The following is a 54674-nucleotide window of genomic DNA, read 5'->3' as shown; positions in this document are numbered from 1 at the left end:
TACAAAAAGAATTACCTACATAACATTGGCGGCCTTATTACTAAGAGTGATTTCTACCAGACTACACCCCGAGCGCCACGCCACTTAGTTCAGTGGGTCACTAAACCAATCGATAGAAAACCATTTTACCGCAGTTTCATTTATGGATAAGTACTTATATACATATATTAATAATAAATAAATATATATGTAGGGACATCTCACACACGGCCATCCGATCCTGTGTTATGGGTGTCGGACAGCTGATATTATATCTACACAAATACATAGATAGATAGATACTAAATATAAATTATCAACACCCAAGACCCGAGTACAAATATCTGTCTTTAGACAAATATCTGCCCAAGCCGGGAATCGAACCCGGGACCTTCGGCATAGCAGTCAGGGTCACTAAGCACTACACCATTCGGCCGTCAAATTATAATTTATTATGTTCTGAAGGAGGATGTTCAGTTTTTGCGCTAATACTGTAAGTATTCGAACGAAACAACATTTAAACCAAAATCCTATTTATTTAAATGTGTCCTTCGTTAGTTGTCATTAACAATAAATATAATGCAGCTAGATCTTCGGCGATACCTACTGGCTCACATCGCACGGCTAAGGCCAACATCAGTTATTTCGTAATAGGCAAACGCAGACATCGTCACTCGCAGCGATCTTTGTAAACGCACGCGCGCGAAAATCAAATTTAAAAACAAAACTGACAAACTTTTTTTTAAGAGTGGTTTGCGCTTTTGCGTAAACAGCCTAGTTTAAGTGTTTGTTTTATTATCAATTTAATTGAGGTTTACTTACTTAGTTATATTTTTGGCGAGGTTATTGTACATAATTAAAATTAAAATGGTGTCAGTGTAGTGTTTGACTCCGACAATTGATAAAGTGCAGGTCAGTATATTATGTACCTACCTATGTATTTATATATTGTGTAGCTTATCAAGTCTATGAAAGTTGTTCATTTATTAATTTTATTAGTATAAGTGTTAGTGCCTTGCGGAGAACACTGCCTAGATACTCAATTAAATTGGTTTTTAATTGATTAAACATTATCTCTAAGTACTTACTTACTTGCTAAAGTTGCTAATGGAAAACGGTAAGTTTAGTTGATCTTATTTTGATTGCTTTTAAATATATTGGCACGGGTTAAGGAATTTCAATAAATATCGACATTGATAAACTTGCCTACACTGCGCCGTATTTATGGCGAATCGCGATATACCGGCATTCGTCTACGTCGATAACGAACCCGTGTAGCTGCAGCTGTATGTCCTCTGTGTTTAATGTGTAAACCTGTAAGATCCTAAATCCTAACTATTTTTTATGCCCGTGTTTGTTTATCTAAAAATGATCATCAATTAATAATTTATTTTACAATATAGTACAGTATTAACTTCATTGAAACACAAACCATAAACGTTACAAGTAAGAGTTAGCTCAATGGGCGGCCTTATCGCAAAAAGCGAGTTCTTCCAGGCAACCTTTTGGTGAATAAAATACTTATGGAATAAATGAGAACGGCGAACACGAATTTTAATAAAACCATTAAACTTTAATTAGGCACCTAATTGACCATTAATGATAAAAAATCATGGCCTCTGAATAACCTATAAGTGTCTAGACTAAACACGTAACGTGTGTTTTTACTAACCAATACACGCTAAATTACCAAAACCTTAACGCACCGATAAGTGTCTAAAATTAACACTTTACTGACTAATATACACTAATTTCGATCGAAATGCACTCAAAAACCAAACCAACCTACACGAGTGTCTTAAATTAACACGTACCTAACCTATTTACTGACCAATATACACTAATAGTGCATGCCTGCTTTACATATAAGTACATCTACCTTTCTAATCAAAAGCTACTTAGGTATACTTAGGGCTGATTTTTCAATGGGCAGATAAAAGCTATCTGTCGAATAAAATTGTTGCTGTCTCATACAAACATTCAGACGTGACAGCATCAGAATTATTCCCCAGATAAAACTTATCACACCATTGAAAAATTGAAAAATCAGCCCTTAGTAAAATAATTGGGACTTTAGTTTTTTCTTTTTATATGTTTTTTTAGTTACTACAGTCGTCGACATAAATATAATAGGCCCGTTTGGACACCTACACAAATTTCCTATTTAGTTACTCTTGATTTACTTGATATCCTAACTAATATTATAAATGCGAAAGTAACTGTGTCTGTCTGTCTGTCTGTCTGTCTGTTACTCTTTCACGCCAAAACTACTGAACGGATTTGAATGAAATTTGGTATACATACTGTCTAAACCCTGGGAAAGAACATAGGCTAATTTTTATCCCGGAATTCCCACGGGAAAACTTTTTAAGGCGAAGCGAAGCGCGCGGGAACATCTAGTAATACATAAAAAGACATAATTACGAGTATCTGGCCTATTATTTAACAATCGAAAAGAAAAAGAACTTTTGATGCACCAAAAGTTACTTATTGTTTAGATTTTTAATGATTTTGATTTGACACTAGCTGTCATCCCATACATTTTGTAGCTGTCCAAACGGGCCTCTTATATTTCGACGACTGTAGTAATATGTATTTTAGCGTGTGTTCTTATTTAATTTAATTTAATATGGACCATTTTTTGTTAGCACGGTTAATTCACTTCCGTCTTCAGTAAGTACTTATCTGCAAAATTAAAAATCATATTTGTGTGGTCTTGATGATCATTATCATTATTAGGTACCCACAGTACCTAGATAGGTAGGTGTATACCGCAATTAAAACTGCTTAAAATGGTGCTAATAATTATATAAGTATTTTAAACCCCGACGTAAAACGAGGGCTGTTGTACAGTTACATATATACTTTTTTCAGCTTTCAATTTATTTATTAATCATAAATCACACAACATTATTACTAAATGACCCACAAAACCAGTTTTCTTGTCTGTCTGTGGATTCAGATTTTACTTTTTCGCTTCGCTTTAAAAAAAACCCATGGGAATTCCGGGATAAAAAGTATCCTATCTTCTTTCCCAGGGTCTAGACCATATGTATACCAAATTTCATTGAAATCCGTTCAGTAGTTTTGGCGTGAAAGAGTAACAGACAGACACAGTTACCTTCGCATTTATAATCCTAACTTCCTAACTAATCCTAACTAATATTATAAATGCGAAAGTAACTGTGTCTGTCTGTCTGTCTGTCTGTATGTCTGTCTGTCTGTCTGTTACTCTTTCACGCCAAAACTACTGAACGGATTTGAATGAAATTTGGTATACATACGGTCTAGACCCTGGGAAAGAACATAGGCTACTTTTTATCCCGGAATTCCCACGGGAAAACTTTTTAAGGCAAAGCGAAGCTTGAGGGAGCAACTAGTAATACATATACACTGTTATTAGTAATCTTACGGAATTCTGACAGTTATCAATTTTAGACAAATCAGAGATCACAAACCTTTTTGGGCTGGGCACTTTTTCAATACGAGTCTGGACATCTGAGACTATAATATATTTTTTTTAGTCCCTGTATCCATTTTATTAAGTGCGGCGCTCCAAATTAAAAGGGGATTTACCTACATACTTAATATATTATTTATTAAGATAACATTAGGAGAAACAAGATTATACATAGGTATAGACGAACATAAATTTGACCAAACGAAACTTAGGTGTTTAAAGATTGTGCCTAAAGAGTTTTAGACGAAACGAGCCTTATGTCACATAAGTCTTGGCAAAGTGATGGTTCGACCAAAAAAGTTTAGACCATACGAGTTATGCGAAATGAGTTTTGGTCAATAAAGATTATGCCAGATGAGCGGAACCCGCCTCCAGCATCTCCATACTGCCTTCCTAAGCTTGGACCATTTCCCACCACGCTGGTCCACTGCGGTGTTGGTGGGTTCACATATGATCACAGATGTTTTCCTTCTCCGTAAGAGCGATGGTATACATTGTACTTAAATTCAAAGAACTCATTGTTACCTACATGTCAGCGCCGAGATTCGAACCCGCATCTCTTGCTTGAGAAGCGGGCGCTTACCCGACTGAGCCAGTTGGACTCGCGCAGTGAGTGTTCCGTACAAGTATACTTAATTACCTGAGGTAGTTTTCCTTTTAATTTCATCATAATTATGTACATCTATACGAAATATCAGCTTGATATCTTTACCCGTTTCCGAGAAAAAAGGTGGTGACAACAAAGTGTGATCTTATAAGGGTTCCTTTTTTTCCTTTTGAGGTACGGAACCCTCAAAAAGAATAGTGACAATCGGATCAATCGTTTCGGAGATATGCGTGGACAAACATACATACCAACAAGCATATAAACGTACATAGGTACATAAACATTTATAAAATTTTGAATATTTGTTTATTAGCCCTAATACTCGTATATTGTCATATGTCAATATGGTGCAGTTCCAATAATCTTACATACATACCGAACATATTATATGTACTTACCGAATAGACAATCTTTTTTTGAAATTGATTAAAAAGGTTTATTATCCCTGAATTTAGTAGGAAGTGATGCCATGCTAAAGAATAAAATAAAGCAATTAAAATTAATTCGATACATGGGTCGTGAGTCGTGATCCTACTTCATATTATAAATGCGAAAGTTTGTAAGTGTATATGTGTATGTATGTATGTATGTATGTGTGTATGTTTGTTATTTCTTCACGTCAAAACGGCTGAACCGATTTTAATGAAATTTGGAATGAAGTTAGCTGACACCCTGGATTAACACATATGTTACTTTTTATTGCGGAATTCCCACGGGAAAACTTATTAAGGCGAAGCGAAGCTCGCGGGAACAGCTATTATATTGAAATATTTGTTATTTTTGTATTAGTTAACTTGAGCAAGTAAATATTTAGATTTATCTTTTTGTATAAAAATATTAAGAAAAAATTATTGCCCAGAAATGGATCGCAATTTTTTATTTTTTCGGTAAAGAACTTTTTTAGTAGCATCACTTATAAAATGTCAGAATTCTTTCCAATTAAAAATCAGAGATTAGGTATTAGTTAGGAAGTTAGGATTAGTTAAGATAGTTATGATTAGTTAAGATAGTTATGATTAGTTAAGATAGTTATGATTAGGATTTATATACCACTTTTAGTTTTTTTTATATCTTAGCGTGACCCGCAAACGGCAATGGAATAATACTAAAAAATCGCAACGCAAAGACCTTAACATACTAACCAAATAATAAATTTAATAATAATACATACAAGTTTTGAATGAAATTGAAAGTATATTATGCATATGTAGGTACTTAAGCAGTTACGCATATTAATAATTAACGAATAGATAATTAAAAAAAATACTAGTTTTAAAAGGTCATTATAACATTTTAAGCTCAATGAACGCATTAAAAACGTGATAGCTGAAGTAGGTATAGTATATCTAAGAAGATACATACACATGTAGACACAACAATATGGCACATTTCTTAAACCATAGGAGATCGTTCCATAATATTTTGAGAACTCCAGCTGGATAAAAAAAAACCGAACGATAGAGCTGACATGCTATCGGTACTTTTAGTACAAACAAAAGGCTCTTTCTTGCCCTGAAAACTGTAATTACCACAATATTTTTTTAAGAATCCGTAAAAAAAATATTTACGTTAACAGGCAATCGACTGTTGATGAACCGTTTCAGGTTCTGTTAACAGTTTCAGTTACAAACAAATATATCTTTTATCCGTTGCAATGTTAGCGTATCGTCGGACTCCATCTACGTACAAGTATATACAGGGTGTTGAAAAGTGGTATACTGAGCCGAAAGTGGGATTCAAGAGGTCATTCCAATCAACTTTTGTTCTACAACTTTTGAAAATTCGTGAACAAACTATGCAAGCGTTCATAGTAAAAAGTTAAAAAAAAGAATTTTCGTACGCAAAGTCATAGAACAAATGTTGTCTAGATTAAACCCCCGAGTCACCCCCTTTCGGCTTTTTATATCACCTTTGCAACACCCTGTACATATACGGCCTGACGACCGAATGGCGCAGTGGTTAGTGACCCTGACTACTGAGCCGAAGGTCCCGGGTTCGATTCCCGGCTGGGGCAGATATTTGTTTATAGACAGATATTTGTACTCGGGTCTTGGGTGTTGATATTTATATTTAGTATCTATGTATTTGTGTAGATATATCATCTGTCCGACACCCATAACACAGGTTCTGCCTAGCTTGGGGTCGGATGGCCGTGTGTGAGATGTCCCCACATATTTATTTATTTATTTTATTTACTTTTATATCACTTTGAGGGAACCGGGAAGTGTCTTCATAGACAATATTTCGACAATGACTCCGAGCAAGTTCAAGTGAAATGATTGAATTGGGGCAGCCTTGATGGTACATATTGATAAGAGCACGTGGGGTGATGGCCAGTGGTTCAGTTTGTTTGTTGATGATACTTGCTTATGTTATCTTTCGCCATTTCTTTCCTCCTTAATGACGGGGCCTTTGTGAAATGGTGGTAGAGTAATATTATATTATGACAATGGACAAATACTTAATAGTAAAATTTTACGTCCAATAAAACAAATTCTATTCTATTCTTAGGTTTTAAGTTAAACTTAAGATTAACCCGCGAAACTTAAGGTGAACCGGGTGGTTAATGTTAGTAACATTTAAAAAGTAATGCACTTTATACGCTCATCGTGATGATGATTGTGGTAAGTAAGCTCGAAATTTTAAAAGTCGTAGAAGATAACAATAGAATTCCTATTACAATAAGAAAAAAAAAAAAAAAAACAGTAGGCTTTATCGCTAAGAGCGATCTCTTACAGGCAACCATGAACATAAAGAAATAAAGTTGTTTAGAATAACCTCCTAAGTCAACTTCATACCGCTATTTATATTTGAAACTTACCCTTTTAAAACACCCTGTATCTGGGGGCACGGCAGTGCCCCCACCAAGTCGAGCAAAAAAGCGGCACGGCCGTACCATCCTTTTCTCGAAGCAATTCAGGCCATTTTCGACCCCCTGTAACTTCGTTGTGGATAAAACTAGAAGACTGAATTTTCACTAACCATGCAGGCATTGTAAAGACACGGTATATTTCAAATTTCGTTCAATTTGAACCAGTAGTTTAAGAATTATACAGATATTTGTTCTCGGGTCTTGGGTGTTGATATTTATATTTAGTATCTATCTATCTATGTATTTGTGTAGATATATCAGCTGTCTGACACCCATAACACAGGTTCTGCCTAGCTTGGGGTCGGATGGCCGTGTGTGAGATGTCCCCACATATTTATTTATTTATTTATTTATTATAACGGGTCAAAGTTTCTTAATTTTGTCACTGACTCACACACTCACTCACCGATCATAAAAATTCTAAGGCACTTCTAGCAGTCCTAGAAGCTTCAAATTTGGAATAAAAGTAGTAGTGTTTGGTGTATGAATCAAGGGAAAACTAAAATATTTGGGGGCACGGCTTATCCACGCACTCATCTCAATCTTAAAAATCTTTAATGTTTTATATAAATATATTGACTTGGTCATCGCACTAAATGATTTAATTAACACGTGCTTCCATGCGATGGCTTAGTCTTATCGCCTTGGTATTACATCCCAACTAGCACCGTAGCGTTAAAAAAACTCTCATATCATTTGTATAAAGGTTCCATTCGAAAATCAAAGTGTTAAGACATAGCTGTATAAGAGTGTAGGAGAGTGCTCTAACTCACTTATAACCACGAAAGAGGCCCACGATTTTGAGAGTAAAGGCTTTAGAAAGTCTGTAAAACGGTGTCATTGAAGTGTTTAAGTTATTGAAAGCCTGTAGTACGGTTTCATTGAAGTGCTAAAGTTACTATTTAAGAGCGTTTAATCACTCTCAGCTAGAAATTTTACCGGTATAGTTGTAGTTATAGAATGGTTATTTGACACCCTGACTCTTATTTGTTTGATAAAAAAGGGTTAAGTGAGCATGTTACCGTTTTTTGAATACACTTTTACCATACAAGTTGTATGTCTTTGAAAATAATAGTGTCAACAGCAATCATACGCGACAGTATTAAAGTGAAAGTATTGATTAATACTAAATTACAGTAAATATAATATAATAACTTGAAATTATTCATGTTTTGTGAACTGAAAATAATATGCCCTTGTAATTTTACTGTAATGTATACCATATTCCCCACCTCAATTTTAATGCGCTCCGAATTTATGAAGGATTTCAAAGGAAACATAAGTAAATATAAAATAGACGACTAAATTTTGTATTTTTTTCTATCGTTGCTGTATGTCCATTAGTTTAATAAATCGATTGGCATGACTGGAATCACAAAATTCACGTAAATCATTGACATATATATTACTGCGTAAGGACAGGCCAAACCACTCAAGAAAATGGCACCCGCGCGTTGGCCCTAAAATAGACATTTTAGGGCCAACGGTCCTCAGTCGACAGTTGTCTGTGACGGAGAGATAGTCTTTGTTTCTTGTGATAAATATGCCTATTTTTGTTGTGAAAGGCTACAAAAACTATGATACGAAGGTCAAAAAGGAATATGGAATATCGTATCATCCTTAATTAATAAATAAACACATTTTAAAGCGATAATTATTTTACTACCAAAGTCTACAATGGCCGCATGCAACTCACTCATATTATTATGTACCTACTGTCCGGTGACGGTAAAATATGAACGCACGTACAAGGTTGCGTCGTCAGGATAAGTAGCTCGGCTCTGACATAGTTCCAACAAATTATGACAGATGGCAGTAATTTTGCTTGTATGAAGAAGGTTTGAGTAAAATGTTCTGAAGGGCGTATCCTTCCTTTTGAAATCATTGACGTAAATAGTTAAGTATTTTAAAGCAAAATATTGTTTATCCCAGCAATTTATAGGTTAGGTCGCCAATGCAAATGGCGAACTTACATTTAAGATATATAGACTCACCTAAGTCATCTATTACACTTTTTGAAATAGAACACCCTTAGCCAAGGGTATTATGCAGTCTTAGTCGATCCGCACAGTCTTGCTTAACACCGTTACTTTTACAGTCTACTTGCCTAACGCAATAAGCGTAAGTTAAGTTAACCTTAAAGATTAAAACTGCATTGTTGAGTTTTCCAACACTGTTAGAATCTCGTCTCACTGCGCTCTTGACAAAATCTCTTTTACAACCAATTCCTGCAGTCTAAATTCAATATGACACCTAAAGATTTATATGAGTATTAAAGGAAACCACTTAACAACCATAAGTGTTAACAGGTGTCAGTGAGCACTCTTGTATAGCTTTAGGTTCTAGAAACAGTTTGAACCTATAACATCTTAATTATAATTGCTTTGACTAATACCATTTTAACTCTTAAACCTGCTGTTAACACTAATTTCATTTTTTAACTCATCTTTATCGCTTTATGTTAGAACTGAGATAATTATAACACAGTTATACAGGTTAAAGTTATAATAATAGCTGTAACTGAGGGTACAATGTTTGTTGGGATGGATCTCACAACTTTTTACCGTAGAACAACTGAGTTACGAGACTTGTTTTTTTTGACAAGTATTTAGTTTAGTTTAGTAGTTTTTGATGGGATAGATCTTTCAGAAATGCAAGTAGGAGGTATAATCATCATCATCATCAGCCAATAATCATCCACTGCTGGACATAGGCCTCTCCCAAGGAGCGCCACAACACTCGGTCCTCGGCCTTCCTCATCCAACCACTACCCGCCACCCGCCTAAGGTCGTTAGTCCAGCGGGCAGGAGGGCGTCCCACGCTGCGTTTACCTGTTCGTGGTCTCTACTCGAGAACTCGTCTACCCCAACGGTTATCGGTTCTTCGGCAGATATGACCAGCCCACTGCCACCGATGATATCGTATCGAATGATACCGTAGCAACAACTATAACTGACATTTTGTATTGCCAATAAAATTGGTCTACGTATTAATATGAATATGACCCCAGACGTATTTAGCACAATTGGATATTGACATAGAACGCTAATCATTATACAAAATGTATGGTCGGCAAAAGATATATGAGTACTTCTCCAGCGCGACTAATATGTGGTTATAGAAGACAGATGAATCCTAACTAATATCATATTATAAATTCGAAAGTAACTGTGTCTGTCTGTCTGTATGTTACTCTTTCACGCCAAAACTACTGAACTTGAATGAAATTTGGTATACATACGGTCTAGACCCTGAGAAAGAACATAGGCTACGTTTTATCCCGGAAATCCCACGGGAAAACTTTTTAAGGCGAAGCGAAGCTCGCGGGTACAATAAGTTCAAAATTTGGCATTTATATTGAATTGAACCTTAGTTAGGATTAGTTATGATTAGGTCGGATCGTATATATTGTGAATCTAAGGTGTGTGTGTGTGGTAGATACCTAGCTATTAGTTCCAAGTTCCAATACAGCTTAGCATTGACACTTGACTTTGTCTGTACGTAAGAATTTAGACCAAGAGCGTATAAAATTATACCTAATTCACACACATCGCCATTTAATGATAGATTTGTTGTTTGTGCCACGGTAATTAATCTCGTGTGAACAAACGAACAAACATTTAATGTTCTAACACACACACATTATCCCATAAATTCTATTATATAAAATTTATATATTAAATATATTATAAATTCTATTCTATTCTCTGTGGGGGTGTCAGTACCTGCACCTGGCTCTCTCGAATGGAACCGTTGTGCATATCCCCAAGGTCTAAACTGCCTTCCTTAGCTTGGACCTTTACCCATCACGCTGGTCAACTGCGGGTTGGTGAATTCACATAGCTAGATGTGCTAATCTTAAATAATATGCAGGTTTCATCACGATGTTTTCCTTCACTGCAAAAGCGATGATATACCTACATCGTTGAATTTTAACCTTGGTTAGGCTCTCTAACTGGTAGCCTTAAAATCATGAAGAAGAAAAAACTAAAAAATCCTGATAGGAGTCAGAAATTATAAAGTTTAGTAGTTATAGTTGTGTTGTGTAGTGGCACTTGTTTCTGTTGCACAGTTAGCTTAGTTAAAGTCGTCTGAGAGTCAAGCACCTTTAGTAGGGTTACGTAGGCAGTAGTGGTGGGAAAAACGGCTACATTTTGATAACACGCTACAGACGCTATGTTACACATTTATAGCAGGTTATTTAATCCGCTAGGTTATAACGATATTAAAGAGCAAAAAAAAAAATTGATGGAAAAAAAAATTGATGAAAAAACCAATGAAATTTCCTTCATACTTTACTGGCTTAGGACTGTCTATAATGGCACATCACTGTTTCCATAATGGCACATCACTGTTTCTCTTCATTTTTATGAATTATTGTCAAACGTTCTTTAATTGCAATAACTATTTACACAAAACACTTTAAAACCACAAAGTAATATCCTTTCAATGTTTCATCCACTTACGAAAACACACGTAAAGTAAAGATAGGTAAATTGTCCAGTCAAAGTTCAATCACACACATTCACAAAACATTTAAAATACGAAATTGTCCTCAGAACCAAATTGTCCGTTAGAAAGTACTAAGTACCTATTTACACTTACACAAACACTATTTATTTTCAATTTTACACTAAACCTAAATAAACACTATACCTATTTTAATACGTTACTATTTAAACTATTTATTATTATGTATATTTACAAATATTTATTTACAGCACGCAAATGCAACAAAACAAACAACGCGATCGTAATTCGTAACGTTGCGCGAGGCACAATTAGCATAGCGGCCACCCGTGGCCGTTGCCAAATCGCGACTGCGGAGCTAATTTCAGCAGATAGCGGAGCGCTATTGCGTAGTGAAGCTTGCAGCTTCGCAGCGTCTCGCTCTGTCACACGCGAGTCGCGCGACGTTGCACCGTTGAGAGAGCGAGACGCTACAAAGCAAATGAATATCGCCTGCGCGGTTATCGCGCGCCACGTCTCGCGGCTGCGAGAAATAGCAGAGCCGCTCCGCTATTTCTAGCACAGCAGTAGCGTCGTGGCAACGGCCGCGGGCAGACGCTGTCCAATTTTGCGAGCTAAGATCGCGAGGGCGCGTCGCGTTATAATTATAGCAGCATTTGCGCGTTCATAAAGCGAATGCTATTCGTTGCGAGCAAATCACTTGCTATGTTTTTTAGCTATATGTTATATTAACCTCCACTAGTAGGCAGTGAATGGAAGCCTTGATCTGTTCACAATCTCTTACAATGAGTTGTTTAATAGGCGGTGTGAAGTTTCATGTAGGTACACTTGTCCAAAATTTATAATGCACATGCAGATCTTTACACCCGAATCATTAAATCGTAAGAGCCTTTAAAAAAACACTTGCATTTTGCACCTTGTACGAAAGAAATAGGAGTCAATATCATGTGTCACATAATCGAAAACAACCGATCTGTCAAAGATTTCTATGCGCATTATCAATTTTGGAGCACTGTACTATTCTTCTTAAATTTATCGGAGAAAAGCATTACTTATTAGATAAATTTTGGTTATTATACTTATACACTGTACCTATTATTAATGTACTTATCCGATATACCGCGATCAACTCTGAAGTCGCGATAAAAACGTGATGTAAAAAAAGTAAGAATTTGTCTCATAATTATGTACTTACCTACCGCCGAATGATGTTAAAATACTACCCTGTATGTTTAAGTAATGTAAATAAAATTTCGCAACTTTCAAGTACTAAAATTCAAGGTAAAAATTAATGCTTAGTTTTAAATAGACAAATTTGACATTGCATTAACTATGAAAATAATATTAGGTTAGCACTACATTAAATCCGCTCGTTCTATTTTAGTATAATCATATATAGCTGTTCCCGCGAGCTTCGCTTCGCCTTAAAAAGTTTTCCCGTGGGAATTCCGGGATAAAAAGTAGCCTATGTTCTTTCCCAGGGTCTATACCATATGTATACCAAATTTCATTCAAATCCGTTCAGTAGTTTTGGCGTGAAAGAGTAACAGACAGACAGACAGACACAGTTACTTTCGCATTTATAATATTAGTTAGGATAGTTAGGATTAGGATTAAACACTCGAGTAATGAAAAAGTTCCACCCAAAAAATGCAGACTTTTCTGTTTAGGACTATTTTGGTGCTATTTGTCACTGAAACTTTTTCATTCGTCTCGATTATAAGTAGAGTATTGTAATACTTAATTAGGTATAGGTATATAGTACCTATATTATATTTATCATACTTTAGGGTATAATGAGGTGGCTATGGGGTTGATGGTAAATGACGAATGCAGGATTCTTGAGGCCAAACTATTTACTGAACCAAATTACATTTTCTTAAGTGTGTTCTAAGTGACGGGCGCGAGACGACTAGCGTCTGCGCATTGTTCGCTACTGGAAGTTACTAGAAAGCTGACATTGCAAAACGTGACTATAACATGTGTCGCTACATCACTTCCCCCGTTTTTCAAAATTTTTGTCAAAAATTTTCAAGTACAATACGTAATACCTATGTTACAAAAGCCTCTCTTACGGAGCTTTAAACTTGAAACATATTATATCAAACAAAACAGAAATTACAAAATTACATTTCAATACTGATACAAAATTAACAAATCAAACTTATAAATCTCACACAATAAACCACTTGGTAAAACTACGTAGCACTCTGTTCACTCGCGACGCGCTTATCACATTCCGCTGACCGTGCAAGATGAACGCTGCTACCTCGGTTCTGCGAATTCGACCTCGTGTGTGATTGAACCATGTTGCAAGTTCTGATCTAAAAATAGCTTCTTTCTTAGCATTTCTCATCCATCCTGGCGGGAACTTCCTTGAGGACCCTCGAGTGAGCCTCCGCGTGGGTGACCAGTCCACTATGCTCCAGCTCGGCAGCCTCGCAGCGAGGAAACCGCCCAAACTCGCTAACTTCAGAAGCGCCGATTACCGCCCGTTGACCTTCCGTCGTGAACGCGCAATCGTACCTTCTATGTGTTCCGCTCGTCCAGGTTCTGACTTGAGATGCTTCGATACGCTTATTTCTTCTTCGTTGTATAAGTAGCCCAAATTTATGAAGGGGTGATGTTCTTCCAGTAGATGATGTTCCTGATGTTGTCGTTGTTACCCCATGGCCTCGCTGGGGGAGCCGTCTCGTCCACGCCGTTCCATGCTGCGCCGTTCCATGCCGCGTCATCGCCGTGCTGACTCTATAATTTCTTCCGAAGGTTGCGTGTTCAGATTGTCGGGGTCACCAGTTTAGGGTTACATGTGGGTGGCTATGGGGTTGATGGTAAATGACGAATGCAGGATTCTTGAGGCCAAACTATTTACTGAACCAAATTACATTTTCTTAAGTGTGTTCTAAGTGACGGGCGCGAGACGACTAGCGTCTGCGCATTGTTCGCTACTGGAAGTTACTAGAAAGCTGACATTGCAAAACGTGACTATAACATGTGTCGCTACATCACTTCCCCCGTTTTTCAAAATTTTTGTCAAAAATTTTCAAGTACAATACGTAATACCTATGTTACAAAAGCCTCTCTTACGGAGCTTTAAACTTGAAACATATTATATCAAACAAAACAGAAATTACAAAATTACATTTCAATACTGATACAAAATTAACAAATCAAACTTATAAATCTCACACAATAAACCACTTGGTAAAACTACGTAGCACTCTGTTCACTCGCGACGCGCTTATCACATTCCGCTGACCGTGCAAGATGAACGCTGCTACCTCGGTTCTGCGAATTCGACCTCGTGTGTGATTGAACCATGTTGCAAGTTCTGATCTAAAAATAGCTTCTTTCTTAGCATTTCTCATCCATCCTGGCGGGAACTTCCTTGAGGACCCTCGAGTGAGCCTCCGCGTGGGTGACCAGTCCACTATGCTCCAGCTCGGCAGCCTCGCAGCGAGGAAACCGCCCAAACTCGCTAACTTCAGAAGCGCCGATTACCGCCCGTTGACCTTCCGTCGTGAACGCGCAATCGTACCTTCTATGTGTTCCGCTCGTCCAGGTTCTGACTTGAGATGCTTCGATACGCTTATTTCTTCTTCGTTGTATAAGTAGCCCAAATTTATGAAGGGGTGATGTTCTTCCAGTAGATGATGTTCCTGATGTTGTCGTTGTTACCCCATGGCCTCGCTGGGGGAGCCGTCTCGTCCACGCCGTTCCATGCTGCGCCGTTCCATGCCGCGTCATCGCCGTGCTGACTCTATAATTTCTTCCGAAGGTTGCGTGTTCAGATTGTCGGGGTCACCAGTTTAGGGTTACATGTGGGTGGCTATGGGGTTGATGGTAAATGACGAATGCAGGATTCTTGAGGCCAAACTATTTATTGAACCAAATTACATTTTCTTAAGTGTGTTCTAAGTGACGGGCGCGAGACGACTAGCGTCTGCGCATTGTTCGCTACTGGAAGTTACTAGAAAGCTGACATTGCAAAACGTGACTATAACATGTGTCGCTACAATACTAATACGTATAGCGTAGCTAACTTACGTTATAAATATGAACTAAGTATTTTTCCTAACAATAACAATACATAGTACTTAATAAATATCACATATTGTAGGTATCATAAATTGTGAAAACGTTACAAGTTATGTAAATCAGTTTAAGTAAATAAGTATCGACCATATTGTTTTTATTAAGATCATCTCATCATTATAAATGTACTAACGTAAGCTCTTAGGAATCCTGCATTATCTTAAATACTGCGCAATAGTCTCTGGAACTAGGATATTATTCAATTATTTATAAGTAGTTTAGGGACCTAATAAGTGTATTAGGTCCCTAAACTACTTAGAAATAAGTATAATGCGTGGTGGACAAAGGCTTCATTGGAGGAGTAATTATTTATAAGTAGTTTAGGGACCTAATACACTTATTAGGTCCCTAAACTACTTATAAATAATTGAATAATAATTGAATAATACGTATTAGTTTACTAATACACTCACAACAATGAAAGAGTTTTAGTGACATAGCAACAAATTACTCCCAAACGGAAAAGGCTACCTTAATTTACCTCAGCAATTTGGAACAGATTAATTAGGCAGTCTTTTCTTGTATATATATATATATATAGTATATATGTGTATATATTTAGGATTTATGTGTATTGTATAGTATTTTGTTATTAGTAGGTTTAGGGTTTATATATTTATTTACTTAGTTTTAGGGTTTAGGTATTATTTTATTTTAGGAACTCCACAATCATAATTATGTTTTGATCTTTTTTTTTCTTTTTTGTACACCCGTACTTTTTGATCCTTGTACCTCCTGCAGGTTGACTGGCAGAAAATGCTTTTAGCATTAAGTCCACCTAATTGTACATACATTATTACGATTGTAAATTGTGCAGTAAAGTATAAATAAATAAATAAATGTGTGGTGTAATTGTGTGTGAGTCAGGCAGAGGGTCATTCGAAACAACTTTTGTTCAACTAGTTCTGAAAAAAACAAATTGCTTTAATTGTCTTCTCCATAGAAACTTTGTTGGTCTCATGACTTTTTCTCCTTTTTGCTATTGGAGACCAAATTTTTCTCCAACTGCTCCAGAATGAAGAGTTGAATCACCCCATATCGGCTCAGTATACCACATCTGTAACACCCTGTAGTTGTGTATACTTTTGTAGCTCGAAGAATGGATGCATTCAAATAACATTGTAACTGCATTATAATGAACACTATTAACTTCAACCGGCAGGCGTAAAATTGCTAAATAATGTTTACAAACTAAGTACGTTTTTTTAATCAACACTTTAGTCATCTGCCAAAGTGATTAGACACGGGAAAATCCTTGACATCCCTCCTCAGATGCTCCTCAGACTGTATATACTTCTTCTTATCGTGTCGTGTTGATAAATATGACATGCTGCCGGGATAGCTTATATTATTAAGTAGGTCTGAAGTGTTAATTGTAAATTCTACGACAAGAAATAAACGATATTTCATTTGATTTCATTTCGAAGTGTTAAGGTTAGAACCACCAAAGCACCGCCTCGTTGCTATGATGATCGAACCCGGGATCTTCGGTATAGTAGTCAGGGCCACTTACCACTACACCATTTGACCGTCCAAGCAATGAAACAAGGGCGTGGCTGACAGAAATTGGAGAAACTGTATGAAGCGGAATTCTCATCAATTGAGATGGCACGAATGTCACAATAGAAGATCATTGACAGAATCTATTTGACCGCCAACATGTCACAAGTCACCACACAACACATTTCCCTAAATAAAAGATTTGTTACAATGGGGCTCATTCTAAAAAAACTACTTTCGTCCACAAACATAAAAAAAATGCGCGGTTTTAAAAAATCGCTTTTACATTGCTTATTTATCCTAACTAATATTATAAATGCGAAAGTAACTATGTCTGTCTGTCTGTCTGTTACTCTTTCACGCCAAAACTACTGAACGGATTTGAATGAAATTGGTATACATATGGTCTAGAGCAGCTATACTCAAACTGCGGCCCGCGGGCCGCATGTGGCCCGCCGGGCCTTTATCAGTGGCCCGCGTGTCATGAGAGATAATAGATAATAACATTCTATGTAAAAAGTATCGGGATTATATCCATATAAAAAACTTATTTAATCACCTTCAAAGTTTGCTCCTTAAGAAACGATACCCATACGCCAACGAATTATCCAATCATCACAACATTTTTTTAAACGCTGTTTTCAGAGTTGTGTCGCGGCGCTTTTTCCTTATTGTCTTCTATCGATTGAAAACAGTGCCTCGAAGTGGTATTTTGTGTTTAGGAAAAAAAAAGATAGCTATAGCCGTGAGCTGCAGCCATATTTGGTTAATATGTTATATGTTGTATGTTATTTGTTGAATTTTTCAACAAATACCATCGAACATCCACCTCAATATTTGTGCGAAAGGTGCGATATCGTGGTGCAAAATCATTCTTGTTTTTTTTCCACAAATCTGGCCTTCTTCGTCGAATTTGCTGTATTAAATTTTACATAACCCGCAAATAATACTATTTTCCTACCGTTTGACTTTCTGGCAAGAATGCCAAGTGCACAACACCACAATAGTCAAAGAAAACATGACTTTAAATTACAATCGATAGAAAACAAAAAGAAAAAAATGAAAATTCGCCGCGAGTACTAAACACAACTCTGCAAAAAGCGTTTAAAAACGTTGTGATGATTGAATAATTCATTCGTGTATGTGTATCGTTCCTGAAGGAGCATACATTGAAGGTGATAGATATATAAATTTGGATGAATAACATTTTTTTTTTTGTTTTCATTGGTCTAATATTATATGCATGTGTTTTTTTATATTAGTATACATCGCTTTATAATAAATTGCTTACGGCCCGCGACTGCATGACTTGAACGTGTTTGTGGCCCTTATATAAAAAAGGTTGAGTACCAATGGTCTAGAGTCTAGACACTGAGAAAGAACATAGACTACTTTTTATCCCGGAATTCCCAAGGGAAAACTTTTTAAGGTGAAGCGAATATTTTGACATGTTATAATTTTCTTTGACTTTTTTTTGACTAATTTACCCACTGATGACATAACTAATATTGAAATTGACCACAATAATCTAGCTGACGGACATGCAGGTATTTCTGGCACCTACAAAACTACACTCGTGTCATCAAACAATAGTAAATTTAGTAATAATCAAGGTATTTACAAAGAGCAAAGAACTTATTGTAAAAAAAAACAAAGACACTTTGAGAGACAAAATTTTAAACCAAAACTGGCATGCATTAGGTGTAAATGGCTTTTTATGTAAATTCACTGAAATATTCCATTGCAGCTTTCCAAAACGTAAAAGAAAAATAAACTCAAATATTGAGAACAAAAATCGTTGGATATCAAAAGGCATAAGGGTCTCCAGTAAAATGAAGCGTTTTTTAAGTTCTGGAAATAAATCCAATACCGACGCTTCTATTTTGGTTTACAAGCATAATTATATTTCCCAATACCGTAAAGTTATTAGAAGTCTAAAACGGAATACTGTCATAAAAGAACTTGTAAAAACTGAATTTTCATCGAAATCAATATGGAACGTGGTTAACAAACATCGTAACAAAAAAAAATGTAAACATGAAAAAAAGCTGACATTAAAACTTGAAAATAGAATTACTGATGACCCAAGACTTGTAGTGGACACATTTTCGAAACTTTTTGATCATAGCGAAATTGCTACCACAGAAAATTTTAACGCAGCTCATACTATATTGACAACCAACACGGTAAGAACAGAAGACTGTATGTATCTTAAAGCTGTTACACCGGCAGAGTTAGTCAAATTAGTAGCTAGCATGAAAAATAAGAAATCGTTTGGATTTGATGAAATCCCAATCAATATTGTGAAAGAAAATATCGATGTATTGGCAGAACCGTTGTCATTTTTCTTTAATAACTGCATGGAACATAAAATTTTCCCAGAACAGCTGAAAATTGCGAAAATATTACCGGTTTTTAAAAAGGGATCAAAAACTGACCCCAAGAAGTATAGGCCTATTTCGCTACTACCAACCTTATCAAAGATTTATGAAAAACTTCTGAAAAGCAGACTGACTGTTCATCTTAACTTGAACAAAGTATTAAATGACAGACAATTTGGCTACCAAAAAGGTGTAGGTACAAGTGATGCCATTGACTCCCTAGTAGATGACATCGTCAAAAAACTCAATGACAAGAAAAAGGTTGTTGGCCTATTCCTTGATCTGAGTGCCGCTTTTGACACAGTGGATCACACAATATTGCTCGACAAACTAGATCACTATGGAGTTAGAGGACAAGCTCTTGAGATATTTAAAAGTTACCTTCAAAACAGATATCAATTTGTTGAAATAAAATTTGAAGAAACTGGCGAGGAAAAGGTATTTAAATCTAACATGAGTAAGGTGACAAGAGGTGTTCCACAAGGATCAATTCTGGGACCACTCTTTTTTATAACTTTCACAAACGATCTGATAACCTACATACACAACAATATACCAAATATAGAACTGGTGGTATTTGCGGATGACACTAATGCTGTTCTATATGCTGACGATATTGAAACCCTAAACCAAAACGTTACTGCTGCTCTAAATGCGTTCAAGATGTGGTTTAGTTGCAATAAACTCCATCTTAACCCAAGTAAGACTAGTGCTATGCTCTTTAGAAACACCGCTAGGAATGAGGACACCCTTAATATTCATTTTGACGGAGATCAGATAGGTTTAGTGGAGACAGTTAGGTTCTTAGGTATAAATATAGATTCGTTTTTAAACTGGAAGCAGGAACTTACCGCAATAGAGGGTTCAATCAGCTCGGCATGCTATGCTCTCAGAACTTTAAGAGACGAGCTGACTTTGGAAAACCTTAAAATGGTATATTACGCATTAGTTGAATCCAGGTTGAGGTACAGCATCATGTTTTGGGGTCAGAGTCATGACTACAACATGAAAAAAGCATTCACAATCCAGAAACGGGCCATCCGTACAATGGTCCGGATTCCACCCTGGGACTCGTGTAGGGAACACTTTGTGAGGTTAGGAATATTAACTGCTCCTTCCTTGTATATTTTTGTACTACTCACAAAGTTATCAAAAAATCTACCCAGATACGAATCAGCAGATCTTAAGGAAGCGCGAAATAAATCAAGGAGGAGAGATATTCGCATTAATTCTCTGAGCGCCAGACTCAAAATCGCGGAACATAGTGCGCGATATCAGGCTGTGTTCTTATACAATAAACTACCAATTGACTTGAAACAAATTGACAAAATAACTTTATTTAAGAATTCTTTACGTGCCTTCTTGTTGGAAAAGTGCTTCTACTCAGTTGACGAATTTATTAACTTGCATGTGCATGACCTATTTTGACTTGTTTTTTTTTTTATTATTTGTATTATTTTGTTTTGTATTGCATTATTATAATCATTGTGTAATTTTATTGTGTAACATTCAAATACAATGTATTATTGTGAAAGAATAAATGAAATGAAATGAATGAAATGAAATGAAGCTCGCGGGAACAGCTAGTTAGTTATAAATGTGACTTTTTTAAATTGGTAGAAGTTTTTTTTCAGATTTTTCCAAAAGTCGAACAAAAGTGGTTCAGAATTAACCGTGGTCCATTGATTATTGTTGTGTTGCTTACGTAATCTAGAAATATACTTATATTTTTTTAACGCCCAGCTACATTATTTAATAATTCACTAGGAAGTAAACTTTAATATCCAGTTTAAGTACTTATCTATAAGTTATTTCTACAAATTCCTAGCACACGCTAAACCAGCCTAGAATAATTGAGTGGTTTCGTTCACAGATCAGCTAATTAGTATTCGCTAGTTATTCTACGAGCATTAACTAGTCTGTGACGCAAGGCTGTTCGATGATTGAAGACAATAAATTTGTTATCTATGGTCAATCGAACATGCGATGCTGTTCAAAAAAAATAATAGATAAATAAGTATAATAGATAAATATATAAGTAGGTGTAAGTAAGTAAGTATTCTAGAATATGGCATACTGGCATCCAGTGATATACCTATATATTATTATAAGTGGAAGATGTCCATTGATAATAATTATAGCATGGTTAAATAACCACTTTACGCTTAGGTAGGATACCTACTTTTGGTTTAGATATTACCTTTTGGTAGGTAGGTACTACATAATGGCAATAACATCAGGTAAATTAAGTCTAAATAGGCCTTGATAAGAATGGTTCCTATATGTGTAAATGAACTACTTACATATAAGTATTTTAAAAAATACCTCTGTTAAAATGGTACTTACTGAAGATATACTTACATAGTATATTCTTTATTTGTACACACACATAAAATAAACATACATAACTTAATTACAAACACATATGTACAAAATTTGCGGTCTTACATTTTAATATATATTAAGTTCCTATCAATAATATATATATAAACTTTGTAGAAACTTTGTTGGTCACGTGACTTTTTACTATGGAAAATAAAATTAAAAAATCGCGAATTTCCAAATTCTGATTTCAGTTTCGGGCTTAGATATACCATGCTGCACATGTAGGTTTCGGCTTAGTATACCAATTTTGCAACACCCTGTATACATATAATAAATAAATCATATAAATATATATAATAATTACATGTCAATAGTATCTATCTATCGAAGACTTATAAATTGTACTTTTTTTATTGCTATGATGAAGTATAAAAAGGTAAGTACTTATTACTAATAAAACTAAAGTACCTACCTACCTACCATTAACTACAAAGTAACTCAGCGTGCCTAACTTTAATTAAGATTTACTAGGCAATTAGGTTTCTAAGTGCACCCACTGATGAATCACATCTTATAATAATACCTACCTAGTGCCAACCTAGGCAAGTGCTATACCTATTACTTATGCACTACAACCGGACATTGGTCGCTGGATAAAAAATAATAGGAACCTTTACTGCATTTTTTAGACTTGTAATGAAAAGAACAACAAATTATAGTTTGTTTTTATTATTTGAATTTATTTACTTAGTTATTTAGTTAAAACAAGGTTTTAAAATAAAAAATAATGAACCAATTATACGTACTCGTAAGTAAGCAGGTAGGTAGCAAAAATTGCTACTTTCGCAATGAAAAAGTCAAAGTCAAATGTTTTTATTCATCGTATAAAAATATAAAATTCTCTGATGGACGTAAGTTTTTACAAACTACTTATTTATTTTACTTTTTTGACAAGGAACGATTATATTTTTGTTTATAGACTTACTGCCAGTTTCTATAACTCTATCCTAACTAATCCTAACTAATATTATAAATGCGAAAGTAACTGCGTCTGTCGGTCTGTCTGTTACTCTTTCACGCCAAAACTACTGAACGGATTTGAATGAAATTTGGTATAAATACAGTCTAGACCCTGGGAAAGAACATAGGATACTTTTTATCCCAGAATTCCTACGGGAAAACTTTTTAAGGCGAAGCGAAGCTCGCGGGAACAGCTAGTCTACCTATAACTGGTAGTTACTTTCATACGATTTTGACATAAACAAAAGTAACAAATCTGTCAAGATCGTATGAAAGTAACTACCAGTTATAGATAGATAGAGTTATAGAAACTGGCAGTTAGTATAAGTATACTAGTATATACTAAGTCTATGATTTTTGATAATGTAATTTCCTAGTAGAATGACCTCATTTCAATTTGATTCTATTACGTATCAGAGAAAACCCAAAATGTCTTAATTAGTGTAAAGTATAATCAGGTTCTTCTATTCTAAAGTAGATTGGTTCAACTTTTGACAAATGTCATAACGTCTACATAGTTTTGAGCATCTTTTGTTATTTTATTAGAGTAAGTGCCAATTTCTCCATAGTTAGATAGAGCATAACCAGGGAGTAGTGGTTGACTTTTGACACATCTGTCATGAATTTTATATGGAGATGACGTTTAATTTATAAATCAATCCGTGTCGGTTAGATAACCGACTATGGAGAAATTGGCACTAAGAAACATGAGAAAAATAAATGTGTAGCTATTTTTAGTAGAATAGAACACTACAAGAGTCGCTATAACATTATATATTATTTTTTAATTGGTTTAACGGCTGTGGGAACCTGTCCTTTCGCGCCAACTAAACTTTTTTTCTCCACCCACAGACAAGGCAAAGAGCGCGATGTCTGCGGCCGCGTTCCCAGACAGCCAGCACACAGAGCACAGCGATAGTGACGCGCCACAGAGCAACGCGGACTCTCTGAACAGCCTTCTACAGAACAGAGATGAGGGTAAGGAAAGGAAGAAAGAAAATTCAAATTAATAACATACACTGTGACGTACCAGCGAAGGACGCCCTTCTGCCCGCTGGACTGACGACCTTTATAAAGGCGGATAGCCGGTAGTGGTTGGATGAGGACCGAGTGTTGTGGCGCTCCTTAGGAGAGGCCTATGTCCAGCAGTGGATGATTATTGGCTGATGATGAATATACACTCACGAGCTAAGTTGTGGGTCCCGGTTGCTGCTTCGGCAGCAGTCGTTAATCCTAGTCAGAGGCCTTCGGACAGCTTGAAAACATCTGACAGTCGGGTTGTCCACTTACCCGACAACTCTCTCAAAACAAGCTTGCTTGTGTTGGGGTCCACCCACCGGCACTAGGCTAGCGTGGTGGACTAAGCCTAAACCCTTCCTTCATTGGAAGGAGACCCAGGCCCCAGCAGTGGGGACATGATGGGTTATGATGTTAATGAGGTCTAACGTCTGTTAGTTTTGACTCCACCCGAACCTCACTTCTTCTAGTGTTGCCAAAAAAAATACTTTTTTTAGTAAAATAATCTCAGAATAATCGTTCGCAGACTCCAGAGACGACAAATGCGTGGACGTGGAGTGTCTGGAGAACCAGTGTTCACTGAACTGCGAGGATGGAGGTACAGGGTCTCAGAGACGGGCTGTTTGTTGCAGTAAGTCACTTTTTTCTTATTAATAGAAAGATAGGAAGGATAGAAAAAAATATAGCATTATCCTACTAAATATTATAAAGGCGAAAGTTTGTGAGTTATATGTGTATGATTGTTAGGTACTTCTTTCTCAAGACTCCAAGACTCAAGTACTCAAACAACCCCCGAGAGGACTTGAACGCTGACCGCTCTCATATTGTACTAAACGGTGAAGGTCTCGAAGAAGTATCAACTTTCAAATACCTACACGAATAGCAAGAGCAGCTGCAACGTTCGGGAAACTGAACAACAGAGTGTGGAAATCACACGATCTAAAACTGCAGACAAAACTCTCCGTTTATAAGGCTCTGGTACTACCAGTCTTACTCTATGCTGCATAAACCTGGTGCGTTTACAAACCAGATATCAGAAAACTGGACTCATTCCACATGAGATGTTTGCGTTCCATTCTACACATCAAGTGGCAAGATCGTGTACCAAATACCGAAGTTCTGAGGCGCTCAAATATGACTGGCATAGAAGCCCAACTAATGAAGAGTCAGCTAAGATGGTGTGGACATGTAACGCGAATGAATGACTTGAGGCTGCCGAAAACTGTGTTCTACTCCGAACTTACCCGCGGGAAACGGAACCATGGCGGACAATACCTTCGATACAAAGACGTCCTAAAACGCCACCTAAACGCCTGCAGCATACCACCGAATCGTTGGGAGGAGCTCGCACAAGTAAGGCCAGAATGGCGTTCCGCAGTCCGGAAAGGTCTAGAGAATTACGAAGAGACCCGACTTAATGACCTGGAAGCGAAACGACAAATTCGAAAATCCCGCCCAAAGCCCTCCTATACGTATACATACAACGACTCCGGTCAACTATTCTGCGCCCAATGTGACCGGGTGTTTAAAAACAAGTTCGGATTCTCCAGCCACATCAGAGCACATGCGAGAAGATAGACAGGGTCGCTGTCGTCGGATACGACGAGGAGGCCATCATCACATGTCAAAACGGCTGAACCGATTGTAATGAAATCTGGTATCGAGTTAGCTGACACCCTGGATTAACACAGGCTTCTTTTTGTCGCGAAATTCCCATGGAAAAACTTTTAAGCTGAAGCGAAGCTCGCGGGAACAGTTGGTTAAGAATAACTTGTTAACCAAACTTTGTCAATTTTCCTTTATATACATTTAATCGTACCTTTATATACATATAATAAAATACTTACGTTATTTAACTAAGTATTCTCACAATGACATGTCGCCATGCTCACCCAACTGTGCCCTAGGCCCTAGCCTACAGAGGCAAGCGTCCGTGACGGGTGTCGAAGCCGCGACCTCTGGTGTCAAGAGCCAGCGCGCCACCACTGCACGTACTAGCGAGTTACATAGAGGGTATTATGAATAATGATTGGATAGAATGCGATTAAAATATTAATAAGGGCGATGATGAGTTTTATCTATTGTTCTTCTTAGCGTTGTTGATGACAAACACTAGAACTGAACTAGGGTTTTACCTCGAGAATACATACATATACATATGCACTCACGACTTTAATCCCCGAAGGGGTAGTCAGAGGTGGCTCACAAGCGAGCCACCCACTTTTCGCAGCACATTTGTACTCACGTGATAGGTTGCGAACCCATATCGCCGTTTTTGGAATAAGTACAATGCACTTAGGATACACATCTAGAAAGCAGGTTTCCTCACGATCTTTTCCATCACCGTAAGAGCACGTGGTATTATTGTACTTAAACTCCTTAATTGAAAACACAATTGAAAGAATTTATTGGTACAGGCCAGGATTTGAACCCACGGCCTCTCGATTGAGAGGACGAGGCCTTATCTATGAGAGTATCTATGAGAGTAATTTTAATATAGAAATGGCACAACGATAGTATCGTCGCGATTTGCAAAACGGCTCCTTAGAATGTCTTCTATAAAGATTCATTAAGTACTTATCATGTCTATTTTTATATCTTACAGGCAGATAATTCACACAACTACATAATTAGGACCTAGGTTCTATTCCCGGCATGGAAACAACACTTGTAATCAAATCAGTTGCCATGATACAATCAGCTGTGTGTATGACCTACGATCTAGGATCCTAATACAGGCATAGCGCATGGAAAGAATACTAATGATGTGATCTACGTGTTGTAGCATTGTTCATTATCATCTTAGATTGAGAATATACGGACAAGATGGTGCGTCACATATAACGGCAAAGCAAAAAAACTGTTCGCATTTTGTTTACTGCCAAACCGTTATGAGTTCAACTTAATGTGAATCATTGTACCTACCAATAAATCCTAACTTCCTAACTAATATTATAAATGCGAAAGTAACTGTTTCTGTCTGTCTGTCTGTCTGTCTGTCTGTTACTCTTTCACGCCAAAACTACTGAACGGATTTGAATGAAATTTGGTATACATATGGTCTAGACCCTGGGAAAGAACATAGGCTACTTTTTATCCCGGAATGCCCACGGGAAAACTTTTTAAGGCGAAGCGAAGCGCGCGGGAACAGCTAGTAAAGTCATAAATCTTCTAACCGAACCAATTCGAATAAGAGCTCAGTGTTAGAAATGGGGTGTTATTTGTCAAGACGTTTCTTTTTCACAGACACTCCATCTAGTTTTTATTAAAATATCATTGTGTTGTGAGCATTGTTCATTATCATCAACATGTATAGGTATGTATAATTGGTTAGATGCTAATCAAACTTATTGTTACTAGGGAGATCGTATTTTAATACGTAGTTTAGAAGACGGATGCTGGTCAGAAAAAAAAAACACGCACTCACGCCTTGTACTAATGTACTCCCTTGCGGGGTAGGCAGAGGTGCATTGCTGCACCCACTTTTCGCCAGAGTGTTATGTTAGTCTCAATGTAATAGGGGGCGGGCCTATTGCCATTTAACGGGCATGCTGGTCAGAGTAGATATAATTAGCGTAAATTCTATCTACCTAAATTAAACTAGCATAGCATCCGTCTTCTAGATATTGAGCAAACTTTCAAAATACTTATAATAAAATTACAAGATACTACCTAAAGTGGAAAAAAATATTTACCATTTTAAAAATCTCTTTCACATAAAAAAAATAATTACCAATTTGTAATTGTTAATTTGTAATTGCGCCTACTTAGAAGTAGGTATACCCAGGTAGGTATGACGCAGCCAAGTCTAGTCTAGAAAATGGGGTCATGAAACTGTATACAAAAAGGACAGAGCGTCAGCTATCTGTCTATTGTTAAGAACAAAGATGGATGACCAACGTAAATAGGTATGCTTCTGATTTAATTAGTGTCTGCCCTAATGCAGGAGGCCTGAGTGACGTATCACCTGCAAATGACTTATCAAACTGGCTGTGAAATTCATAGAACGAAAATTTGTTTACGTGTGACTCAAGGGGTCATTCTGAACAACTCTTATTCTACCTTCGACTTTCGGGATGTTGCAAAAAAAACTATAGTCTGTCCATCTTATTATGGCTTTATTGTACACACACATAAAATAAATTTAACTACTTAACTTATACTAAACTATCTAGGTTACAATTAAAAAAGATAATAATATAGAATACTTAAAATAACATCCTGGCCTGGAAATATTCTACCCTTAATAAACAGGAGTTTATCAAAGGTAGAACATTTCTTTTAGTTCGCTGCCGTCGCCCGGGATGGTTCCGAGGAGGCTGGCAGCGTTCCCTCTCTGTATAGCCAGGCTGATGCGCTGGCTGAGATAGCTGCCAGCCCTCTGGTCCCTTGATACCTCGACCAGGCGCGACGAAAGTTCTTTGGTTTATCTTATTATTGGTTTTTTGACATTCCACATCCCATACATATTTGATAAATGCAAAAGAAAACCAACTTTAATTACCAGGCATAAAGAAACGTCAAAATAACATTGTGGAAGCTCTATAAAATGCCATGTATACTCTTACCACTTTTCTAATACCTAAGTAAGTAAGTATAATTGATCTCTTAATTGTTGTTTTTTTTCATTGTTTAAAATGTCGAGGCAGCAGAAATAGCTTTTCCACTCATGCTCTGAAATTACCTATTTTCAAGCACGGGGAAAATTGCTTTCTTGCATCTACAATTCCAAGTCATACCTTTATTATTATTATTATTATTATTATTATTTAATACTTTATTGCACAAATATGAGATATAAGTGTACAAAAGGTGGACTTAATGCTAAAAGCATTTTCTACCAGCCAACCTACAGGAGGTACAAGTAAAAAGGTGAAAAGGTGCAAAAAAAAACATAAGTATATGAAAGCAGGAAAAACTAAAAAGTCACTTGATAATTAACTTAAAAGAAATACATAAAATATACATATTACAAGAAATGATAAATATAAATTATATTATTTACACACGAATATTATATTTATGAAGTATTATATATTCTATATTATTTAGAATATATACAATAATACATAATTATAATATTCAAAGAGGTGAAAGAAAATGCTATTGATCTAACTTGCTGAGGTAATGAGCACGGGTTAATCGCTTGAAGACATTGCGAGAAGGAGCTTTCCTAATGTTCTCGGGAAGATTATTCCTTTAATATTAGTATATCATCTGGAACCGATGTTTTGCTTTCTATTTTCGTTATTGGTCCCATAGTGGAGGCTGCTCTGTACGTCGAGTTCATTGACCTACCTTCGCGAAGTTCACTGACAAATTTCCACCTGTAATACATAAAGTCCCGACTTCCTCAACATTTACTGCGTCGTTATGTCGTTAACGCTTATGTAATTTTACATATTTACTTTTATAGTTGAATGTTAAAGTGATTTTAACGAAAACATAAAAGTATACTTAGTTATGTGAAGCAATAATTTTAAATAGATGGTCTTTTATACAGGGTGTTGCAAAATTGGTACACTAAGCTGAAACCAGCATGTGCAGCATGGTATATCTAAGCCCGAAACTGAAATCATAATTTCAAAATTCGCGAAAAAAAATATTCATTTTTCATAGAAACTTTGTAGGTCACGTGACTTTTACTATGGAAAATTAAATTTTTCCAAATTCTGATTTCAGTTTCGGGCTTAGATATACCATGCTGCACATGTAGGTTTCGGCTTAGTACCTATACCCTTTTTGTAACACCCTGTAGAAAGAAAGAAAGATCTTCTTGGGGCGGTTACATAGCTGATTAAAGGTAAATGTCCAGCTTTCGGCATCATACTCAACAGACGCGTCGCATTTAGTATTATTTGTATATAGAATCCTAACTAATATTATAAATGCGAAATTAACTGTGTCTGTCTGTTACTCTTTCACGCCAAAACTACTGAACGGATTTGAATAAAATTTGGTATATAGATGGTCTAGAACCCTGGGAAAGAACATAGGCTACTTTTTATTATGAAGCGAAGCGCGCGGGAACAGCTAGTACATTATAAATAAAATTCACACAAACATTGAATCTGTTTGGTCCGATACGTACCTTTGATATCGACAGGAGAGCTTTTCAACCAGAGATATCCTATGCTAAGTTGCAAATGGGTGCGTTATTGCGTTTGAACAAGTCCTAATCAAACCACTATTTGGTGACAGAAGGAACGTATATTAACAACAACCAGAAAGTCATAATAACCCAAGAAAACTTAATACCGCGATGTAGACAATTGCATAGTGTCATCTGTTAGCAGGCATATGAACTACACTAAGATAGGTAATATATGACGATTCTACAGCGTTTGATATCTACTTACTATCCACCAATCATATTCATGGGTCCAAAGCATAGCTATGGTGGAAATGTATTCCATATTTTAAATGGAACTATGTTTTCTGCGAATGCGTGTTATATTTATATGTATGAATAGTATACTTTGAGGGTGTACTGAGACGTGTGTTAAATTATTCTAGAAAGCATTTGCAGTAGTAAGTATTATTTATGCAAGATACAAAAACCAAGAATTTCTATAAATAGATAATATTATACTAGTACGTAATAAGTATTATGTAGCTATTATGTCATTGCAAACAATGCAGATTCAACGTACCTAACTAGGTACCTAGCCATAATACCTAAAAAAAACACCAAATGCATTATGAAAACAAAAAAGGTCATACTGAGTCATATACTTAGGTAAGTAATTCTAATAATTACTTACCTAGGTTAACAAAGATCACATTGAACATTCTGGTACGCTGTGGGTTTCACAAATGAGATCGTCAAGTTCAACAGAATTTGCGATTATGGAATGCAGTGCTGTGATGGGCTAAGCTGAAGTGGCAGTGGGCCGGCCATATATGCCGAAGAACCGATGTTCGGTGGGGCAAACACATTCTCGAGTGGAAACCACGAAAGCCAGGCAAGTCTACCGTGGGACGCCCTCCGGCCCGATGGACCGACGACTATAAACAGGTGGCCGGTGATGGCTGGATAAAAACCCGAGGACAGAATTATGAGCTCTAGGAGGCCTTGAGAAGCCATGGTGATTTCATTCATCATAATGACACAAAAAAACACCTAAGTAATTCGGTAAAACCTCATGGGTTTTTAAACCACATTGTCAAGTTCAAATTATGCAATAAATAAACCACAATGTAAATGGAAATAGGATGACATTTAACACACGTGCTGCGAGCAGATGAGATAATAATCCATTCATAGAGATTCCTCGATTCTTTCCGTAAACGCGTTTATGTTAAAATTATGTAATTTTATTTAAATTAGTCTAACAACGTGGTGCGAAGCGTCTTTAGTCGAGCTAGCTTCAGTGATCGTAACTGATCATTGAAGTTAAGCAACACATGACATGACACGATCAGACGATCATTCATATGGATGGGTGACCGATGTCAAGTAGAAGTTTTCGGGACGCTTCCGTGCTTAGGAGGGCACGTTAAGCCGTGGGTCCCGGTTGCTGCTTCGGCAGCAGTCGTGATACCTAGTCAAAGGCCTTCGGGCCGCTTGAAAACATCTGACTGTCGAGTTGACAACTTACCCGACAACTCTCTCAGCACAAGCGTGCTTGTGTTGGGGTCCACCAACCCGCACTAGGCCAGCTTGGTGGATGAAAGGCCTAAACCCTTCCTTCCCCGTGTCCCAGGAGTGGGGACGTGATGAGTTGTGATGAAATGATATTCTATTCTATTATTCTATTCTTCCAGGCCCGGTGTCGCAGGTGGTGTTGGGCTGTCTGTTGGTGCTGGTGTCGGTGGGCTCCTTCGTGTTCAGCCCCCTCGACTTTATGCTGTGGGAGAAGCTTAACATGAGGCCGGGTAAGTACCTTTATATGCTCTATCTATTCTAATGTTATTATACCTACCTACTAAGGGCAGTGCGCGCGTTGAAAATTTTTTGTAGCGCAATTTTTGTCGCAGAATATGACATAGGTACTTAATTAGAATATGTTATGATGAATAAGTTTATACCTTAATCTGTACGCGCATTACTTTAAAAATAATCTATGTAGAATCATTTAGAGATTTTAGAGCATAATTATGTAAGTATACATTATAATTTTATTTATTTAGCAGGAGGCATATATAAATCCAATCAAACGCAATGTTTTGCTCTGTAAATCAAAGATTTTATTTTTCACTTCTAATACTAAAATAAAATAATATTTAAATGTTTGAACTAAAATATAGGTACACTTGTCCAAAATTAATTATGCACATGCAGATCTTCACACCCGAATCATTAAATCGTAAGAGCCTTAAAAAAACACTTGCATTTTGCACCTTGTTCGAAAGAAATAGGAGTCAATATCATGTGTCACATAATCGAAAACAACCGATCTGTCAACGATTTCTATGCGCATTATCAATTTTGGAGCACTGTAAGTACTTATATGTAAAGTCAGACAATGCAAACTTTGCAACTGAAGAATATCTGCAAGTCTACATTTTAGATGTGAGTAAGCCTTAAGTGCATTGTACTCGTTCCAAAAAAAGATTTATGTGGCTGACCTAGTTCCCAACAAGGTACGACCCCCCCTTTATACACAAAGATACGATGAATAGGTGTACTAGAATACTTTTAAAGTCTACGCCATAGAAACCTAGGTCAATGCCCAAGGCTAAGATGAGACATGTAGCTTATTTTTTAATGTTTATGTCTGCCATTTGCATCTAACAGTAATTAGGAAGTGTTTATTTCGTCACGATTATTTAGAAAAAAAAACAACATAACCTCAAACGCACAATTTGATGCGCTGTTAAGGTTCTTTGTCTTAATTTTGAACTTAGATGACCCTTAAGTGTCAGTGTTAAAGTTTATTATGGCTTGTCATTGGTTTAAACCTAGTCTAATAACAGTTTAGTGGTTTAAAGGCATAAGTTCCGTTTTGTTACGCTTCCTCAATACTAAATTTGGTAGTTGGTACATATTAGTGTTAGCGCGAACAAATAATATTATAACTAGATTTGTTTTATTTGCACTCAGTGTTTGGGTCAATGGTGCTACGGAAATATACTAGTTAACTGATACCGGACTAACTAATTCTTTTCCTTAGCGTGTCGTCGGTGACAAATACACTCACGAGCAATGAAAACGTTCATGGGTGAGCAATGTCACTGGGACTGGTAGTGTATACTACAGTGCCACAAACTTATCTGTTCCGGTGAGAGCTCACATAAATGTCTAATATTTCTTCATTGGTAATTCGCTCTTGCGGTCTTAATAAACCCATCTAATCTTTAACAATATACAATTCATTAGTAAGTAATGAGATATGGATCAATTTAGTTTGCTCTCATCGGAACAGATAAGTTTGTCGCACTGTAATTTGTTACTTGTGTTCTCTATTTAGACAATAAAATAGTAGGTATTATTCTGCTCTATTCTATGTACCTATAAAATTGGTTCTAGACTAGGGCTTGTCACCGTGGTGAAAAGGATATTGGCCAGTCAGGTTAGCCTGCCTCAGTCGCTGACAGATCAGTAGGTGGGTCACTTTTGGTTTTCCTAAAATTCATGTTCGTTCGTTCGTAGATTTAGAGAGTGATTCCCTGGGTCCAATCAACCGACACTAGTAAGTATTTGTTTGTTAAGATCTACCTAATAACCTTAACTTAACTGCCAGTATTCGGTAGATAGACTTACTTAATGAAACTAGTAACTAGTTACTCTACTTTACGACACGAAATCTCAAGACGTTTAGAGCCCCGGCTTTTTCTAATGATAAATCCGTCAAAAATCACATTTATTTAAGTATTTCTTGTCCTCCACAATTGAACCCTAAAACAAACATCCGCATTAAAACCTCTGTACCTACATTTCCGTTTATTTTTCAAATTTATTCAAAAATTACAGTATAATTATCGACCAGGCGCTATTGACCGTGGCATAGTTATTTAACCAATTAAACAGTTCTGCTAATTGCGTTGAAATATCACCTTTAACTCTACAAACATAAGGTTAAACAAACAACGGTCCAACTGCAAAAATAACATTGTAAGATTGCAATCTTAGCTATGCGTTTTATGGCCCTTAACGGTTTTGAAATTAGAGTGGTTTTAGCGTAAAAAAATAGTTAGAATTGAGGTTTTCCCTGAACTTCGCAGTATGTCACCGGTTGTTATGTGTGGTTACGTGTATTATGCTATTTAAAAGATGGTGTCATATTTTTAATCTGCTTTTATTACCAACTGTGGTCATTTTTATGCGTTAGACATAGCAAGGATGCTTTACTGGGCGATAGTTTATTTATTTATTTATATACACTTTATTGTACACATACACAAGCAAACATAAAAGAGAACAGTTAGATACCTACCTAACTTGATTCAGCATGATTGGATAGTAAAACATTCCCTTCTGGAAGATTGCAAGCACCTAACGCACCATCCTATACCGCACAAGATGGAATTGGGTATATTGCAACTTCTGAAACGTCCCATCGGGAAAACTTTTTAAACCGAAGCGAAGCTCGCGGGAACAGCTAGATAAAACGAAAAAACTACCCCTTATTCACACCCTATTTAATTATAACCTAGTCTTTTTTCATTCCCTACGTTTCCCCTCCAGGTTTCCCCCCCTACGAGTGGTGGCGCGACCCCCCTGACGAGGTGCGGCTCCGGGTGCATGTCTTCAATGTGACTAATCACGAACGGTGGTTAGCCGGAGTAGACCAGAAGATTGATGTGGAGGAGATCGGGCCTATTGTTTATTTGTGAGTTTTGGTCTATTGTCATATTGTAGAAGCATCCGTTACGTAGTCGAGCTAGCTTTAGTAATCGTATCGTGACTGAACCACTTGAAGTGGTTCTGGACGCTTCCGTGCTTCGGACGGCACGTTACGTTAAGCCGTGGGTCCCGTTTGCTGTTTCGGCAGCAGTCGTGAAGCCTAGTCATAGGCCTTCGGGTGGCTTGAAAACATCTGACAGTTTGGTTGCCCATTTACCCGACAACTCTCTCAGCACAAGCTTGCTTGTGTTGGGGTCCACCAACCCGCACTAGGCCAGCGTGGTGGACTAGGCCTAAAACCATGCAATGGAAGGAGACCCCAGCCCCAGTAGGGAGATGTGATGGGTTGTCAATTGGTGATGATGAACGTCATTCTGGGAGACTTCTAACCTAACCTAACAGGGCTGTCCATACTTAGGTTATGTATGAGTTGTATGACCCTACGTAGGTATACATATTTTTTCCGAAAGCCCTACTCCAACTACACGACGACTCTATACCTTTTATAAACCATATTTCTTCTCAATTCCAGAGAGAAACTCGTCCACTCCGACGTGCAGTTCAACGACAACGACACGCTCACGTACACGGCGACACGGTACCCGATCTACCTGCCGGACGAGAACCGTATCGACCTGAACGCTACTATTATTGTGCCGAATCTTGCCGTGCTGGTTAGTGGATATTTTTATTCTGTTTCAAAATACGTATAGTTCACCGAACTTACGGGGGCATTCTAAACAACTTTTCTACATCCTTTGGGAATACCCGGAAAATAAGCTACTGCCGATGGTAAAAAAAGGATTCTTGTTTGCCAATTTTCAAAAGTTGTAAAGAAAGACCCCTTCAGTCAACTACCCACTTTCTACTATACCTATCCTTTTTGCAACAACCTGTATGTAAACGCCAATTTAAATAAAAACCTTCAGAGTCTGTCTAGCTTTACTAAAATTAAAAATTTCCCGAAATCGTTCGACGTGCTACCCGAGTATAAGTACTTAGTTGTTATTTTGCATTTTTTTATTGTATTTTATTTAATAAGTAAGTAGGCAGGTACTAACTTATTTACATTATCGCGTCCTTATCTTTTGAAGACGGTTCTTTTGTTCTTAGGACATTAATAAAATATTAGAACTTTTCGACAAAGATGACACACCTTTAATTTCTTATGAATAAATAAATTCAGGTTTATACTTTATTATACATTCATTTGTTTAACGTACGCACTTAGTTACATCATGTTTGGCAGACACGTATCGTTGAGATTAATCTAGCATAACTTATCTGTGACCCTCAGAACACGCATTAGATCGAATACTAAATATTCTGAGCCTTTATCCTTTTAATGTTGATCGTATGTTCTGAGATCTACATGCATAAAGACTATGGACTTCCTTGATTTAATTAGGGATAAGGTACCTACTAGGTAGCTTCTGGTATAGACTTAGATAGATACATAGACTGTATAGTGCCACAAACTTATCTGTTCCGGTGACAGCTCACGTAAATGTGTAATATTTCTTCATTTTATAAGATTTAAAGTTTGCCAGTAGTGGTAATTTGCTCTTGTGGTTTCAATAAACCCATCTAATCTATATCAATATATAATTCATTAGTAAATAATGAGATATAGATCAATTTAGTTCGCTCTCACCGGAACAGATAAGTTTGTCGCACTATATATGCTACTGGTAAAGAAACCTTCTTCCTATCGTGTCGCTGACAAACCCAGACCAGAAGGGCTAGCACGAGGCGCAATTAAGACGTGTCAAAAGTTTTGCATTGCGCACATTAACATCGCACAGCCTCTAGCTAGAGCGAGCGCGACGAAGAACTTTTCTCACGTCTTAATTGCGCCCCGTGCTAGCCCTTCAGTTCTATTTAGTATTTGTCACCGACAAAAGCAGACAGCCAAACCGCCAAATCAAACTCATAAACAGTAAGTAGTATAAGTACTTAGCACAAAATGCAAAAAATATATGGTTACTTATGAAGCAGCTGTCTGTAGCTATACTGAAATAATAATTAAATACTTTCAACGAGCACTTAAAATTATAGTTTGTTGTCTTCGAAAGTTTATTTTCGAAAACCTTTTTTTTTAAGTACTTTAATGAAATATCTCTCGCCTCCAAGTCTAGGTTCACAGAGTAGATAGGTTTGCCCTTCACAGAACACCGCTGACCACAGACGTGAACTTTGATGGCGGTTCACCTTGCACGGAGTTACCATTATTATGTACTTGCTCAGATTAGACGCATTGGTACTTGTTAGATTGCTTCTTTAAATTATTGGGTTTTTACTAGTTTTTGTTAGAAGAGAGGAGTAGGTACTTATTGTGTTACTAACTAGACCTATGTCAGTTACACACCTGAAAATATAGAGTATGGAATGTAGCGCAATTGATGATCTGTCGAATAGAACTTCAGTTTATGCCTACTCAAGCGTGAAACTCTGGCCCTATTTTAAATTAAATTTTTTAACAATATAACCATAACATATGTTTATTGTGTAAGTAATGTTAAATAAATAAAACAAAAGTTATTGTAGTTATAAAAAAACATGAAAAATTGAAAATATTCTTAATGAAGAACCGACCTATTTTGAAACTATTGCAAAATTGTTTATTGTCCAATCGTGTTTCTGTTGGTTTAAAGTTTAAACCCATGTAAGTACCTAAGTACCTATTACATAGTTAAGAAAGTCCGATATATTTTTTTCATAACTTATTCTTATGTCTTATGTTTTTTCTTTCTTTAATTCCAGGGCCTAGCCTCCTACCTCCACAACGCTCCATTTTTCGTCCGTTCTGGCTTCCGGTTCCTGGTCAACTCCCGTGGAAGCCCCCTCTTCGTAGAGAAGACCATCTATGAGTACCTGTGGGAGTTCACTGACCCCGTCCTAGACTTGTCCAAGAGCCTGGCGCCTGGACTTGTGCCAGTCAGCAATATGGGCATGTTGGCAAGGGTGAGTTGATATACAGGGTGTTTTTTTTTTGGTGAGGGTGTGTTGTATACATGGTGTTTAAGGTGAAAACTTAAAATTAGTCGATCTGAATTCTTTCAGCATGTGTTATAATACATTTTGTTAGGAAAAGCGCATGTTTTGTGCGACCCCCTTTCGGATGCACTGTTTTGCACATTTCGTACAGTTTGGTGTAAAAACACTGACCCCTTCAGTTTCTATTTTCACTCGTAAGGGGTAAGGTTTCCTAGTCCTAGACTGTACAACGTTCGATATTGAAATAGACAGAGATTCGTGGACGTAATGATATTAAGTAAAAATTCGTGTTCTTAGGAACCAAAGTAATAATTATTTCCGTAATAGCCAACCTAATAATCAACTACTCACCTATGATTTTACCAACAGTAAGGTCAGAATCGGCAAGTTTGTCACTGTTCAAATATTATACTTCACACGTCCAACATCAATATTAGCTGACCGTGTGAACTTGGACCTTGATTTTAGCTACACCTTCCTATTGTTGACCTTTAGGTATTTGCGATTGACTCAAGTATAGTTCTGAAGTCCTAGCACGGGCCGCAAGACGAGCTTCAGGATGTGACAAAAGTTTTCCGTCGCGCTCGCTCTTGAGTGAGTGCGTTGCAAAACTTTTGTCACGACTTAAATGCGCCCCGTGCTAGCCCTTCTGAAGGCCTAGAATGGGACGGAAGATGCGTTTCAGGATGTGACAAAAGTTTTAAGTCTCACTGGCTCTCGAAGCCGAGCAATATTGGATGCCTGTGTTGGGGTTCACCAGGCATCAACTTGCACTAGTCCCGCATGTTGGACTAGCTATATAGGCCTATAACCCTTCCTTCATTGAAAAGAGACCCGAGCCCCAGCAGTGGGGATGTGTTGGGTTGTGATGATGAATAAATACTTATTCTAATTTGTATCAATGCTTATATTGTATTCCCAGATTTACGCAAACTTGTAATAATTGTTAGGTAACTATATTGATCTCAGGTTTTCGAAGACTTGTAATATTTACTTCATTTTTATTCTAATTGTATCCCCAGATCTACGCGGACTTCGTGGACCAGATGACGGTGTGGGTGGGCCCGCGCTGGGGGCACGAGCGCTTCTTCCAGATCCACCGGTTCAGGGGACACCCGCAGCTGCCAGGCTACGATGCTAATGTAAGTAATCATTATACTTACAGTTTATCCCTTAAGGCTTAACCCTCAGGTAATATAGGTAACCCTTGAGTTAAGGGCGAAAACCAGTGAAATAATTAGAATAGACTATTACTATTTATTAGGTACTATAACGCGCAGCAGAGCGATAAAATGACGCGTCCTTTTACAGAGCCTTTAAACGGCAATGTGTATTCAAATTATTACATTCGTTTTCGCCCTCAACTTGAGGGATTAAAGTTAAAAAAGTGGGGGTCCTTAGACACTATTACCGATTAGGGGATATCTGACCCCTCACAGAATGGCAATGCCATCTCAGGGTCAGGTTTCTGTGCCTCATACCGTATGCGGAGATATAAAAAAAAATACTCGGCAAACTACTAACGCTATCTATGGTTTTTAACTAGAAATTATATTTATATATTTTTTCAACCACTATCCTTATTACTCCAGGAGTGCCCCGACCGCATCACAGGCTCCACCGAGGGCGTGATGTACCGTCAGCACCTGACGAAGCAAGACGTGCTGCTGTACTGGAGGAAGACCGTCTGCAAGCTGATGCCGCTGTATTTTGACAGTGAGTGGTTTGAGTGCCCTTAGGCCTAGTTTCACCGTACTCTGTTAGATCATAACAAGGGATTAGTTGTTGGCTTTTGACTCATCTGTCTGTCAAGAATTTAATATGGAGATGACGTATAATTTGATGAACTAATCCCTTGTTATGAATAGTTATGATCTAACCGCCCAGTATGATGAAACTGGTGCTTATCCTTAAATTTCTGTAGCTGATAACATGTGGTTGCAGCTTCTTGCAGTCCTTTTCCGTAGATCCATGATAGGCATTAGGGTAGGCACATGCTGGGACGCAGATGACCCATGCCAGGCAAGCTGTGGCAAGGTAGTCATGAGAATGCGAGAGCATGATCTGCTGTGGGTTAATCATAATGTAAGCTGTTATCTTCTTTTTATCATCCATTAAAAATCGTTTACATAAGTAAGTTAATAGGCGACTTCAAAAAAGGGATGCTCGATAATAGCCTCCAATCCAAGTTATTCCTTTTTATGTTCGGGCACCCTGGACAGTCAGCGACTGTCACTGACTGGCTAATTTGATCAATAAGGTGTCAGAACTACTAGTCTAGCTCTAGTATTTTACGCCGTCTAGGTATAGCTGATATATGCCTCTTCTTGTGACCGTGCCACATAGCGCATGTTTACTCACGCACTCTTCGTTTCCTTCTCTACAGGCGTTATACTTTCATAACCCCATCACTTACAACTTACGAACTGCTAAACACTTTTCAACTAACCCCCTTAACCCCTCCACAGCGGAACTGGTGGTAGACGACGTGCCAGTCTACAGATACAATCTATCAGAAGTGGTGTTCAGTCGCGTGAGGAACGGCACGGATTGCTACGACACCGAGCCATCCCTACCGGCGGGGGTCAGCGACGCTTCCAAGTGCTACTATGGTGAGAATACTTAATACATAGCTTTAGGCCTAGTTTCACCATAGTCTATTAGATCATTAACAACAATAACAACCCTGTTACATTTTATGTAATCCTAACTATCCTAACTTAATATTATAAATTCGAAAGTAACTGTGTCTGTCTGTCTGTCTGTCTGTTACTCTTTCACGCCAAAACTACTGAACGGATTTGAATGAAATTTGGTATAAATATGGTCTAGACCCTGGGAAAGAACATAGGCAACTTTTTATCCCGGAATTCCCACGGGAAAACTTTTTAATGCGAAGCGAAGCGCGCGGGAAAAGCTCTTTAAAATAAAATTATACTTACGCCATTTTTTACTTAGTTAAATTCCTGACAGACGTGTCAAAAGTCAACAACTAATCCCTTGTTATAATGTAACAGTGGTGTTAATGATCTAACAGAGTATGGTGAAACTAAGCCTTAAGCTGCATCCTCAGTAGGCAAACTGTATCGGTTTATTACGTATTCCTTACGTAATAAAACTAATTAACCTTTCGTTTGGTCATTAAGACCAAAAGACTCGACTCTCTCCACTTACGTTCCTTGCCTCAAAGTTTTATAAACTCAAAGGACTTACAAAGTCAAGAAAGGTTTTTGACAGTTTCGAAGTTCCAAAATCGTCCGACAGATGGCCACTGGCCTGTCGTTTTTTATGAACTACCTATATTTTTCTAAACCGTATTTCCGTCACAGACTTCCCGATGGTGATATCGTACCCGCACTTCTACACGGGCGAGCCGGCGCGCGACCGCTACGTCACCGGGCTTCAGCCGAACCGGGACAAACACAGCTCGTACGTCATTGTTGAACCGGTAAGAATACTAAAGATAGTGTAGATATCACTCCGAAATAAAATTGTACGAAATCCTCAGAACAATAACGACCTCACGCCGAATAGATACTTTTTTAAATACACTCTTCTACGCAACAGGGCCTTAGATTGTTAATATTTTGAGCGCTAAATAGGTATTTCTATAAAAAAAATCTGCCTTAATAGCCGAAGAGATGGAGCTTTGCGAGGTACATTGCGATTTAAACACAAATTTGTTTTCCAGCTCACAGGAACACCGTTTAGATCTGTAGCCAGAATGCAGAGCAATCTACGGATACACGACCTGTCCGGATTCTCTTCGGAATATGACAAGTTCTCCAATTTGATCCTGCCCCTTTTCTGGGCAGAATATGTAAGAGCACACCCTTTCCTATTATGACTCAATTGTACCCTGTTAAAAAATAATTATTAATCGATACTATTTGTTTGTTTCCAGAACCAAGAAGGCCTGCCGGACTACATCCGTCTGACGATATACTACATGGTAGTCGTCCTTCCACCGGTTTCTAAAGCATTGTTATCATTTTTCCTTCTATGCGGCTGCTATCTCATAGCAAAGCAGATTTATACTCATAAGCTGAAAAGTGAAAGACTCAGTGCCACTCTGCCATTTAAAAATAAAAACGTCAATAATTTGGCGAGAAACAAACTTTTTAATTATGAAAAGGAAACGTTTTTGAAGAAACCAAGTTAATTTTTGTTCTTTTTAGTCGATGCAATGTTGAAATTCAGGCTAGATAATTACTAAAAGAATAAAAATAAGACTGACTGTGTTTTTAAAATACGTTTTGAATATTTTAATAACAAAATACGTAAGAGTTGTAGGGCCTTACCACAAAAACTTAGACAGTGTTTAACAGGTTTTTAGCGCTGTCAATCGCCTACAAAATCTGTCAAATTTCGTTTTAAACACTTGTTAAACAGTGTTTAACGTTTTTTGTGGTAGCACAGGTAGAGTCCGACAACGCTTACTTTCCAACAGGTTAAGGCCTAGTTTCACAATAGTCTGTTAGGCGTGTTTTGAAACTATACAAGGCCAGAACGCACCCATAGTGTACTAGCACTGTATAGTTTCAAGTGAAAAAAAAAATATTTTCCTTGAAAATATACACGATTTGTGCGTACTAATCGCGTATACTTTCAAGTTGAGATTTACTGAATCGTGCTTGAAAATATACATTGCTATTACGCACATTGCTTGTTTGGCGTACTTGTCGCATATAATTTATACCTACATGCTGATTCGGTTTTACTTAACTATTTCGGTAAATGTACACATGACTACAATTTACTTATTCTGACTGCCATACCTAAAGAATGTTATTAAATAAAGATGAACAAGCTCTAATTTGATTGATAAATTGATATTTATAGCAATCATACTTGCAAGTAAGAATACTAATATCTTATTATTTATATGAAGTAAGAGTAATACCTACTACACTCACGAGAAATGAAAAAGTTCCAGTGGCGATAGCTCCTGAACGGAAAAGACTAGCTTAATGACGCCGTCGGAAATATTAAAGTACAATTAACAGCGCATCAAAATATTATTATTACCAACTAAAAACGTAAATTTTGATCAAATTCTATATTAAATTAAATGTTTGAAAAATTCTTGGTAATTTATTTATTTATTTATTTATATACACTTTATTGCACACATAAAACAAATTTTACACAGAAGCATTTTAAAACATAGGCGGACTTATTGCTAAAAAGCAATTTCTACCAACGAACCTTTGATTGGTAGTTATCGGTTGAATATAATGTAAGCTCTTAAAATAAATTTGGTGTTGACATTTTGCAACTTCGACTTATTGATTGCTCGTGAGTATATTACTCTATAGACCTATTAGAAACCTCCTGTAGGTTGGCTGGTAGAAAATGCTTTTAGCATTAAGTCCACCTTTTGTACACTTATGTTATATTTGTGCAATAAAGTATTAAATAAATAAATACATATTTTTCATCAAGTTTTGGGGAGCCTACCCTATCTATCTATGGGTATTAATTATAAAAACCTACTACCTGGTAACTAATCACGTATACTTTCAAGTGGTCGCATTGCCGCGTGGCACTTGAAAATATACACGATTAGTACGCAGTGGTAACTGCTGCAGTATATTTTCAAGCCATAATTTTGGCCAAACTTACTTGAAAATATACGCGATTAGTGCGTAATGGCCTTGTATACTTTCAAGTAAATCATGGCACCATTTTAATTTGAAACTATACGTGAGCAGTCCCACCCTCTGCGTTCTGGCCTTGTATAGTTTCAAAACACGCGTCTGTTAGATATGTCAAAAGTCAACAACTAATCCCTTGTTGTAATGTAACAGGGGTGATAATGTTCTAGAAGAGTATGGTGAAACTACGCTAAAATATGAAGGAATTCTGGTTGCCCTATATGAAAGAAGGAAAATACCTATAGTTGCTTTGATTGAAACTTTTTGATACTATAATATTTGCACTTGTTTCAGTTCCAAGGTAGCGTTGTCGAACATTTAATTATGTTACTTAAGTAAGTGAAAATAACATGTTTCTCTAAAAAACCATGACAAATAGTTAAAATTTATAACAGTTTTCTGTTTAGTATGGAATTTATTAGTTAAGACTTTGTGGGGGTTAGATAGAACTAATTTTAAAAACTGTGATTGTTCCTAATAAATTAAAAAAATGAAGCTTTCGATATATTGCTCAGTGTTATTTAGCTATAAGATTTTTTACCAAAATAAAATTATATAAAAGTTTTTGAGTTTTTAGTTGTGTAACTAGTTTGTGTACTTACTGAAAATATTGATAAGTATCGAAGCTCAGAATAAACAATATTATACTTACCTACCAGTGCTTTGACATCTACGCAACAGGGTCTTCAACTTTTCAATGTCAAATACCGCGGGTGCTTGCAAATTTTTCTGCTTACCAAACAAAATGGAAAAACTTTTCAAGTGATAGGTAAATCTTTTCGTGACTGAAAATTACAGTGATAGTATTAATCCAATGAAAATCCATTCGTTATGGATCCTAAAACATTAGATAGCATAGGTGTGAACCAAAGTAACCGAAACGGTTGGATTTTGTGTCCATCCAAAACTTTTCCGGGCAAATATTATTATTTTAACGTGCTTAGTGGGGAAGCCGCATGGTGCCTTAGCGATAATGAGGTAAGTAAAGACTTTCTTGAACACAGGAATACTAATTTACAAAAAAAAATACCGGCTAGATTTATAGGTAGGTACTTGCACTAGGTTAGATCCAAATAAGAAACGATGGTAATAGCTTTTCTAAAGAAACTTGAAAACAGACAGGGTGCACCTTCAGCAACGCATTAACTTATGGCATTTCATGAATGCAATTACGAAGGTTTTTGTTGCAAGGAAATTTATTATGGAGAGACAATCTTTATTAACTTAAGTGTATCTTCATTTACTTAAATAATACTATTTACTGTAAAGGTGAGAGGTAAACGTAGTTGTAAAAAATAGTTATTAAAAATAAAAATCATACACATTTCTGTTATACATAGCTGTAAAGCCGTGCCAATCTGGTCAGATTATGTTATCTAATAATTTTGCTGTATGTTAAAAAAAGGTATACCTACACAACACAATGTAATAACAATTACTGCACATTAATAAGTGATTCCAGAAATTAATAATTAAAGATTGTTCCAGAAACTCAAATGTCCAAGTAAAGCAGACAACTGCCACAGCTACCCCGAACCTTCAGGTGTACTGAATGACATGCCCACCAATCCTTACAACACCAGTAACTTTACCACAAAACCTATCTACAAACCGTCTCAAAACTTTGGCACTCAGTTTGATACATCCACACCGATGTTTGATAGACCAATGTTCCCGCAATACTTGTCACCTTATATACCATATATGTCTCAGCCATGGATGGCACCAATGATGCAGGACAACCAAAGAAACTATGCACCAAATATATCAAAAACTGTACAAAATTCGGTACACAAATTCCACGAAACCCCAATAATAGTGCAGCAAACCTCTGTACCACTGTCCCAGAGGTTTAATCTGCGGTTAAACATCAAAAGGGTTATATCATTTGACGTAAAATCGAAAACTACAAAGATGGTGCAAACTGACGACCCTACTGTGACTGAAAAGGCTATAGACGGTAAATGTATAATTAAGAAATTTAAGAATCCGTTAACTAAATCAAAGTGCGTAGTGACTAGTACAGATATGCATACTGAAGAGTCACACTTTGTACCATCAAGAAAAAGGACCTTGTCGGACAACTCTGAAATAGTCAGGAGAGATTATGTACAAAAAAACATTACATCCAATACAAAGTTGGAAACAGTGTGTTTGAATACAAATTTGTCTCAAAATTCTAAAGCAAAGTCTCAGGATAGTGTAGAAAATGGTACAAAAGATGATAGAGATGAAGAGATTGTGGAGCTTGCTGAAAATGATCTGAGGCTTATTTTGCTAGCCAAAAGAAGAAGGAAGTTAGTTGACACAGGATCACTAGCGAGAGAAACTGAAATGAATCATTTAAAAGGTATACCACTATCTCTCTCACCCGACTGAGCTACCACCGCTCATAAATCCTAATCCTAACTTAATATTATAAATGCGAAAGTAGCTGTGTCTGTCTGTCTGTCTGTTACTCTTTCACGCCAAAACTACTGAACGGATTTGGATGAAATTTGGTATACATATGGTCTAGACCCTGAGAAAGAACATAGCCTACTATTTATCCCACAGGAAAACTTTTTAAGGCTAAGCGAAGGTGTACATCTAGTAATCTATTCTTTTCTATTCTCTGTGGGGGTGTAAGTACCTGCACCTGGCACTCTCGAGTGGAACCTTTGTGGATATCCCCAAGGTCTAAATTGCCTTCCTAAGCTTGGACCATTGCCCACCACGCTGGTCCACTGCGGGTTGGTGGGTTCACATATCTAGATGTGCTAAATCTAGATATGCAGGTTTCCTCACAATATTTTCCCTCACCGTAAGAGCGATGGTATACATTGTACTTAAGTTAAAAGAACTCATTGGTACATGTCAGCGCCGGGATTCGAACCCGCATCTCTTACGTGAGAAGCGGGCGCTTACCCGACTGAGCTACCACTGCTCCGCACCATCTAGTCATCATAAATCCTCATTATTTCATACATTTTTTTTTCAGAAAAACTCGCAAAAACGACTGTGGAAAATAATGAGAAACCCGAAAGGTTGCCAGCAAAGAAAAGAGTGTCATTCAGTTTTGACTATGACAAGACTGATTTGGAGAGTGTCAGTTCTATGCCAAGTGAAGTCTATGGATTTGCTGTAAGTATAGTGTATGCAGATAATAAAAAAATATGTGAATGTTGGGTGGTCATGGTCACATGCTATCTCATAGGCCGTTATTAGATTTTTTGTCAAGAAGTTAGTTTTAAAATAACTGAAAACATTTATTTCTTGCAGAAATGTAATTGCTTATAACTTCTAGACTCCTAAACTTACAGAACTTAAGCTTTTAAGGGCGACTTGCACAAACATATTAAATCTAGTTTTAGTGTTAAATCTCGATTTAAGCCATAAATTTACATGGACTGACGTTTGAGATTTGACACTAAGATTTAATATGTTTGTGCAAGTGGCCCTAAGTGTGCCAATCACGAATATCTTCGACTCTAGTCGATAGGTAAATCAATTTATAGTCACCCCAATATTTGTATTTTGTTACATCTTGATTAGCGCCCCTGTCGGTAACTATAGAAACTAATAAAACGCATACAAACTCATATTTAACTAATTTATTTAATTACCGATCGACTAGAGTGACACTTATGACCTCCTTTCTTCATACCATAAGTAGATAGATAGATAGATCATTCTTTATTGCACACAAAAACAGAAATTACAATAGAATATGCACAATATAGACGGTACAAAAGGCGGCCTTATTACTAAGAGTAATTTCTTCCAGACTACCTCGTAGGAGAGAAATTATACAAAAGAAAAGGGGAAAGTGCAAAAAATTACAAACATAACTTATATAAGTAATATACTTTAAATATATTTCCTCATCCACAGCCCACCACATATCCTCAACAACCGTGCCACCTCGATCCATTCATCAAGCCATACAACATCCAGAGACTCCGTAGTCTGGGCAGAGACTCTTGCAACAAACATCTTTGGTACATAGTCGCTGACACACAGATACTGATGGGACACTTAGCTTTCGTTGACATGTTGGTGCGGATGGGTAAGCTACTTTTTAAACGGGTGTTATAAGTTGTGAGAGTGGCACGTAACACTGACTAGTGCCAATGGTCCTAGGTCGCATAAATATTTGTCTCAGATCTCGAATTTTCTGTATTATGTGATGTCACCAAGCATGTAATTATGGATATTAGGGGAAAAAAAACCTCCAATGTCCAAAGTTGGAAGAGGCAAGCAGTGCAGTAGATTATTATGGGCTGGTTCATTTGGTTTCGATTTCTGCCTGACAAGTTTCAATTTCTCCATTCTCGGTTAGAGCATAACCAGGGAGTAGTGGTTAACTTTTGACGCGTCTGTCATGAATTTTATATGGAGATGACGTTTATAAATCAATCCCTGTCGGTTAGATAACTGACAATGGAGATAATACAGTCAACTGCAAAAGTGTACAGATTCAGCTTTTCAAAACAACATTTCATCATGATTTTTCCCCAACATGTTAAAGGCTTAAGCGATTATTTTATCTGTTTTCCAACCCGCAGACCCGCAATGCCGGCTGATGGTGTCCCACGCTACCCGCACAGAGTTATTGTCTCTGGGCGGCGGCGACAGTCGCGGGCGCCCCCTGGCGGAGACCGCGCGCCGCTGTCTGAGGCTGCTGGCCGACTGTACAGATGTTGGTATGTTGAACTACAGCGAAAATTTTATTTGAGCTACACGGGTTCTTTATCGACGGCGATAAACTAAGTGTAATGCGCTTATTGCGCGTTCCACCAATCACACCGTATTTACTGCGAATCGCATTTTGTGACGTTTATCTAGCAACAGCAGATGTTGCAAAAATATATGCTTTTTACTCCCGAGTCCCCGTTGTTCTATGCTTTTTACTAATAAAAAAACTAAGTTGAAAACTGATTCTGGAGGTCATACTGAACTACTTTTCTTCTAGGAATTTTGCAAATTCACAAAAAAAAATTGGTTACGTGACTTTTTGTTATGGGATCTTCCATTTTTTCACTAATATACTGAAGTCGTGAAACAAAATTTTTCGAAAATGACTCCCCTAGATTCACACCCGATCGGCTTAGTAATACCACGATTGCAACATGTGTATTGCACTTCGAACATTATCTATGTCTGCACATTTCACATCCGTCATACTTTGATGTCATGTGTGATCATGATGACATCAGGCGAAAGCTACACTTGCATTTGATTATAAGCTTAGTATAAAAGTTAAAAAATATATTTTTCTATATTTTCAGAAAGAGAAGAAATACGCATTAACATTATTGATGAAAACGGAATTGTCAATTGTTGCAAGAAACTTGCTAGAGATCGCTATCATGTGGTAAGTCCACCTATTTGTGTACAACATAACAGCAATGTCCTAATGTGCTCCCTCGTGTTGTAGGCAAAGGTGCATTGCTGCACCTAAGCTAGGGTTCTGCCAAAACAACGTAAAACATAAAAGGGTTCTGTAGGGTAGACTATTCGAGAAATTTACTCTGTATTTTTATTTATTTAGATAGACATTTATTCATATAAATTTACAACATACAACATACTTACCCTAACAAGAATATTTTAAGTACTACAAAAAAGAGGATTGTTAACAGTGTTGTGTATATTTTATGTTGTGACAGTAAAAGGCCTCTGACTCAGCTGCTGAGTCTCAGCATGAAGCTACAGTAAGACTGCAGCGCTGATATTACTAAATACATATTTTCAGGTTCTCATAACCGACGATGAAGATTTGAAACACGAAGCAAAAATATCCGGTATTCAAACGTTCACTTTACAAGAACTGAAAGATTTCATCTCAAACGATACATCTGTACAGTTGGACCTCAGCAGCATTAAAATCACTGTAGATAATGTTACAGTCAAAGAAAAATCATCCATTTTTGACGCACAAACGAAATCGCCGTTTAAAAATCTAGCGAATATTGAAGAAAGTAGGCAAAACCAAGTGGATAAAGGTATAAATTGCAATGAATCTATGACTTCATTCGAAATGGACATAAATGGCGAAATATCTAAAGTGGTAGACGCTCAGACATCGCCAATATTTTTCGGCGAAAAATCTACCAAAAACGTAACAATAACTACCGGAAACGTAGCAAATTATACCGGAAATCATGACAATTCTACTACAAACATAGAAATCGGAAATCATGGGGAAACTTTCGGTTGCAATATGCCTTTTGAAAGTCCATCTTTGCTACCAAAATACAATGTCAATAATGACCTATGGGGTTTGATAAATTACCAGAAGAAACCTTCTAAAATGTACCAAGAGGTAGAAAAGGAATTAAAAGTATATTGTGAAAAAAATACGGCTATGGAGGATAATTTTGAAAACAGGAAGGATGAATTAATTTGCTGCTATGTTCAGACTATGGAGGATGTTCTTACCAACGTATTACAGGTAAGTGTTTGTATACTATAGTTGTACTCTAGACTTGGCTTCTCGCACTATTATTTCATTACATCTTCATAATTATGTGAACCCACCAACGCGCAGTGGACGAGCGTGGTGTGAAATGGTCCAAGCTTAAGGTCTTCGCACATTATAACAACTCACCGGCGACTCGACTCTATGCTAGACATTGATATTTAAGCCCTGTGTCATATGTTCAAGGTTCAATTTCAAAAAATGACATTTAGTTTTCGATGCGTAGGCCACTGGCGTACTGCGTAGGCGTTGTACACTACTTTGTAATCATTTTTGAAATTAAACCTTCAAGATATGACACAGGGCTTAAATATCAATGTCTAGCATAGAGTCGAGTCGCCGGTGAGTTGTTATAATGTGCGAAGACCTTTAGGAAGGCAGTTTAGACCTTGGGGATATGCACAAAGGTTCCATTCGAGTGTGCCAGTTGCAGGTACTTACACCCCCACTGAGAATAGAATAGACTTACATATACTAGTATAAGGTCACATAGTTACTAACACATTTTATGGCTCAAATACTATCTGAAAATGATATTATTCCACAGAACGAGGCAACCACCTCCAACAGCCTCCAACCTCCGTGGTACTTGCACGAGGTGCTAGAATGTGTCAAGAGAATGTTCCAGAATGACACAAGAATGACATACGTGGTGGAACAACTGTCGGGTTGCGTGCAGAAGTGTGGGAATAAGAATGGTATGTTGATTTTAGAGTAATTTTGAAAAATTGACGTTCGTCAGAAAAAAATATATTTATACGATGAATAAAAACATTTGACTTGACTTTTTCCTTGTGATCAGACTCTAGCTACTTATAAATTAAAAGTACCTAATATAAAAATAATTATTAGCTCTCCACTCGTATCTGCTTTAAAGGATACAAATTAATCAATTGATGGTTAAATAATAACTAAAAATAATAATTTTTCAGGTACATTGAAAATAGACATAAAGTTCACCGATTTCATTACAATAGTGGGATACGGTGTTTTGCTCATAAGATATTTGAAGGTAAGAAATACACAAAATCTGTATTTAATTTTGTTACAGAGAGTGAGAGTTTATAAGTACCTAATCATCGTTTTGCTTAGTGTACCCGACGTACAAAGCCCCCCTCCTTATAATAAAACGCATTATTCTACTCTGAAACCGTAGAATAAAACAGATTCTCCATTCATTTCGGTTGCATTTATGATTAGCTAGTACGAGGTGCGACACAGTTTTTTTTGTGGTTTCCTTATTTTTCTCTAAAACCCATACCCGCACATTTTACACTCACACAAAATTTTTATTTCATCTAATTATTTGACCGTCAAGACCACGACACATGCAACTCGGTATTGTCATCATACAGATACATGAATAGATATTTATTAACAAACATCTGATCGCTGTTATTTTGTATCTTTATATTATTTTCTTTTCTAAATTCCATCCTCGCACATTTTACACTCACACAAAAATTTACTTAAACTTTGTAAAATATAGCATGTCAATCAAACGTCGCGTCGTAAGACTCAAGCTACATTATACAAAGTACTTGTAACAGCTGGTATTTTGTCGTTTATATTTTCATCTCTTTAAATCTATTCTCATTTTGTTTTTGTATGTGTCCGTAAATCTTGTTCTCACTGTTTGTCAATCTTAAATCTATTCCCACACATTTTACACTCCAGGACCGCGACACAAGCAACTCGGACTTGTCGGAAGCGGAGCAAGCTCTAAATGACGTCCTGAGTGCGCCGGCCGACTTCCCCACCGTGCATAGAGACCCCGAGCCGGAAGGGGATACTGAGAAATGTGAGTTTTAACGTTATGATGTAGTTAATTCTACAGGATGTTGCAAAAAGGGTATACACTAAGCCTGAACGTAATAAATTGAATTTCGAATTTTGAAAAAAAAAGTAAACGTAGTACATCTGCTTAACACTTCAAAAAGGGAGGGTTATTTTTAAATTTAAGTTGGTATTGGATTTTTAACAAAGATTATTTATATGCTACGATTCACGGTATTAAACGCTGACCGATGATCCAAAATCATTTGCGTGTATTGCGCAACAGAACAATACAAACTCGTCCACTCTTCAACGATTTCCAACTTGCAAATATTCCTTTTTCCTTACAGTAACATAAACCTATGATATTATATTAATTTCGCTCAAACATATTTTTTTATTCATTTTCACCATTTTACACTTCCAGTAATAAAGAAGCCTACAGACGTGCTAGAGTACCTGAAGAAGCACTACCCGGCGTGGCGCGCCCTGAGCGAGTCCTCGCCCACACTCAGCGCCAGGGACACGGTCAGTATCATCATCATCATCATCATCATCATCATCGTTCTTACTCCGTGGCAAACTTAAATAGCGTCGCACAATATTAGAATCTTAAAATATAGCTGGACACAACTAGCAAAATTTATCAACGATACGGTCAGTCTGCTTGTCATCATTATCATCAGCCATTAGTAATGTACTGCTGGACAAAAACCTCATTCAAGGAGCGCTACATAAAATATATGTTGAGTTGAAATTACATTAAATATATTTATGCACAAAAAGCCCTGGGTGTATATGTACTAAGGACAGCTGATACGTCATTCGAGGGGCTCATTTCGCCTACCCTATCTATAAACATCGAGAAACGATTGAAGCGTTCTTAAATTTCCAAAAGTCGTGGAACAAAATATGTTTAAAATGAACCCCAGAATCACTCCTTTTGCCTGTTACTCCGTTTGTGTCTGAAATTGCGCTTATACCACTTTTGCATAACACCCTGTATGTTTATTAATTTCCAGGTGGAACTAGCTCCGAATAACGAAGTGAAAATCGTGCGAACTTTCGGTCGCGACCTGAAGAAGTTGAAATTCGACAACGACAAAAACATGACTGTGGAGAAATCACCAAAAATACCCACCAAAGAACCTAAAACTACCAACACAGTCAACAAAGAAATCAAAACTACTAATAACAACACACAAATCATCAGAAACGTAGATGCTATAAAAGAATTCGAAGACAAACTGAAATCTAGCATAGATCTAGACGCACTGGACTACGATGAATCTAACAACAATATAACAGACATCCAGGCTGATACTATATCGAATAACATGACAAAATATTTGGAGCTAAGTGACAATTCTACCAACATATCTCAGTATTGCAATATACATGAACCTGATGTAATAATAGAAGAACATAGTGATAAGAATGGAAATCTAGTATTCAATGAAGATATGTCAGCCAGAGATGGATACACCATAGACAGTGGTATTGAGAACTCTTTGGATGGCAGTCAAGCTTTTTCGCTGGTGAAACTGTTTTTTACCGAGCTGAAAGGGTTTTTTATGTACATTTACGATTTCATGTGAGTATGGTTTAACTGTTTTTTGGTTTTACCTATTGCGTCCTACAGGCCTAACCTATGGTCTCCCACCACCTAGGCTTCCATTTTCCAGTTCTTGTAAAATGCGTCTAAGACCTTTTTTGTCACATTTATTTTCTAATCTACCTATGAAAAAACACGTTTGCTATGCAAGAGTATTTTTATCCTGGTTCACGTTCAGCTTCATAAGTAGCAATACATTTTTGTGACTTGTCAAACTTACAAGCTATCAATTTACATACATTAATCACTAATCTCCGATAGTGAATTTGACAAGGTAAAAAAGTGTAAATTATTACTTATGAAGCCGACTACTTTGATTCATTTCATAGCTTCCTTCATTCCCAACAACATGTTCTATTCCAGTGTAACAACCCAGTCCGAGATGCAACACGGCGGCGTGTCCCCCGCGCGCCGCCTCGCGCTGCAGCAGAAGGCGGAGCGAGCGCAGCGCCGCCTGGCGGAGCTTACGGGAGTTTTGAAGAGGTATAGTGGAGGCTGGTGTTATTTACTTATAGAAAAAAAAACATAGGTATTAATAAGTATAATTACTGTTCCCTATAACAGCTAAAAATAGATAAATAGATAGAATATTCTTTATTTGTACACGCACAAAAACAGAATAAAATTTATAAAGCTTATATAACACATAGGTACAAAATAGACTTCAAATACGTCATTTAAGGGGATTACGAAACCTAAAATGCTAAAGTCGGCTTGATATACTTGATTAGATTGGAAAAACGGTAGCTTCTATCACTTTGAGAAAAATATATATTGTAGCAGAGGGTATACTCAACATGTTATTTGCTTAGAAATTGGTGCAGGATTATAATAAGTATGTTAAAAAAAATTGCAAACATACCATGTCTTTTGCCATTTTTCGACTTATTATGAAAAAACCCTCGAAATCAGAGGGCCCATTTTCATGGAATCTTATATGTATGTGTAGGTAATTAAATTCTTAACAAAGTTACCTTAAAGAGTTGGATTTAATGGACCAGAAGTCAACTTTTTTTGCAAAAAACTAATAAATTCCGGTTTAAAAATGATGACGCCGTGACAGATTTCAGATTTCTTCAGTCGTCGCCCTGGTGGCGGCCTGTTAGGAACGATACCCACGCCATTTTATTTTTAATCAAATATTTCACAAAAACTGATTAAATCAACAAATTATGACTACAAATATTATAATACATATGCATTTGCTATGAAAAGTAAATTTTCTAAACATTTTAGATGGAGAAAAGCCGAAAATTATTAGAAAACATTTTGCCTTTTCGATTTGTTTACATTTTTTACTATAGAGTTACAGATGCATAGATAAAGGTAAACATTACACATAATGACACTTATTAGATTCTCCGAATAAGAACTATACGGTCAATACAGTATGCCAAAGCGCGAGCCTGTTTATATTCTGAGGGGTAATAATTTAACTTTATTTTTTTTAACGGTTGTGTATGCTAGGTAAGCTACACAATATACAGGGTGTTAAAAATTAAGTTCACAATTTGTTTTATTTGAAACCAAAAACCGTAAATTTTAATAATATATATTTTAAGATGTGGTAGTCTGTACACTAAAGGGTGTTCAAAAATAAGTAAGTACTTTTAAACATTTAAGAACTAAAATGTACATATTTTTTTAAATC

The 54674-nt window shown here is 36.9% G+C and overlaps 3 protein-coding genes across 4 annotated transcripts; all 3 read left to right on the top strand.

Moving 5' to 3' along the window:
* Positions 1-614: 614 nt before the first annotated feature.
* Positions 615-41993, top strand: LOC125488479 (scavenger receptor class B member 1-like). Of its 2 annotated transcripts, none has more exons than XM_048632032.1 (14): positions 615-891; positions 23562-23687; positions 24253-24357; positions 31494-31604; positions 34357-34501; positions 35048-35189; positions 37279-37479; positions 38535-38654; positions 39105-39228; positions 39981-40124; positions 40842-40960; positions 41204-41332; positions 41417-41801; positions 41932-41993. In XM_048632032.1, the coding sequence occupies exons 2-13, from the start codon at positions 23579-23581 to the stop codon at positions 41672-41674; spliced, it is 1707 nt and encodes a 568-aa protein (XP_048487989.1). In that variant the 5' UTR covers positions 615-891; positions 23562-23578; the 3' UTR covers positions 41675-41801; positions 41932-41993. The 2 variants fall into 2 exon arrangements, with proteins under 2 accessions (XP_048487989.1, XP_048487988.1); XM_048632031.1 differs by lacking the exon at positions 615-891 and adding an exon at positions 957-1096.
* A 1853-nt stretch (positions 41994-43846) lies between these two features.
* LOC125491068 lies at positions 43847-45589 on the top strand. The gene is made up of 2 exons (XM_048632062.1): positions 43847-44147; positions 44658-45589. The coding sequence occupies exons 1-2, from the start codon at positions 44001-44003 to the stop codon at positions 45546-45548; spliced, it is 1038 nt and encodes a 345-aa protein (XP_048488019.1). The 5' UTR covers positions 43847-44000; the 3' UTR covers positions 45549-45589.
* A 565-nt stretch (positions 45590-46154) lies between these two features.
* On the top strand, positions 46155-53704 carry LOC105392382. The gene is made up of 12 exons (XM_048631936.1): positions 46155-46292; positions 47043-47217; positions 47717-47854; positions 48440-48525; positions 48907-49605; positions 50180-50330; positions 50565-50644; positions 51310-51433; positions 51836-51936; positions 52431-53002; positions 53387-53506; positions 53674-53704. The coding sequence occupies exons 1-12, from the start codon at positions 46266-46268 to the stop codon at positions 53702-53704; spliced, it is 2304 nt and encodes a 767-aa protein (XP_048487893.1). The 5' UTR covers positions 46155-46265.
* The last annotated feature ends 970 nt before the right edge of the window (positions 53705-54674 follow it).

The sequence above is a fragment of the Plutella xylostella genome, chromosome 30 (assembly GCF_932276165.1).
Source record: "Plutella xylostella chromosome 30, ilPluXylo3.1, whole genome shotgun sequence".
In the NCBI taxonomy this organism is placed as follows: Eukaryota; Metazoa; Arthropoda; class Insecta; order Lepidoptera; family Plutellidae; genus Plutella; species Plutella xylostella.
The sequence above is the reverse complement of the archived record's forward strand: the minus strand, read 5'-3'. Positions and strand labels throughout refer to the sequence as shown.

Excerpts from the sequence above, each read along its gene's own strand:
- LOC125488479 (XM_048632031.1), top strand. Across the intron at positions 35,190-37,278 it reads TGCCGAATCTTGCCGTGCTG|GGCCTAGCCTCCTACCTCCA; the intron begins GTTAGTGGATAT and ends CTTTAATTCCAG. Across the intron at positions 40,961-41,203 it reads CGTACGTCATTGTTGAACCG|CTCACAGGAACACCGTTTAG; the intron begins GTAAGAATACTA and ends TTTGTTTTCCAG.
- LOC125491068 (XM_048632062.1), top strand. The coding sequence starts at position 44,001 with ATGGATCCTAAAACATTAGATAGCATAGGTGTGAACCAAAGTAACCGA. Across the intron at positions 44,148-44,657 it reads GGTGCCTTAGCGATAATGAG|AAACTCAAATGTCCAAGTAA; the intron begins GTAAGTAAAGAC and ends AGATTGTTCCAG.
- LOC105392382 (XM_048631936.1), top strand. The coding sequence starts at position 46,266 with ATGCCAAGTGAAGTCTATGGATTTGCT. Across the intron at positions 47,855-48,439 it reads GGCCGACTGTACAGATGTTG|AAAGAGAAGAAATACGCATT; the intron begins GTATGTTGAACT and ends CTATATTTTCAG. Across the intron at positions 50,645-51,309 it reads TGCTCATAAGATATTTGAAG|GACCGCGACACAAGCAACTC; the intron begins GTAAGAAATACA and ends TTTACACTCCAG.